The following is a 70,150-nucleotide window of genomic DNA, read 5'->3' as shown; positions in this document are numbered from 1 at the left end:
GGGCTCGTTCTCCAACTTCTGACCACATCAAAGGGGTTCTGCATTTTCTTCCGTAGAGAGCTTCAAACGGTGACATGCCCAAACTTGCTTGGTAACCGTTGTTGTATGAGAACTCGGCATAGGGTAAGCTTTGTTCCCAATCTTTGCCATAAGTGAGGACACATGCCCTCAACATATCTTCCAAAATCTGATTTACCCTTTCTGTCTGACCATCAGTCTGCGGGTGATAAGCGGAACTAAAGTCCAGCTTGGTGCCCATGGCTTTATGCAAACTTTTCCAAAATCTAGAGGTGAACTGGGTTCCTCTATCTGAGACGATTCGGCTGGGCACACCATGCAATTTCACTATGTTCTCTATATAGAGCTTAGCTAGCTTCTCCCCGTCATAGTTGGTCCGTACGGGTATGAAGTGAGCTGATTTAGTAAGGCGATCCACTATTACCCATATGGAGTCATGTCCTTTCTGGGTTCTGGGCAAGCCCACCACAAAGTCCATTCCTACTTCATCCCATTTCCACACCGGGATGGGTAGGGGTTGCAGTAATCCTGCCGGCTTCTGGTGTTCAGCTTTGATTCTCTGGCAAGTATCACAACGGGCGACAAATCGTGCAATATCTGCCTTCATCTCATTCCACCAATACTTCTGTTTTATGTCCATGTACATTTTGGTGGATCCTGGGTGAATTGAGTAGGCCGAGTTATGGGCTTCATCCATGATCATCTGCCTGAAATCTCCTTTCTGGGGCACACAAATCATGTCTTTATACCACAACGTTCCCTTATTATCAACTCGAAAGTCTGGGGCCTTATTTTCTCCGGTTTGCCTCCGGATTTCCATCAGTCCTTTGTCCAATCTTTGGGCTTTCCTGATTCTTTCTTCCAGAGTGGACTGAACATTCAGCACTTGGCTGGAGCCTCGAGGGACAATGTGCACATTTAGTCGTGCCATTTCTTCTTGTAAATGGTCATTCTTAGGCCCGTAAGACTTCCGACTTAGAGCATCAGCTACTACATTTGCTTTCCCTGGGTGATAATGAATTTCCAAATTATAATCTTTGACTAATTCTAGCCATCTTCTTTGCCTCAAGTTCAAGTCTGGCTGGGTGAAGATATACTTCAGGCTTTTATGGTCGGTGAAGATTTCACACTTATTCCCAATCAAATAATGCCTCCAGATCTTAAGTGCGTGCACTACGGCTGCAAGTTCCAAGTCATGGGTTGGGTAGTTTTGCTCATGAGTCCTGAGCTGACGGGAAGCATATGCAACGACTTTCCCATCTTGCATCAGTACACAACCCAATCCTTGTCGGGACGCATCACAATAGATGACAAAATCCCGATGAATATCCGGCAGGGTTAGCACTGGGGCTGTCGTCAATCTTCGCTTCAACTCCTGGAAGCTCCTTTCGCACGACTCCGTCCAGGTGAACTTCTTTTCTTTCTTGAGCAGCTCTGTCATGGGCCGGGCTATTTTAGAAAACCCTTCAATGAATCTCCGATAATACCCAGCTAATCCAAGAAAACTCCTGATCTCACTCACATTGGTCGGCGGCTGCCAGTTGGATACTGCTTCGACCTTCTCGGGGTCTACTGCCACTCCTTCTGCGGTCAAAATGTGACCAAGGAAGGCTACTTTCTCCAGCCAAAATTCACACTTGCTGAATTTGGCGTATAGCCTATGCACTCTCAGTTTTTCCAAAACTACCCTCAGGTGCTGCTCGTGTTCCTGAATGCTCTTCGAGTAAATAAGTATGTCGTCAATGAAGACTACGACAAACTTATCTAGCTCGTCCATAAAAACTTTATTCATGAGGTTCATGAAATAAGCAGGTGCATTTGTTAGTCCAAAAGACATTACTGTGAACTCAAATTGTCCGTATCGGGTGACAAAGGCTGTCTTCGGGATGTCGCTTTCCCTAATCTTGAGCTGAAAATATCCGGACCTTAGGTCAATCTTGGAAAAGTACCTGGCTCCTTTTAACTGATCAAAAAGATCATCGATCCTGGGAAGGGGGGTACTTATTCTTGATAGTGACCTCGTTTAGTGCCCGGTAATCTACACATAGCCTCATACTTCCGTCCTTCTTCTTGACGAACAAAACCGGGGCTCCCCAAGGAGACGAACTTGGCCTGATGAAGCCAATTCGTTGCAGTTCCTCTAATTGCTTCTTTAATTCTGCCAGCTCGGTGGCTGCCATCCTATAAGGTCTCTTGGCTATAGGGGCAGTCCCAGGGACAAGGTCAATGACAAATTCTATGTCCCTGTCTGGTGGCATACCGGGAAGTTCTTCGGGAAAGACATCAGGATACTCGTTCACTACAGGGACTTCTTCCAAGGACTTGGCTTCCATGCTGAATACCATCGGGTTTGCTCCACTTTCCCGGGTATGACAAGTCACTCGGACTCCCTCCGGGTTTGTTAGATGGACTACCTTGTCCGAACAACCTATGAGTCCATTGTGTTTGCTTAGCCAGTCCATTCCGAGGATCACATCTATCCCTTCTGACTTAAGTACTACTAGGTCTGCTAGAAACTCTACCCCACTTAAATTGATTCTTACCCACAGACAACCCAGTTGACACCTGATGTCTCCTCCGGGCGTCCGGGTTAATAGGGGTGTTTTTAGTAGTACTGTAGGTATTTTATGTTTCTCCACAAAACTTGAGGATATGAATGAGTGTGATGCTCCAGAATCAAACAGTACTGTTGCAAGAGTTGAGCTGACTAGGTACTCACCGAGTACTACGCCCTGGGCTCCTTGAGCTTCCTGTGCGTCGATGTGGTTGACACGGGCTCGTCCAAAAGACTGCTGGGATTGCCTCTGCTGGTTGTTGTTGTTGCTGTTGCCACGGAGGGGCACTCGGTTGGCACCGGTCAGAACTGGCTTGGGTCCGTTCACTGTGTTAGAGAAAGCCGAAGTAGCAGGCTTGTTCTTGGCGTAGGGGCAGTCGGCGATGAAGTGACCCGTCTCACGGCAGTTGAAGCAGGCTCTCACGTTGCTGTTGTTGTTGGTGACCTGGCTCGCATTATTCTGTGAGGCCCTCATGGTGTTCTGGCTTCTGGGCTGTGTGTTAGGGGCCCGTGGTCCTGTCACTTGAGACTGAGTTTTGTACTGCATTGGGGCTTGGGACCTTGGTGCGTTGTAGCTGAGACTTCTGATCTTCTGGAAACGATCCTGCTGGCGAGACTTACTCTCCAGAAACTTGCGCTTGTTCTCTTTCCTTTCATCAATCTTAGCCTTCTCGGTGAGGATTGCCTTGTTCATCAAGGTGTTGAAATCAGGATAGATCTGAGGAGTGAGCAGGGTCCTGAGTTCTGGGTTTAGTCCCTTCTTGAACATGTCCTGCTTCTTCTCGTCGTCGTTCACTTCATCTGGCGCATATCGAGACAGCTCCATAAACTGGTGAGTATACTCTTCCACCGACATACTCCCTTGCTGAAGTGCGCGGAATTCATCTGCCTTGCGCTTCATGGTGGCTGAGGGGATGTGATATCGGCGGAACTCCCTTACGAATTCATTCCAGGTGATGGTGGAGGCATCTCTGGCAGCAGCGCAGTAATTCTCCCACCAGGCTAAGGCAGTCCCGGTGAGTTGATGTGCAGCCAGAAGAACTTTATCTCGATCCTGGCACCCAAATGGCTCGAGCTTCCTCTGGATCACGCGGAGCCAGTCATCTGCATCCAAGGGGTTGCTGGATCCGGCAAAAGTGGGTGGCTTGGCCCTCAGAAAAGCTGTCAGCTTGTCATTAAAGGTCTGCTCTCGTGGCTGCCTGTTCACTAGAGCATTGGCCAGTGTCTCCAGTATGAGAGTCTGGTTATGGATTACTTGTGCCAGGTCCACGAAAGGTGGTGGTGGTGGTGGTGGCAGCTGTGCACCATGATTTTCTCCTCTGCCCTGACTCACTTCTTGTTCTTCCTGAGGATGGTTTTGCCCGTCAGGGTGTACTCCTGCATCAGCAGCTGCAGGGTCCCTGACGCGGGAGGCCCTTGTGACGCTCCGGGAAACCATCTGCAGAACGAGTGGATTGGGACTAAGATTAGGTGATGTTTAAGTTGGTTAAGTCGTATTTTTGAAAAGGCAGTATCTATTTACTGCCGGCAAGCACACAATCAACAAGCAATCATCACAAACAACAAGCACAAGCAACTTTATTACAGCAAGGGGGTACAACACGGGGGACACGACTAGAACGCGTACTACACGTCCGGGTACACACTTCAAAAGAAAGGGGCACAGAACTTCTTCGGACCACACGGCTTCATCCCTTGACGGTCGCCAGCACTTTAGGCTGTCTCATCGGCTTGAGTGAGTTCCTCCCTCGGAAAGGAACTCACGATCTCCGGGGAAATGAGTGGTCCTGGCTCGCCGTCCTCTAGATCTCCGTTTTCCCGGGGTTGTGTCGTGGCTTCTCTTGCGGCGGCGGCCGTAGACCTTCCAGGATTCTCGGGTGGGGCTAGTGGGTTTCCAACGAGCGGTCCCCATCCAAAGACGGGCGTCCCGAGCAGAACATGGTCTTCTCCTATTGCCGGGACTGGGGTTCCACTACTAGCCCATTCTTGCACACGCCGGTCTCGGGCTTGCCTGAGGCTCTCCTGAGCAACTGCTTCACTGCTGGCCGCTGCTGCGGCTCTTGCCTCGGCTTGGACTGCTCGGATCTGCTGCAGTCTTAGTGCGAGCTCTGCTTGCTCGGCTCGATGGGTCTGTTCCCTCAGCAAGTTGGCTTGCTCATCAAAGAGCTGATCCAAGGAGGCTAGGTAGGTAGCTACTTGGTACAGGAGGACTTCTTCATGGCGGCGTCGTTCCAGGCTTCTCATTCGAGCTTCCCAAACTGGAGTCCTGATGGCTGGTGGGAAGAACCTCATTGGTGTGGGGGTGAGGTGTCCTTCAAAAATCCGGCATAGGTAACGAAGTGCTTTCCTGACGGCTAGGGGGTAGGTGTCCTGGTGCCTAAACCCTGTAGCAGTCACTCGCCATGACTGGATGTCGGGGTAGCGGTCACTTCTGGCGATGACTAGGATCACCCTGCAGCGGAGAGTGCCATGATGCTCGTACTCTCTGCTGTAGTACCTTGGGCGTTCCGTGACGCCAAGGCTCTCCAGGGCGTTGATCAAGAGGCTGGGGAAGCCAGGTGCAGCTTGGCAGTCGCCCTGGGTCCATCCTTCCTCAGCCATCTGAAAACAAAGATAGGGTGAAAACTTGCACAAATATTTGAGGTACACAAAGGGGGTAGATGACATTTATTATTGCAACAAGGTGGGGTACAACTTCATGGGTACACGATTATTAGGGCAAATGTTCTAGCTTGGGGGCTACTCCTATCATGGGGACTCTTCCTCGATCCTAAGAGGGCGCTTCTTCAGTGGGAGATACTGATCCATCATGTCATCCTCGGTCTGAGTTCCTTTATCCCAGTGGGTTTCTTCAGGTTCTTCTTCTTCAGTTTGAGTTCCAACGTCCCAATGGGTTTCCATGGGCTCTTCCTCTTCGGTCTGGGTGTTTACATCCCATTGAGCCTCTTCGGGTTCTTCTTCAGCGTCTTCCTCTATCCATCCTCCTATTCCCCAGCGAGCCTCATACCTCCGCATGCGAGCTTGGAGAGCGGCTAGCGAGTCCTCGGCGCGTGTGGCTCTTGCCCGTTGTTCTTCCAGTTCTTCTTCCTTTTCATCCATTTGAACTTGGAGGGCGGCTAGGGAATACTCGGCATGGAAAGTCCTCGACCGTTGTTCCTCCATCTCCTGGGTTGCTTTTTCTGCTCTGTGGACCTGCTGTTTCAGTTGTGCTGCTTGCTCGCGATAGAGCTCATCCAGGCCGGTGAGATAGATGGATAGGTGAGAGACCGTGTCTTCCAAGTCTTCTTCTTCTCTTCCAAGTCCTCTCATCCTGGCAATTCATGTGCGTCCTCTTCCTTCAGTCGGCGGGAAAAATCCCATAGGAGTACGCTGGAGGTGATGCCTGTAGATCACACGCAGACGCCGCAGGGCTTTGCGGGCGGCTTTCCGATAGGTATCCGGGAAACGGAATCCAGTGGTGGAGATGAACCAAGGGTCCACATCTGGGTAGCGGGTGCTTCTTGCTATGAAGATCATCAGGTCACACCGAAGAGTGCCCTTGGAGTCGTACTCCCGGTAAAGAAACTCTGGCGGATCCACAACTCCAATGCGTTCCAGGCTGAGTATCAACAACTTTGGAAGGCCGGGCTCTGCGAAACAGATTCCGCCGATCCATCCATTGTCAGCCATCTGGAACAGGGCAAGAACCAAAGGTAAGTGTTTGTGTGAGGAAAGGATTAAGGATAGAAAAGTCCTAAGGTGAAAGGTCCTGGAAACGGGTTTCGCTCCTAGGGTCACGTCCTACGGCCAACCTACGGCTCTGATACCACCTGAAGCGTCCCCTCATAAGAGAAGACTTAAATGTGATACAAAACATCAGTCCCAGGAGGCTGATGCCACATTTATTACATCAGATGGTTCAAAACCTTACAAACCTTGGAGGACATTCGATACAGATGATAACAAGGATTAACCAAGCTACGACAATACACCAAAGTGCTACCAACACGGGATCTAACTCAGGCTCAGAGTGCTGCGACAGCGGAGGCATCTCGACAGGGCCGGTACCACAGGCAAGGTTGGGTGTAGAACGATAACCCTACTCGGCGTCGTCTGGCACGAAGTCGGGGTCTTCTTCTGTAAAAAGTAAGTGTGGGGTGAGTACAAACGTACTCAGCAAGTCCAACCACACCCACGGAGGGGGTTATAACAGAATAATATGCATAGGTAAATCAAGGATAAGGTTACGGTTTAATTTGCCGAAAAACGATACTTTATGCAGGGGTTTATTTTATAGAAAACCATTTAGAAATCAGTTTTTTTTTTTTTTGCATTAACACAGAGTTCAGGTTTTAAAGCTGCTACCGGACTCCCCGTCCGACGTAGCACACGGCACAACTGCCGGAACCAATTCTAAAACAACTCACACCAGCCCATCCCAAAGAAACACTAGTTATGTGACCACACCATAACTCGCCCAATACCGTGGGCACGGACTATTCGAATAGATTCTTAACTCTGCAGAGGTGTGCAACTTTACCCACAAGTAGGATACCACAACTCGAACACCGTCGTGTCGGTGTAGATCCCAACATAGCCATTACCCACCATAGCTAAGCCTGACTAGCCATCACGGGATGCACCAAGGGTCACCGACCGTTCATTTAGGTATAACCGGGCATAAGTCACTCTGGGCTTATCCCTTTTCCTTAGTCACCCGTTGCTCTCAGCTCTCCTGATGGCTATCACACCAACTAGTGGGATTTATGCTACGCCGTTGCCCATACAACGGTCGAGTGGTCTGCACGATAGTGGAGTTAGGTGAGATGACACACCAACTCGGTCCTTACATGCGACAAGATGGATATCTCCCTCCTTGCTCTGCCACACAGGCACAAGCACACCAATCGACAAATCACACAGAAATGCCGTCCATCCCGTCCATACTCATCTTTCGAAATCCACATTTTATCCCTTCCCACACGCACACATTTTCTTTATCAAATAAATCATATTATGAGTAAAGTCCTGAGCGTTCTAATATCGATTAACGTCCAAGCAAAATCAGACATTAATCTAGGTGGTCAAGGAATGGTCATCACAAGTCAAGGGGTGGCTATCCAACCGTGTTTTCATGCAAGTAAAACATATGCAACTTTATAAAACAGGCCATTGGGTTGTGTTTATAAAAACTAGGACAGAAACATGCATCAAAGGATGGGATTGAACTTGCCGTCTTCGTAGCCATCGGGGAGGTCCTGTCCTTCGGGCTCGGGGTCGTGGAACGGGTCCTCGTTCACCTGCTCACAGCACTGCTCGTCAACGGGTTCTCCTTCGTTCACTCCGTGGTCTACAGCGCACACAAATAAACATTCAATCAAAACAAAGATTTGTCGTCGAGCTCGAAACGGAAACACATGAAATATAGAGCATAGAGCATTATTTTTGGATGGCTTCTGAATGGTATGGCCAAAACTGAGTTAGGAGAGGCGTGGTAAAATTTTAGGTCAATCCGGGGTCGTTAGGCACATAAAATGATAGGTCAGGGAAGCGCTTAGGCCCTAAACAGGGGTCCAGGGACCTAATTGTAATTAAATTTATGAAGGCAGGGGCTTGGTTTGCTTTTTAGAAATTACTTGGGTCAATTTAAAAGAGTCAGGGTTTTATTAAGTTTATATGGTGGGGGTTTATTTTGGGGATGTAACAAAAGAGGGGGTTTTAATTGAAAAAGGGCTTAAAAGTTTTGGGGTTCCTTTATTGATTAGAGGAAAGGGGAGGGGCTCTAGGCAAAACTGCCTTTCCCCTTCCTCCCGCTACTGGAACAGGGGAGAGGGGGGGCGGCGCACGGCGGCGTCCGTCGCCGGCGAGCCAGGGCGCGGGAACGGCCGGGAAGGAGGGAAAAAGGAGGAGGAGGGTGGAGGGGTTCGATTCCCCACCTCGGCTCGAGCTGGGGTGGAGCGAGGGGGCGGCTCCGCGGGGATCGACGGCGGCGGCGGGAGTGGGTGTGCGGCGGCGGCGCTGCAGGGCTGGGAAGGGAGTTGGGGGTGGCGGAGGAGGTCGCCTGGGTGACTGGGGTGCTCGGAAGGTGCCCCGCGGCCTCTTTTATAGACGGCCAAGGCGGTGGCGGTGGGGTGATGGCCGGCGGCGGCAAGCTTGCAGGCGGCTTTTAATGGCGTGGGGGCGGCGAGGCGACGCGACGGCACGGCGCTGAGAAGCACTGGCGGGGCGTCAACGGTGACAGCGGGCGGGGCGCGCGCGCGGGCAGAACGGGACGCGTCGGCGGCAGCCGACCGGCGCAGGCGGCGTCAACGATGGCGGTGTGCAGCCGTCAACGGCGGTGTGCGCGTGGGTCACGGTGCGGCCGCGTGGGCGTGCAGAGGCGGTCCGGCCGGGGCTTGCTTGTGCGGGCGGAGCGAGGAGCACGCGTGTGCGTGTGTGCGCGCACACGACGTCGTGGCGGCGCTAAAGCGGCTCGGGCGCGGCGGTGTTGCGGCGGCGCGGCTCGGCGTGGGCCGCCGGCCGGGCGGGGCGCGTGGTCGAGCAGGAAGGAGGCTTGGTGGGTGCTGCGCGCGCGAACGCGGCCAGGTGGCCGTGGCGTGGCGTGCGGGCAGGGAGCGAGCGGGCGCGCGGCGCTCGGGCTGGCGCGCCGAGCTGCTGCGGCCGAGCGCGTGTGCGCGCAAGGGGGTGGGGCAGCAGCGGCGCGCACGCGGTCGGGGAGCAGGGCGAAGGCGAGCCGCGCGGGGCACGGGCCGGTGCGCGCCGGGCAGCTGCAGGGCGAGCGTGCGGGGAGGAGAACTGGGCCGGGCCAGGCGCGCGCGGCAGAGAAGAAAGGAAGGAGAGAGAGAGGGAAAAAGAGAGAGAAAAGAAAAGAAGGAAATGGGAAAAAGAAAAGAAAAAGAAAAAGGAGGGGAGAGAAAAGGGAAAAAGGAGAGAGGGAGAGATTTGCGGTGATCCCGCCGGTGGCGACAGCGACGCCGGTCGGGCACGCGCGACTGTCGCGGCCGCGGCCTGCTGTCAGGCGTGATGCACGGGTTGAGGGGAAAACAGTGTTCTGGATACGGGTGTCGAGACAAGTTTTTCGGGAATCGGGAGATCGGAACAGGGAGGTTCCCGGAAAGCTGGGGTTAGGGTTTTAAGGAAGGATCGAGCTCAACGACGAGAAACAAACTTAGCGAACGATTTAACTTGATGAGTTTTCGGGGCGTTACACACTCCCACGGGTGGATCTGCGGCCATGGGTGGCGGCTGCGCGCGGACGGTGCTTGGTTGGCGGCGGCTCCCGTCTGCGGCGCGTGGCGGCTGGTGCGCGGGGCCAGCGCGGAGGGCGCATCGCGGCGCGAGGCAGGCAGAGGCACGGCCTGGCCGCTGGAGGAGGCCGCGTGGTGGAGATGCGGCGCGGGGCGGCGTGGTGGAAGCGCTGGGCGGCCGCGCGGATGGAGCGAAGGAGGTGGTGCGGCACGGCGACGGGGGCTGGGGCCGGCGCACGGGGCCATGTGCGAGCGGCAACGGCGCGGGCCGATGCCGCGTCGCCCGTGCTGGCGGTTTCTGCCCGGCCGGGAGGAGGTGCGGTGGTGCGGCGTGCCGGGAGGAGGTGCGGTGGTGCGGTGTGGCGCCGGCGCGTTGCTGGGTCGCGAGGACGGCGGAGGGAGATGGAGCTTCGGCAGCGAGCTTTGTGGAGCTGCGACAGTGGCGTCCCTGTGATGGTACCAGCTTGAGGCGACGAACGCGTGCAGTGGGGTGCCGGCACTCCGGGCGAAAGCCCTCGCCAGATTCATTCTGGTGAAATGGCGGCGGCGCCTCCGGCCGTCGCTCTCCCTGTTGTGGGCGTCATTTTGGAGTTGCAACCCTCCTGCACGAGATCTCTGGGTGAAAACCCGGTCCAGGTCCTGGACGAGCGACAGCGGCGCCTGTGGGCGTCGTGACCTCCTTGGAGGCGTCGTCTCTAGAGATACCGTTCGGCGACTTGGCCGGCCTGTTGCTCGCGATTTGCTTCGGCGGTGGTTACAAATCTGTCGGAGGGCGTGCGGAGAAGGGGGTTGCCTACCTCACGCCAAGACGCCTGCTCTTCTGTTGGTGGTCGGGAGTCATCACTCGGCTGTTGTTCGCCTGCTTGCAGCGTTCCGCGGCGCCTGGAACTGCGTGGCAGTCTCCACTGCGGTGCGGGACAACGTTTGAAGGACGACGCTAGCGGCAACGACAATCAGTGACGACTTGGCCTGCAGCGGATCGCGGCGGGGTGTTCAGCACAGCTGAACCCTTTCGGTGCGGTACAACGTCGGAAGACGGCGCGGGCGACATCTTCGGTCTTCTGGCTCGAGGGCGGCGTCTTCGTGCGAGCGGGAAAACAACGTGATGATTTCGAACCACGGCGGTGGTCTGGCGGCTTGGTTCAGTTCCGGGGGGGTTGCCTCGACGGCATTCCCTGAAACGAGTACGGAGCGTGGTGCCGTGTGGCGGGTTGGAGGTCCCCGCACACGAGAGAGGCGTGCTGAGTGGCGGATTGGAGGTCCCCGCGCACGCGAGTGTGGCGTCCAATGGCGGAAGTGGCGAGGCCCCCGCGCGTTGGGTTGCTCCGGACTTGGTATTTTTCATGCCGTCGGGCGGTCGGTTTGGGTGCAGCAGCACTGCGGCGTTGGGTCCTGCACGACAGTAGCCTCCTGGTGTGGTGGTGTCTGCCCCTTCTGCTCCTCTATCAATACTGGAACACTTCAGATGTTTCGATAGCCGCAAGAGTGCGATGGTAGGTGGAAGCTGCAGTTGTGCATTTTCTCCTCTGTCGTCGTTGTGAATAGAGTTTGGCCGTGTTGATGTCCCAATTCAACCGGCCAGTGAGTATAGTTGAGCGGTAACCCGTGTTGACGTCCCAATTCAACCGGACGAGTTTGTTGTTTTCTTTTTTATTTCTGTCTATAGCCTCCCAAGTCCGTAGTCAATAGAAAGGCACTCGTCAAGTGGCATTCGTTAAAAAAAAAACAATCCGAGTCCACTCCGAACTCTAATTGGGCCGCGGGGACCACAAAACCATCCCAAAAGGCCAAAAGCCCCGTCACGCGGACCCGCGACTTGTCCCCTCCCCACACGACGCCCGCCGCTCCTGCCCCGGCGGCTACTCTCCCCCCACGGCGCTCCGCCCGCTGCTCGCCGGCTTCCTTCCGCCAGCTCCAGTCCGCTCGCGATGAAGGTAAGCGACCGCTGGATTTCCCCTATCAGTTTGAACCCCCGCTGGAATACTCCCGCTGCACCGCCCGCTCCGGGCTTGGGGCTCGGAGGTGGTTGTTCTCGCGCGCGGGCGCTAGGTGTTCGACGTAATGCCTCACCGTGCGCTCCCGTGCAGATCGCGGTGGAGGGATGCATGCACGGGGAGCTGGACATCGTCTACGACACGCTTCGCAGGCTCGAGGAGGCCGAGGGGATCAAGATTGACCTCCTCCTCTGCTGTGGCGACTTCCAGGTGCGTGCTCCCCGTCCCTCACTTGTGGTGCGGTTCTGCGGGGTAGTTCGACGTTTGCATGAATGGCATATTGGATGCGTTTGACCAAAGTCTCGCGTACTTGTTTTTTTTTCGTCTGAGTAAACATTCCTCCATCTGTTTTGGGACTTGGGGGAAATGCCTGTGATTTTCAGTAACTTTTGATAGTACTGTACTACTCTAGATGTTAACCTGGCACTGCATTTTTTTCCAGGCTGTTAGGAATACAGATGATTTACGGTGTGTTAATGTCCCACTAAAGTATCGTACCATGAACTCATTTTGGAAGTACTACTCAGGACAAGCAGTTGCTCCATACCCAACCATCTTTATCGGTGGAAATCATGAAGCATCCAATTATCTGTGGGAATTGTGAGTCTTTGCAGTTTCTATAACTTGTGGTTTCCATTTTCCTGTAGTTTTTTGTTTAACATATCTACATGTTCATTTGCAAATAACTAGACTCGCCTCTCACAGAATTGGGCAAACTGAATTTAGTATTATGAACATGTTTTAATGTAACTCAAGTATTGGGTGACTATTGTGGAACTATGGTATTCAGTAGCCACCGCTATAGTCCGTTAGTTCAGGTCTCCAGGGTGCATGTAGTCAGTGTATGGACCATATTAAAACACTGGCATGTACAGGAATTGAACCCACTCTTGGTTGTTATTAGAATAGGCTTTCTTTTGCTTCTAACTGACAACTTATGTAGAAATTAATTACAAGGCGATTAACAGTACATGCCAGTAGTCAGTGTATGGACCACATTAAAACACTGGCATGTATAGGAATCGACCCCACTCTTGGTTGTTATTAGAATAGGCTTTCTTTTGCTTCTGACAACTTATGTTGAAATTAATACAAGGAGATTAATAGTACAATTGTTCCATACTGCACCTAAGTTTGATGTGTTTCTTTGCTCATGGTGTATAGCCTGCTATTTTGTGCTATGCTTTTTTTTACTATCAGGTACTATGGAGGATGGGCAGCACCTAACATATACTTTTTAGGGTTTTCTGGTGTTGTTAAGTTTGGAAACATCCGAATTGGTGGGCTGTCAGGAATACATAAGCAACACAATTATCACTCAGGCAAGTCTATTTGATTTTACATGGGACGCTTTGGATTTGTTATTCTTTAGCCTTTGCATCTAGAAGATAGCAAAGGAGGGAAGCCTGATGAAAAATGACCCAACTGTAAATCTTGTTATGCATTGAGTTCTCACTCATTCCTCTACCTACGCAGGACACTATGAGAGGCCTCCATACAATGAACAGACTATACGGTCTGTATACCATGTAAGGCATTATGATGTTCTCAAGCTCATGCATTTGAAGGAGCCACTAGATATATTCTTATCACATGATTGGCCTCTGGGCATTACCGAGTATGGGAACTGGCAGAAGCTCATTCGCGCGAAAAGGCACTTTGAAGAAGAGGTATTGTCAACTGGCTTAAGAGAATGCCTTATGATAAAGCTTAATGGCATGGCATCATGATTTCCCCTATGACATTTAACTTTGTGAAAATGTCTCAAGACAGATTCAATGTTAGTGTGCCAGAATACTGTATGATTTGTTCTGAGAACGAAAACACCCTGTTAATTCTAGAAGATGCATTGGTCCTTGCATTTTTGTGAATAGTAAATCTTGCCGAGAGTTACCAGGTGAAACCTGGCCAACCCATCTGTTGTTTTCTTCAGACTCTTGGTTTTGACTTCCTTTACTAGGGTCTCTCAAGCCTTGACTCCTTTACCAGGAATAACTGGACAACTCTCTAATCTGCTCTCCACCCTTTCCTGTAGATTACCCTGCTTTTGTTTTGGGCCTTTGGCTTCAACTTTGCTATATCCTTTTACTCAGGGCCTAGTAATTTAGTTTATTCTTATTTGGAAAGGCAGTACTGTGGTAGAGGTAGACTACTGTATATGCATGTGTGGTTTCTGTTCATAAGATGTCTTGATTTGATTTCAGTGTGTCCGTGTGTAGTTTGAATGAATCCACTTTCTTATGTAATACATAATTCATTCTTACCTAACTCATATTCATATATCTTCTGGAATGTTGCTGCATCTGTATATTATACTATTGTCAATGTCCATTTATTTTCAGGTTAACAATAGAACGCTAGGTAGCAAACCTGCAGCTGAATTACTGAACAAACTAAAACCACCCTACTGGTTTTCAGCACATTTGCATTGCCGGTTCCCAGCTATCATCCAACATGGAGAGAATGGACCTACAACGAAGTTTCTTGCCCTTGATAAGTGCCTTCCTGGGCGAAATTTTTTGCAGGTTCTCTTTCCTTTCAGGATAGTTGATATATTTATGAGTAAAGTTTTGTTTATATGTCTGTCTGAGATTGTACCATTCCATTTCAGGTTATAGACATTCCGTCCAATCCTGGACCATATGAAATCCAGTACGATGAAGAATGGCTTGCGATAACAAGAAGATTCAATATCATTTTCCTCTTAACTCGAAGGCGATTTACTATTCGGTTGGTGTATATAATTTTTATTCTTTGTTAGCATATTGTCAGTACTCTGAAAGTTTTTTGCCATCGCTAAATGTGGAGTTGTTTACTTTATTGAAGGGATGAGCAGCTTGACACTCAAGATGACCGAGAATGGGTTCGGAACAAGTTGAATACTAGAGGGGTTAAGCCATTTGACTTTGTCCAGACTGCACCATCTTTCAATCCTTCCAATCCAGTCTCCAATTCCTCCATTACAAGTAAGTTTGATATTCACATCTCAACTATGAGTCGTAAAGAAGCCAGCTTCTATTGAAAACGTTTATCGTGTCAAACTTCTCAGTCCTTTAGTTTGGTGCATCATGAATTTCCTTTTGACGCTATTGCCTGTCTATTGAAAGTCGCAATTAGCAGAAAATTTTTATGTGACTAAGCATTTTCAGTTTATCTTTCAACAATTATTGCATATAACTCTTTGAAAATGTTTGAATCTATTTCTTTTGTTATCAAACTGCTGGCTTGTGCTTAAAACATTTCTCCTTATACACAGGAAGTTGCAGGAATCCACAAACTGAGTCTTTCCTCCAGCTTCTGGAACTCCCTTATCTGCTGGACTCATCTAATTCTGAGGGTGTGTCTTCTGTTAATGGTTAATGGCCATTTCTTTTATATTAATAATAAGTACTGCATTTCATATTTGTAAAGGCAAGAGTTAGCAAAGTTTTGGCTGTGTTTGGTACTGTTTTCCTCCGTAGATAGTTGATACTGTTACTTGGTCTCTAGAGCTTCTGATAATTTGTGTGTTTTTTTAAAAACTTTTGGTTTACAGAGGTCGATAGAACCGAGTCAAGCTCTCAGCCAGGAAACATGCTTGATGATGAAGATATAGAACTACCGGATGAAGATGAAGGTGCCATAGATGAATAGACGATGATGAGTGAATGAGCCGGAGTAGTTGGACAAGTTCTGTTGCTCCATCCCAGTTGCAGGTTTGCCTTGAGGGATGGGTTTGTCTCTGTAGAGAGAGGAACTAAAATGTACTAGATTGTAGTGACATAGCTGGTTGGTTATGGGAGAATGTCTGTGGACTCGTAGGCTAGCCCAATGCAAACTTTCTTCGGTGTTGAATTGTTGGTGTCCTTTAAAGTTCGAACTATTCGGTGTCCGTCAAAGTTGGAACTACATTCACACTGATTGTTCAGCTAACTCACAAAACATGTGTATTTGGTGGAAAATGTTAACCCAAATGACATCTTCTACTAGCAAAATCGAGTTAAACTTCCTAAAACGATCTGTTTAAACATGCATATGTAGGGTCTCGTTTCTAGAAGATTGCTATGTATGAAAGTACTTTGGATCACTTTATATTGCCTAAATGCTTGTCACGACTCATTCCCAAGGTGACCTTTTCTTTTAGCAACAATGTGTCTATTGACTTTACTTATTTTCATCTATTTTCATACTTGTATCATGGCAAGGCAGTAGTTTATGGCTGAATGCTGTAATTGAATTCTCCGTTTTTTAGTAGTAGGCTGAAACTAACCTGCAGTAGTCAATTGCCTTTATTTTTGTTCCTTGACACAACCTACGTGTCCAGGAGGCTATTATGTTTTTCCTCTTAGAGATCATTACATAGATCACACTATCAAGCTTAAAATGACTTTGTCTCATCACAATATGTCACATTATGAGAAACAACTCATGGTCATGGACATTATTTGCCTTGACCATGCCTTGTACTGAAACTAAACCTGCAACCGACTGCACGTCTGAAAACAATCTGGCGCCGTTGTACCAGTGTTCTGATTGCTTTGCTCATGCCCTCAACGAATGCTGTTGCCAACGCCTCCCATTACGCCACGCGCAATCACCTTACTCGGCCTCTCCGGTCTCCTCCCACAAAATCTTTCTCTGACCAGGGACAGCTATCATGATTGCTTAATTTCTATTCCTTTTCCAACAAAATTATTCTGAACCGTTCCAGTTTCTAGAGAGGAGTTTTTTTTACTACTTTTTCAGCAGCAGAAATGCAGAATTATGCTTCCACCAGCCATATAATTAGGAACTTAATTGCAATTGGTTGAGCAGGTAATTTCCAGGGGGGACAACATCTCTATCGGTGATGGGGTCTGAGAGAGACTGCTGGAAATTTCATCAATAACCTAATGCTTGGGATCCCAGGGCAAGCGACGAGATTGTTTCAAGCCCATTGGCCTGAAAAGATTTGGATCTTGCCACCTCCAATCATGCATGTGAATTGTCTCGCAAGCAGACAAATTTGTATGCATGGGTTACTGAACCCCACTTGCTGGGATTAGTGATTGCAAGTGTGGGTTTAAGAAATCCGTGGAGTGGGAGGAGATCAGATGCTTTGGCTAACAAACAGGTCTTAATTGTTACCACCAGAGCAAGGTAGGCTTTGGTTGACTAAACAACTTAGTTGTCAAGACACTTAGGTGTGATGTGCTGTGACACAGAAATATAAGATTGTCCTATTAGTATTATTTTCCGTAGCTGCAGTTGTGAGTGAGTTCACATGGAAATTAGGCCATCATGTTGTCATCTGAAGATTTGTAGGTTTCAGCAAGCTCCGACCATTAGTAGTCATGTAACAAGGTGATGAATTGTTGGGATAATAATGAATCACAGTTAAGTGGTCGCTATACCATTAAAAATTATTTTAATGTCCTTTTTTATAATTTTCTATTAATTTATGGACAAATTATACATAGGGATATCGATTAAGACAGATATACATAAAGATTTGTTACAATCGCAGTCATCAACAATTTGCAAAGTTTCTCAACAATAACAAAAGACAAGTCTTGAGTAGTAAGCTGAAATGACATGGAAACAAGAAAGCCATCAAAGGTAACAACCGAGCACATTTATTTATTTTTATGCTTGTATGCGAGTAAACAAGAGAGCACAACTACATCTTGATCGTGTGACAACTGACAACAAAACCCACATGTGAAAACTACAAGCAAAGGGTCCATCAAGTTGCGGCTAACCCAACTTGTAGGACCCTCGAAAAAACAAAGGAAGAGGCACCCCTACTGTACTTCCGAATCAAGGCTTGCAAAGTCCCCCTCAGAGCTGAAAAAAGATGGCACCATTTTCTCCACAATCGAAGCTTTTTTGGGAGCAGTGTGACTAGGATTGAGAGGACGGCAAAGGTAGGTATTTGTGTTTGAAAAACACTGTCCTCTCATGGAAGAAACAAGGTGAAAGGGCAACATATTGGCAAAGGGGAGAAAGAAAAATGTGGAAAAAATAGGTTTTGTAAAAGTCAAACTCCCCGGCCTATAACAAGCCCTAGAAAAAGACAGGTCTCTGATTTTTTTTACACTCTACTCCCTCCTAAAAACATGGAGTGACAAGATCAAACCATGTAAAAAATGGAGGGAGAGAAAATAGGATAGGGTAGGTAACTAGGTAATTCATCTGCACCCATGCAGCAAAAACCGGTGGAAATGGCTATCTTTGGGGGGGGGGGGGGGGGCACTGTGGGGGACTGCGAGCAACTCTCTTCGGAAGCATGGCAAGGAAGAACCTGAGAACCTAACCATTAGCCACGAATCCTCGTGGCTGATGGGAAAAAGTTGGCCTAGATTAAGCTTTGTCTGTTCAGGAGCTAAACCCTTCAGAAAGATGATTTGAACGCTTGATTTAGCTTCTTGACAATATCCTTGACAGACATGCAGAAGTCGTCACCAGCCTGCAGAGAAAACACCAGATGAATTAGCACATGTGAACTGAAGAAGGTGGTGGCATGCATGGCAGACAGAGAGTGGTTGTGGTTGAGCTGACTCACCATGGCCATGACGGTGATGTCGAGGGTGGAGGTGGTGAAGGGGAGCACATTGGTGTTCATGATGGTGAGGCCTAGGCACTCGACCTCGGACAGCGCGGCGATGAGCACGCCCTTGCGGTTCTCGCAGTGGATCCTGATCAGCACCGTGCGGTCCGACACCCGGGCCTCGATCTCCGGCAGTGTGCCCGCAGCCTCGGTGCCCACGAAGTTCTCGTCGCAGGACGAGCCGTCGTCGTCGTCGGCAGACAGCTGGGACTTCTTGACCAGCACCGCCGCCTCCACCGGCCGCCGGCGAGCCTCATCCTCCAGGCCCTTCACCTGGTCCTGCAGCTGCTTCACATACTTGATCGCGTCGCCGAGCACTGACGCCTTGTCCATCTGCGATGCGAGCAGCGCCCCCCAAATCAGTTAGTTGACAGGACAGGAGCTAGTTGACTAATCACGCGGCCTGTCACGTCGCCATGGATTTGGGCGTGCGTTGTGTACCTTCTTGAGGCCAGGGACGATCTTGGAGAGGGCGATGAAGCGCTGGCTGAGATTCTCGCGGCGCTTCCGCTCGGCCAGGATGTGGTCCTGGTTCTGGGAGGCCGGGCGGGTGGTGGCCGGGGCTGGCACCTTGGCGACCTCGGCGACCATGGCGTCGTAGCTCCGCTTGGCCGAGCGCTCCTGGTGGAACAACGCCGTCGCGCCGGCGTCCACCACCTCCTGCTTGGGCGCCTTTGCAGGCGCGCCACCGTAGAGGGCGCTGGGCACCTGGTGCGTCTCGGCGGCCTTGGCGAAGGCGTGGCCGCCGAAGGAGAGGATGGTCGGGGATGAGGAGTCCGCGGGGGATCCCTGCTCCGTGATGCACGAGTCCCAGCTGGTGTTGACCTTGGCCGCCTTGCGCGGGCGGCGCTCCGCCGCCGCCGCCGTGGGCTGCTGCAGCGGCATCAGCGCCGCCGCCAAGGCCCGGTCCACCTCCACCTCCCCCTGGCCGAACGCCACGGCGATCTGCTGCTCCGTGTACTGCTCCAGCAGCCCATCCGACTGCCACTGGTGGAAGAAGCTCGGCTCGTCCACCACCTGCGCACCAAGAAACCATCAGTATTCAGGCACGGAGGCAATCCACACGAGATGGCCGGCCGGCCGGCCGGTGATGAACTCAGAACTCACCATGTTGGAGAACCACTGAGTCGCCATCTGCAGAGTGCTTGCTTGGGATTGGGACGCCCCTGCTTCCAAACCGAAATCCAAAGGACTGCTAGCGCTGTAGGCTGCTAGCTGCTCGAAGCGCAACAAGTCCTGCAGGACACGCATGAACAGAAAGGGTCAGAGTCTCAGAGAGGAGACCACTGCAACTACATTCGTGCAAGCGATCTCAATATCAAAATCCTCCTCCATGCCACGAGATGCACGGCGGAGCGCATCTGTCTCCATCACTATGATTCGTTCAGCTAGCTGCTCTAGTGCTCCGTGTGGTGTGACATCATGGAATGAAGGGCGTAGCAGGGATGGGAGAGAGTGAGACCAACCTGAGGAGATTGGAGAGACGGGGGTGAGGCCTGGTCCCTTTTGTCCGGAGCACCAATGGGGTTGGGAGAGAATGGAACATGCCGCATCCGCCTTATATAACCTCTGGGGTTGGGTGGGCGAGACTATTTTAAGCCCTCTTGGTTGGGTTCTGAATGTGAACTGCTCGACCCTCCTCCCTCCTCCGCCCCGTTGAGCCGCGAGTAGACTGTGCAAATGGTGGCTAAAGGGCCCACCTCCCCTTGCTCTACCTGTCTGAACCAAGCTTAGTTTATTGGCCTCTGTCTCTGCATCTCTGTACGTATTGTGTGCAGGATCCGGGCAAGTAGGCGATGTCTATTTGATATGGCGTGACTCCATGATGATGTCAGTGCAGATCGTCCTGGGATTGTATAGGAGTTGGGTTTTTTTTTTTGATGGCTTGTATAGGAGTTGTTACCAGTAGTTGCTGTTTCGCCTCCAGAGCAATGGGTTATTTAGTCATGTTGTAGATGTCACTCGAATATTAACACCGATTGATCCCTTTCCAGTTTGCCTTGCTTAAATTGTTTCTTGATGCAAATGCATCCTTCGTATAATTACCCATGAAACTGTTGCTTGCCATCTCTGTCTTGTGAACAAAACATTGTACATAATCATGGCATACAAAAAGAAAAGAAGGGGGGGGGGTGAGGATGCTCTTCTGTATTAGAGGCAATCATTGCTAGGTGTTTCTAATAAGGCAATGTATGAAACCATGAAACAGGCCATGGAACCAATATCATTGTTGCTGCTTTTTGGAGATATTTTCTCATCAAACATCCACCTCCAGTCATATCTCGACAAGACTCGCACTACTTCGATCCTTAAATGGATACTTTGGAGTCGTTTAAACCGACCGACCGCAATTGTTTTTCTCTGCCCAGCACTCATCACAAAAACTGAAAGCTGCACAATCCGGGTTTAAGTCGTTCGATCGATTCGAAATAAGTTAATCATTTGCACAAAATAATGCTCTGAAAATGTTTTTATTGCCAGCGCAGCCTGTAGTCTGCCAGAAAGATGCTTTGGTGGATTATGACCTGGGCCCAACTCACATGGGGCCATTGGATGTAAAGTAGTACTAGAAGTGGTCGAGCATTATGGTTAGAGACAAGAGGGGATTATGAAATGATCTAACGATGGATTAATCAAGGGATTTGCTCGAGATTTGCTGGAGATTAATTTTAAGATTTGCAGGGGTGGACTCCCAACCGTATCTAGGTGCGTCGTCGCGCCATTTCGTGGGAGGGGAGGAGGGAGACTTGCAGAATTTAAAAGGAGCAGTTGGGGAAAGTATGATCTGGCTCCCAACTTTTGGGTAAGAGCTGAGTTACTTACATGGATGGATGGATAGGCAAAACGAGGAAATAATTACTACCACGTTGGCCAATAGTTTGCACTTATTACCCTTGTGTAAGCAGAGGCTTAATTTCTTTCAGTTGGTTTAGTGGTGATGTTTGGGACCCACGTATTCGTCGGGCTTGATGACTCGAATTTCCAGTTATTTGTCCACTTTTAGGGGATATGTTTTGCACATACCTTTTGACTAAATCGTGGTGCAAACTAGGAACTCTGGTTGCATTTTTATTTTTAGCCTCCAATTTGGGCGGCAAACTGCAACATGTTTACTCTCTCCATTCGAAAAAAATAATTCATTCTAGAATTCAAAATTTGTCCTAGTGTGCCGTATATATTCATGTGCAATTACACACTGCTTAATTACACTGTAATTGGAAATCAAATCAGATCGAAGGTAGCAATAATTTGGTGCCGCATGCATGCCTACAAGCCAGAGCCACTCGACGACTGCTGGAGCTCTACCTGTCGATCAAATGGGGTTCTTTCTTCTTATCTGTAACCTGTGACACAGCAGAGCAGCACCATGCCAACATGTAATGGCGCTTCATCCTGATAAGAAACCCCATGAAGGGCACCCATGCTTCCCTGCGTCTATCTGAACGCATGACCTTCAGATCCAACCAACTCGCTTCATCATTCAACTGCACCCCCCCCCCCCCCCAAGATTAAACTCAATTCAACGACGTACGAAGATGATATTTAAAAATCCTCATCATTGCTTTTGAGGTTATCCTATCCTCCTCATCACCTTCCTGAATGGTTTGGGCTTTGGTGCTGCCTTGTCCGTTATTGCTGGTCCTTTCAAGGCACGTGCACGCGCAGCGTTGTGAATTGCATTGGGAATTTGGGATCCCAGTAGTAAACAAACCACCCAGATCGCCAGGCACTCTGGCACTAGCTGTATGCGAGCTGACTATGATCTACTCCCTCCAAGTCCATTAGTTCTCGCTTTTCGATGATACAAAGTAAGTATCATTAGATTAGTTATATAATTTTTTTATAACAATTTATTTAGAGACATAAGCACTAATACTATTTACTATAAATTTGGTCAAACTGGTCAAACTTAACTAGTTTGACTGGTAGGGATCCTATAATTGCACTCTTTTGTGGACGGAGGGAGTAGGCGACTAAAGAGACTCAAAGACCGGTGGTTGGGAAACCTTTTTTTATTTTTCCTTAATTAAAAAAAAGTTATGAAATGACCCATATACCCTTTCATGGCCACTAGGATCTAGGCAAGCCCCGTGGACCTTGTCAGTGGATGTGCTAGGCGACGTTCTGGGTGGTACCAGATCCGGATCAGTCATTGTTGTCCATGCTCCTATCGATCGAGCAGCTATACTCTTCCTCGATCGCCCATGTCGTCATGATGGGGATCCCAATTCCCACAGGCACAAGAATACAGCTTGCAACCTGAACTGGTTGGACATAATCAGTTTCGATCGGCAGGCCAGATTGGAGCAGAGAAATCAGGGGCATTTTGGTCATTTCACCAGCCAAATGTATATTTCCGTACAAAAGGGCAGAGGAAAGGGCATAATACATGCTTTGCTGCGGGTGCCACATATTCTTGCTATGACGATGTTCGTTTTTTTTTCTTTTGGAGTGGCAAATGAATTCTCTTACGAGGGAGTTTGATGTGTAAAAAAAGCTTTGTAGAGAATTAAATACCTTACTTAAAGCTTAAACCGGTGATTTGTTTTCAGTTTGACCAAGACCAGCAAGCAGATCAGCATGGGCATCCTAGGCAACCGGAGCTCTTGTTGCATTGGGCACATGGTGAATCCATTCGGTCACGTTATGCGTGTGCTCTGCAGCCTCTGCTGCTGCGTGGTTACGCGAGGAAGATTCAGGGACGCTTCAAGTAGGAATCCACCAAAAGCAAGGGGCCCCGAAGGAAAAGTTGCCTGGTCGGTCAAGTCAAAGAAGCTAGGGCTGGTATGGTATGCAAGGACGGGGATTTTTATTTGTAGAGTCCCATATTCGTTCACAGATTTATAAATTTGGCTGTAGTTTAAGACCAGCTAGCTAGCGGCTCAAATAAACCCAAGGAATAGTTGAGTTGGTGGCGAAAGAAATTCTAGCCAGTAGCTGACTAGCTAGTTGTGGATGCGAGAATACGGGAGAGCAATAATGATTATAAATTCAACCCGCAAAAAAAATAATGATTATAAATTCTGTTCTTTTGTATGCTTTCATATACTAACATGAACATTCGTACGTAGATCAATAATCTAAGACTTTTTTTGTAGGGTTGTCTTCTTTCTTACATTCAGCAAATTAAGGCTCATGCATGTTTCAGTTTCACAATCTTCAGTCCAAACTAAGATGTGGTCAACAATACGTGGAGATCTCATTTACACGTTTCTCATCACCCACATGCCTTCAGTTTTTAATATTTTTTTAAGAGAAACTGCGGCAGCAAGAACCCTGCCTGAACGTAATTATATTGATGCGAGGTCGTTGCACAAATATTTGTGAAAAAAAACTCGACCCGCCGGGTAAGACCTCTCCGAAGGCATTGTGATTAAGGTAGAAAACAATATCTCACGTAGATTGAGAAAATTTCTGAATCCTCACTCCACCCATCGGCACCGCAGTCCATGTGAGACTGGATCAGTCTTAGACCTATGCTTTGAAGTGGAGCGGGCGACGGGTTTTTTCAACACACAAATAAACTGTGCCACCTCTGGCGCACAATTCCACCCCGTGGGGGCTTGAACTGTGGTCGGCAGGGTGCCAAGCGCACTGCTAGACCAACTGGGCTAGCAGTCGTTGGCATAAATATCCGTGAAAGAGAGGGTAGTGGAAGGAAGATAAAATTACATCAGCTCAGTTTTTAACATTGTTATATATCCCTTAAAAAAAGAGATTCTTGTCCTTCACCTCCAGCTTGCTGAGAGTCCAACGAGATCCCCCGTCGTGGACAAATTATTTCACGCCAAATGATGAGGTGATGCCACGGTACGGTCAAAAGTGCTGATCATCTAGAAGGCCGGCTAGTTAGGTAGCAAACTGATCTAGCTTGTCAATTAACCGGTAGATCAGATCCAGTCCAGCCTATGGCTAGCTGCCCCCATTTTTCCTCCCCTGATGACTCGCGGAGTCTAGTGGCTGTCCCTTTCCGTTCCTGTCCCCTCCCCCATTTTCTCATGACAGGTCCATAGGCAGCCAAGTTGAGTTATACCGGCCGGCCGGATACGTGATGGACCTTGAATCTGTGATACCTAGCGTGCCGAGGCTACTGATCAAACACAGCAGCTGTGATTGCGAGTGAGATCGATCTGGCACTGGGACTAGCCCACGCCACGGCTCCCCGGCTCGATCAGCCGACACTGCCGAAAGCAGCGCTGGGACCGGGTCCGTGGCCACAGGTTCCGCCAGAATCTTGGAGGGGAGGCACGCCGGCGCAGCCACGCACCAACCCGACGACGACGCGCCTCCCGTCTCCACCCTGCCTGGCGCTGGCTGCTGGCCTTGGGCGCGCAGGCGCAGCCGCTCCCCTGATCGCGGCCGGGCGGAGGAAAAAATCGTGGGGATGACGGGCCCCGCGTGCGCCGGACGCGGGGGGTGCGCAGCGCACGCGTCGGCCGCCCGCACGGCCGCGTCGGCTTGGTGTGGCGGGCGTACGGCTGGGGGGGGGGGGGGGGGGGGGGGGGGGTGGCTGACGACGCGCACGGCCGCGAGGTGGGCGCGGCGTGGCGCACGTTTTCCCCGGCTGGCATTGCGTAGCGGCGGCGCGGCACGGGTTCAGACGCGCGGCGTGGCTCTCTCCCGGATTCTTGGGCGGGGCGGGGCTCTCGCCACGTCACGTGTGCGCCCAGCTCTGCTCTGCTCTGCTCAGCCGCACGCGGTCGCCATCCGCGGGGGGGCTTGGCTTTTGGACCCGGTCGTACTAGGGACTCGATCAAAAGGAAGCTTTAACGGTGCCGGAACTTTACAGGGTGATTGCAGTTGCAGCACCGGATTTCGTGACTGCAAAAGTCCGTGACTTTCTCACTGAGGGTACGGTCGGCCTGTCCAGTTCCAAGCCCATGATGGTACACTAGGTCTTGACACTCGGTTGATGGGATCCAGAAGGTTTTGGTCGTGGGAGGAGGGGAGTTAGAAGTTTGCAGCGTACCATGGCCGTGCCGACATGAAAAGTTTTTAGATTTGTGCGAGCGCGACGCCAAAGTTTTCGCTTTTGAAAAATATACTGCAGGAGAGCGACGTCTTTGGGATGTGCTAATGCAAAGTTTGTTGTACCATGCTACTGCAGGAGAGCTTTCTCTTCTGAAAAATATAATGCAAGATCTCGGCCCTCTGCATGCTGCGTTTCTCAGACAAAGTTGTCATGCTTCCATACTGTAAGCTCTATAAGCTGCTGCTTCTGCCTGGACTCATCATAGTCCACACTTCTTCTGATGCTTCTGTTGCTTTGCACAGCTTTTATCCTTACCGTTTTTTCTTAAAAAAAAAACTCTAGGCTTCTAACGACGTTTATTCATGCTTACATGCACACGTCTCGTACAGTCTGTGTCTGGTGTGGTGTGGTGTGGTGCGGTGGTGCCGTCGTTCAAAAAAAATTGCTGCTCAGATCTCGATGCCAATGAAAAACTATGGTATAAGTGTTTCAGTTCTGTTGCTCAACCCCAAGTTGGCTCCAAGTTGCATGTGTTCAAATTCTAGAAGATGCAGTACTGGGTTGAGTTTCCCTTTTTCTATTGGATTTTGTTGCATGGGATATCGATACGTTGGTTTTCAAAGAATTTGAAGCCTCACATCGTTGCGTCACTCGAGCACATACTTAAGTGGGGCTGTCACTGAAGTTCATTGACTTCTGTGAAAGGGAAAGATGGAGACGTCTGTGTTCTGTTGGTTATCTCACTATAGTGATTCGTGATTTCGTCTAATGCCAAGTTGCTATTTTTGGTACAGAAATCGTCATCCAAGTTCCAATCGAATCAGTGATACTAGTTCCAGTATCAAATCTTATTTTCTCCTCTTACCTGTAAGCAAAAATTGCATACTTGCCCATGCACCCAAAAATTATTCTTGTCCTAAATAAAGCAATAAGTAATAATTTGAAACGGTACGTACCCTCTACACAAATCATAATTGGTTAGCATAGTGCCCGTGCATTGCTATCGGTAATATAATAGATCTACACAGTACCATTAATTTTGTGTTCGTTAACTTCATGTATAGACCGTGCTGTAATTGTGCGAGATATTGATTGTCTGTGTTCTGATTGGGATTTCGATTGATTTGTCTGGTGTTAGGATCCAAGTTGTGAAACCCAAACAGAAGGAAAACTGAAGTGCGAGTACAAAAGATGAATCAATGGAACAACAATAAATGACACTATATTCCAAAAAATCAACCCCTTACAAGGTAAACATGAGGGGGTATTTATACCCTCCAACCTTCATTACATCATTCCGGAAATGCACTCGTCCGCCCGCATCTACCAAGGAACATTCTGAGCATTTGGTCATTTCTAGAGGTCGGAGTATACAATTTAATTGTCTACCATTACATGCCCACATTTGTCATGTGACTTCATTGGTTTCGGAGTTGAACCTTCGGGTGACGCCCCCCCCCCCCCCCACGGTGAACCATCCCTTCCTATCTCTTCCTTGCATTCCTTTGATGGGACCGGGCTCCCTTGTTCACCTTCGGGTCTACCTGCATGCCCGAACATGATCGGAGGTCAAGTGGGTGAGCGAAGATGTTGCTTAGATCACTTTTCGCCGGTTTAACCATTCCTGCAAAACCAAATAGAGACAGAATGCGCCTGACTGTAAGGTCGACCTTCGGTCGTGACCCTAATAACCTTCGGGCTCTGCCGTCATCGGAGGTACGGTGGCGATCTCCAACATCCGGGTTCCAATTAGGATCCCGATTGATTTGTCAGGATTCCAATTAGGGTTTCGATTTATGAATCAAGAAAACATTGTTTACTTTGTAAATATAGAGATATTACTTTTTTTTGAGCAAATATAGAGATATTACTTTTAGAAGAACGAAAAGGCAAGCAAGGTGCCATTAGTCCATTATATGGATAAAGAAGAAAAGTAACGTCCTAGACTAGGTAGTAGAACGCCCTTAAAGATGCAGCTGCCACTCCTATCACTTGTTCACATTTATTTTAGTTGTGTACCTTTTACAATTACGGAGTACGGCTTATTCAGATTTCACTTTTCGTTCATGTACTTGAATTTCCATTTTATAGTGAGCTGTACATATCTAAAATTCAAAGGTTATCGTAGTGTTTCACATTAACTGGGTGAAGAGAGGACTCCAAGCTTGACCAACCCGAGAATCAACTACAAAACTTGACAGCTTCTCCATCTCCATGTCCTGTGTTGTTTCGTTATGTTAGAGGCTCTTAAAGTATATGGAAGGATCCAAAATGATCCGACTATCGTGGTACAATAGGATTACTTTATTTCCATCTCTATCTTTAGGATTGCTTAACACTCAATACGCATAATGATCCAATACTAGTTTTTTTTTGAATCGATAATAATCCAATAGTTGCCGTAGTATATCAAACATAAACCAAACAGAAAAGACACGCATGCGACGTCACATGACGATGGGCCCTAGTATGAAACATGGGCAGCTGCCAATGCCCAATAGGATTTTAAGGCTTCAAGCTACAGTCCAGGAATCCCGGTTCCTGAGTTCGTCCTCGCCTCCTCCAAAAAAAAAGAAAAAGAAAAGAAAAATCGCTGCAGGGGATTCGCTATCTGCAGCCGTATCTCCGGCACCAAACCTATCCATCATCCATCCAATGTCTTGTCTCCTCCTCCTCCTATGTTGGTTGGCCATTGCAGCCTTGCACTGCACCGCACTGCCAACCGCCAACCTTTTGGCGCCGTGCCGGGGGGAGGGAGAGATCGCGAGATGCCTCCCGGTCCTGGGGCTCCCGGCTTAAAAATGGTTGGGAGATCGGTGTGCCCACATGGCCGGGGATTTCTGGGAGAATTTTGGGTTGGATGCACATGTGCGGGTGGAATTGTTGGCGCTCGGCACCCGTGGGGAGATTTGGATGGAAGCAACCAGCGGCCGTGCAAGCTAACAGGGAGCAATCTTGAAGGGACTCTTTCTCATGGCACTGGAGACGTGGCTGTGTTCTAGTGCGGTGTAGCCGTGTAGATGATCACACGTAGACGGCGATCGATCTTGCTGTTAGGACAGCAAGGGGCTCCGATCCCTTGGGGTCAAAGGAAGCCAGCCGTGATTTGACTTGGATCCCCAAATTTTAGTTTGTTTATAGTAGCAAAATTCTGGAGTTCTGAAAAAAAATAGGGGGAAAAAGGTTATTCAAGACGTATGGAGTATAAATGGAGTACTGCCACGTTTATGTTTTCATTTTCTTTTCCTTGCAACAGGATACTCATATTATGAAACTGGATGTGCTGGCCTAAAAAAATGCACTGGATGGAAAAGCAAAAAAAGGAGGAGTTTTGAACCATGTCTGCTGGCACCTCTTTTCCGTAAATAAACAATATTCTATGGTTAAGTCTTCTGTTTACTCCTTATTAAAAAAATGTGGCATGTCTGGCATCTCTTTGCTGGAAACAATATGCCAAGTCTTACGTTTATTCATTCCGTATTAAAAATGTGGATATATTTTGTTATTGCTTAAAAATAAATAAATATGGCCTCGTGAAATATCCTGCTGTGGCTCAAAAGAAGGTGCAGAGATTATCCTTTAAGAAATCATATGTCATTTAAGGACTTATTATCAAAAGTTGAGATCACATATGGTTCTTGGTAGGGCAGACAAAGTAGATCCATATACACGCAAAAGAAACAACTCTCTGGCCTAATTAAAAGGAATTCCATTGCTCTTATTTAAAATTGTACAAAGGAACCAACATATTGTATGCTATCTGATGGATGGTTATGGATAGACATCACTTTCGTCACTTTATAATGTTTCCACATTTTCGCCTTATTTAGTTTCAATTACAACATGGGGACATCCATCTTAATTAGTGTTCTTAATAGAGAATTCAGATATCCATATCCTGCGCAAGTATATATACATTATCAAGAATGATTGAAGCAAATCCCAATGTCACTAACAAATTGTGTACGTTTTTCTAATCTAAAGAAATCTTAAGCAATAAAAGAACCATGATTTGATTTAGACACACATCTACAAGATGCATGCATGGGAGTATGGGACGACCAATGCAAACATGAGCCAAGAGCACAAGACATATAGACGAGCGGAACCGGGCTTCTCCCCAGTTAAAATGTGGAAATTAGATTGTTTCATAGGAGTATATTTAGTTTCCCGTAGCGGCGCATTTTCCGAGATAAATCCTTTTTATTTAAATTAAATTCTGCAGTGATATTAACTATGCATAACTAGTCTATCAACCCGTGCTCCCGCACGGGCTAATTAGAGATATCTAATAATTATCTATCTCACGCTCTCTTTAACCAATTAAATATTCTAATACAGTATTATAAAGATATGTATTTATCATTATGTAATTGTAATAAGTGTGATAGGTTTAGTTACTAATAATTTTTTTCATACTTTGCATCATACTTCCATATATGTTTGATATGTATTTAATTGAACACTTTATTTGAGCTATGTGAACAACATAAAAATTAGTATTCTTATCTCTTCTCTTATACATGAATATATGGTGACACACCCATTATGGTTAGTATTTTTATATAAATAATAACATAAATAATATATTAATAATGATAGAAATAGTAATTTAAAATTTTATATTGATGTGTTTAAGATTTTATTATAATAATATAATTTTGATTCAGATTTGGGGTTCATTTTAATTTTTTATTATGATATCATTGGATAATATATACGAAAACTTAGGGGGTTATTTGATATTATTTTATAATGGCATAAGTGAATAATTTACATGAAGATTAGGGGGTTATTTTAGATTATCTTTTATAATGGCAGATGTGGGTAATTTAGATACATATGTAGGGGGTTACTTTAGTTTATTTTCATAATGACAAAGGTGGGTAATTTAGTAAAAAAAGATAACAGATCCAATGGCTATTATGATTAGAGTTGCCGAATTGATGGCTAGATATTTCAGATTTTTGTGATAATTTATAGAATTTATCTATTTTTTTAGACTGACCACCTAGGATCCTAGGTGGCATCACCTGAAGACTTCAAAAGGAGCCTCCAATTAGTAATAGTAAGATCTCTTTTGAAACCAAGCTAATTTATTAATTAAATTACCCGTAAACATCATTATAGATTCGGCACATTATTGAAAAGGACAAACGACAACAAACTCCATTTCCCCACCTGTGTAGTAAGACCTTGAATGCATAGCGAAGCCGGGATACTGTCTCCTAGCGCAAGCAACAACTTGCAATTGGAATTCTAGTCAAACCCTCTGAGATCCAATAATGGATGCTTGGGAAGAAATTTGCTAGTATTTCTGCCAAATAACTAACGATTCTCCGATCCGGTATTTATATGCGCATATGTGCCGCACACTTCATAATTAGGTTAGAGATTGGAGTAGCTTAGACAGCCAAGAAATGGGAGTTTTCAGCGCTAATCCTGCTCAGTTGTTAATTGACAGGATCATGTGCAGATCTTTTTGTTTAATCCGTATGTCCTTTAGTTGAGTACCTCTCACATGAGTACAGGGGAATGAAGTTCCATTATAATACGGTCACGTACCACGACGATCCTACTGTGGCCGAAGAGTACAATTGATAAACATTTTGCCACGTCAGCAAGCTGTTGGCAAGTGCTACAATATGCAACAGTAGCATTACTGGTACTTTTCAAGTAGGTTAATGAGTGAGTGCACTTGTTTGATGGTTTACTTTGAGTAAGAAAACAAAACAAATTTGTCTCGTAAAGATTAAAAGTAGTGTATGCCGACATGATTAATAAGTGTACCCCCACATGCTAATGCTCTGAAAAGTGGGCATCAAGTGCGTTGTAATCCCCTTCTTGATGCTAACATGTGAGATCCACTGTGAACCGTCCGATCACCACGAGGAGAAATCACTGGCCGTTCAATTCTGATTCGGCAAAATAAAGTGAACAGCTTTTGAGTTTGTAATATTGACCTGATGGGTAGCTTATTGTGAACATATTTTTGCATATCCTTTATTCAGGGATGCTAGCACTATATTTCTTGAACATTTAAGATACTGTGGGACCGAAGCCGGCGACCAGAGGGGGGTGAATGGGAGCCGATCAAAATTTCTTCCAAATTTGAATTGTCGGCCTATATCCCAAAATCACCCAATCCCTCAGGCGTTCTGACCAAAGTTTGGAGTAGCTATTGAAGAGCTAAACCAACACAAAAGGCCTTGAACCAGCGAACGAAAACACGAAGCGAATCGGAAGCAAAGTGGGAAAGCTTCAGGACTGATCTGCCAGGACCGGTCTGACCGGTGTGATGGACCGGTCTGACCGGTCGTGTCTGTTCAAAAAGAGCAGACCGGTCCTACCGGTCTGACCGGTAGCACCCAGAAAACCCCCGAGAAAAAGGATTCAAACGGTGAATCTTGAGCAAACGACCACGAAAATCGGTGAAACTTGGGGGATAGCTTCGCCCCTACCCCGTGAACATATCCCCAAAAGATCTCAGCCTAAATATCAACGAATCTAGAGAATTATGGGGGAGATCAAAAGGGATTGGGGTTTTCTCAAATACTCGAAAACTTCAATTCTGAAGAGCTCATGATTCCAGAGGGATTGACACGAAGCTAGAAGCACAGGAATCACTCCAAAGAACCCTACGAACCGCCGCAATCAAGTGCATCAAAACCAAAACGAAAATCCATCACAAACAGCACAAGAGGGACGGGATTGGTTTGATTCAAAAGCCCAGAGGGCACAAGGAGGATAGGGCCTCCTTTCCCAATCAAATCCAATACAAACTCTCACAAATCCATGGACAAATCTATTCTAAAGAGAGAAACAGAGAGTTCACGAACAGATTACAAAAGCCGCACTTGACCTAACACAAGTGAAGGGGTATTTATACCCGCGGGACCGGTCAGACCGGTACGCTGGACCGGTCAGACCGGTATGCTGGACCGGTCAGACCGGTTGGCCTGCAATACCCCCTGTACACGATCTCATCCGACGGTCGAGGTTCTTTCTTCGAAACGAAGTCTTCTCCGCGATGCCGCCGTCTTGATGAAGATCAAATCCGCGGTTTTGGAGGGTCCGCGAAACCCGGGTAGGTGGCCGGTTTTGAGAAAACCGCCAAAACCTCACGCGCGGAAAGATTCCCGCCTCCACGCCGTGGCCCTAGACGCCGTTCCCGCCTCGGCCTTCTGACGGCCCTAGACGCCGCCCGACGCCCGTCACCTCCTCGCCCGCAGCGAGGCCCTAGATGCCGTCGACGCCCGTGCCTCCACGACTCGGCGTCTTCAACCGCCGTCCGCCTCCTTGGTTTTGTGGCGCAAACCAAGAAACCCGCCTTCCGTCGCTGCTTGCGCCCTCGATCCAGGAGTGGTCGCCACAGATGCCGCCCGGTCCGAGCTCCGGTCCCGGCTGCCCTTCACCGCCGTCCACCGCACGGTCCATCAGCCACAGCACCTCCACGGCGGCTTCCCGTCGACACTCGATGCCCGTGTACCTGCAATCCAAAGACCAAGCGCACGATCACACCGCACGGTTGACAATTCACTCATCACAAGCAGGATAGAGTACTCAACATTCCTCAGATACTAACATTTAGGAAGATGCTCAGGAAAATTTTAAGCTGAGAGGTTTGGAGTAAATATTCCTCCTAATAATGTAGGCCCTTAATGCACAAAGATTGGTACCTCTCTTTTTTTTCCTCGTTCAAAGCAATTTTGGCGCATCTCCAAGGTCCAAGCTAGATTCCTACATTATTTCTTCCAAGTTGATCCATGATGCTTTGGAGCTAGCTAGGAAAGCCCATCACACACACACACACACACACACACACACACACACACACACACACACACACACATGGTGGCTACGGCCATAAGGTGAGGTGACAAAGGGATGCATGACAGCACGAGGCATCTCTAAACATGTGCGCTCAAACCTAAAGCATCATTTGCACTGCACGTAACATGTCATTTACTCTAAGCGCAGCTAGATATGCTAATATAAGCAGCATAATTGTAATTGCTTTCTGTATACCTCCAATGGCAACATGCACTACTTTCAACCAGCCCACTTGCCACAGAAGAATGCAAAGGTTACAAGAGGCATTACTGCATTAGATATAATTTAATCTCCGGGGCAAACCAAGATTGGCTTGTTTAAGCCGCATCATCAGAGCTCTTGATTAAGATTCCCCCTGCGAGTCCAAGAGATTGCAGCAGATCTTGGAGATCTCCGAGCGCTGGTTAACAACTGAACCATTTTCTAAGCGCCCCCCGTGGATGCCAGATTTGCTTAAGTGCTGACTACACACAGCGGGTGAGCTGGAGCATCTATCATTCGTTGAAGTATCAGCAACGTTCGAGATTTGTTCTATGGTCAGAATCCACCCATACAGCAGCTATTCAACTGGGGAATAGGAGTAGGGATGCAAGTCCCATTTTTTTTAGGTCAACGAGTCGAGCCAAAATTTGATAAAATAAACTTAAATGACATGTTATGTAATTAATTTGGGAGAAAAAATAAATTAAAATGAGAAATCCAAAAATATCAATGCGTACTCACTTGCATACCTCGATACTGATGCATGTGTGTAATAGGAGGTATGCCATTGGCGATACTGATGCTTGTGTGTCAGGCCAACTGGATTTCTTACCGATTCCGCTTGGCAGGCCGGCTTGTCAGGTCGTTTTGTTTGTTAGCGCAATTTGGCTACTTGCGTTAACCAAGTTGCAGCAAATTGTTGCCATTTTGCTCTAGCTGAGACAATGATAGTTAACACCTCATTAGGAGGGGATTTTTGGGTTTAGGTGTGATCTGGGGATGGCAACGCAAGTGGGGAGCATGGCAACAGAGCTAACTGCAGGTGCAGGGTTGATCAAGTTGGCAAGTTGGCCCTCCGTGCTTGGCGCCTGGTGAAACATTGATGCATGTGCCAAAAGAGAATCAGGTGAACAGGCCACCCTTGAATCTATAACCAGGATGGCATGCAAGCAAGTTGTCACGACGACCACGATCTAGTGTTTCTACTTAGGATGGTGCACGCCAGGATGCTTCAGGATTCAGCGAAATGCTGGCGATTCATGCAGATGCAGCGCAACATCATCGATCTGTTACAAGACAGATTTCGATGTGATCTTTTTCTGTCAAGAACATGAGCAGAAGATTTTGTGGCAAGTAGGAGTAGATAGGATCTCTTCCAAGCATCTTGGAATCCATAAATGCACGTTGTCATTCTGTATTTTTCTCAGCCTCATTGCTGCATGGTAACGAGGGAGCTAATGGAGAAATAAGATGCACTTCACTGCATGTGTCGATTCTGGTATGAAATTGTGATATGTTTTGGTCTGTACACAGCTTGCGTGATCAGTAGTCATTCAGCTGCTGGATCTTTCCGCTGGGCTGGCTCAGCGTCCATCTATCCCGAGACATCTCGGCGGCAAAGTTTGGCACGGGGTGGGTACACGCAGCAGGCGCCGTGCAGAACTTTTGGACGAGAGATCGCACAGCCCAGGGCGAACAGTACAGTGCAGTGCGGGCAGAGGCAGACATGCTGGTCGCCTGCGGAGTCATGTAGCAGAGCAGGCGGCCACATTTGAGGAGTCAGCTGCGTGCATCTGCGGCACTTGAACGGCGATGCTTACATGCATCATGGTCGCCTGGACACAGAGGCGTGGTGTCCCGTGTGCTCCGCAGCCCCGGGGCTGCCCCTCCTGCCTGCTTCACTCAACTCTAGACTTTGTTTAGATGCATAAAATTTTAAGTGTAAAATATTGTAGCACTTTCATTTATATTTGATAATTATTGTTCTGTTATGGGTTAATTAGGCTCAAAAAATTCGTCTCGCAAATTATAGACAAACTGTGTAATTAGTTATTTTGTTTAGCTACATTTAATACTTCATGCATGTTTTAAAAAATTCGATGTGATGAAAAATCTTGTAAAATTTTGAAATTTTGAAGAAAGCTAAACAAGGCTGGTCTGCAAGTAGTAGAGTGGCTGCAGCGCACGTGTGGCGACCGACCGTGCTGGATCGATCAGTGCTCGCAAGCCGCCGCAAAGATGCGGCGAAGGAAGAGGCGGCGGCGGGCGGGCCAGGCTCAGGCGTGGACGTCTCCATGAGAGAAAAATACTACTAAATCAGTCGGCCCCGGTGTGGGGGTGGGGGGGGGTATGTGGGGCAGGTTACCAGCTGAGAGTTCCAATTAGGTGAGGGAGAGTGCATTCGTGAACTTGCGCTTGATTCGTTAACGAATGATGAGAAAACTCCAGGGGAATTCGTCGACGGTTGCATAATTTCCTGCAAAATCCTTCTGAAATTCGTACTACGCTCTGGGCAAGGCCATTGGCGCCAGCCAAACCACGTTGGCAGAAATACCATAGAAATAGAGGAATCGCCGCTGCGCCTGATGGAAAGCTACAAGGCAAGAGGCTCATCACCCACCAAATAAAAAGGGCAAAGCAGGGACGGTTCCCTCTGCGTGTGAGTGTGACAGATCACCACTATCCACTAGCCCATAGGGCCATGTCACAGTGCTCATGAATCCTGATGCTGTAACAGCACAGTGGCCCAGCCAGTGGCACACTTGCAGGGTTGGTTGCCTGATTCCAGAGCATCAGCGCACCTGGAGCCCAGAGGTCGCTGCTTGCTAACAGTAGATTAATCGCTGTGCGGATCCCAGAGGTGATGAAGGACAACCAGCGGGGCACAGCTGATGAATTGTCACGGGCCCTACTACGTTCGTTGCTCTGAGCAACCACACATGGCTCTGTTCATGGCTTTGTGTTTCTTCAGAGGTTAATGGCGTATCTCTTGGATGCCATAAAACAAGGAGCCCAACTTGCAGCAGGAGCCAGATCAAATACGAGCAACTTGCTCGCTGCCATCTAGAACGAGCCCATCCGATCCCAAAATATAATTTTTGGATTTGCTATTGGTAGCTGTAGAGGATTTGGTAGTGTGTATACTTGGTCTCGAAACCAAAGCCATAGAATATCCTTCTCGGCGTTAGACGCAACTTCATGTCATCACCAACAGATTTTTTTTTTTCATTTGGTAGTGAGTATATTATACTTGGTCTCGAAACCAAACCAAAACCAAAGATGTGACTGATCAGACACTATCGCAAAAGCGTAAATAGCAATCCATCAACATCGGACACATTTTGTTTACAAAAAATTATGCCGGTTTCAACTTTCGAGGTTCTAAGCTCTCTATAAAATTCTGTCTTACATGATAGAAACAAGTTTTAGAAATTCAAGGTGTGTGAAACTATTTTGGATTTTCTATTGGATACTTATTGAGGATTTGGTGCGAAAACTATGTCTTTTTTTCATTCTCTGGTCTCTGCAGTATTTTTTTTTAAAGAAAGGAAGTTTCATTAAAATCAAGATAATTACATTGAGTTAATCACTCCATGTTCCTCCCTGCATAATGCACACAGCTTAAAAAGTTTTGACAAAGCCAGACACGCTAGTGACCATCGACCCGTGAATTAAATCGCCATCATGTGGGCCTGACGCAACTATTCGTCCAAATATTTTTGAGACACAAGACTTTCGAGATGTGATGGAAGAAATATTATCACACAGCACAAAACGCCGAATCATCAGTGTAAACACGCAAAAGAAGTTTACATAGGATTTTCTATCCGCACGAGCTCAATTCATTAAGTCACATGGCAATAGAATAGCAGCCGGGTGGCACTCATTATGTCACATGGCAATAGAATAGCTGCCGGGCGGCACTCAGAAGGTTTTTTTTGGATGGATTAAAGTTGGATGCTAAACTTTAGTACATATTAACATTCAATATCTTTGCTAAAGGTTTTGAAGTCTTGGTTAAAATTTAGCCCGCCCTATCAGCACTCCTATTTGGATGGATTTTTAGGTATTAGCACTTGGATCCAAACATCCTCCCTCTAAGTAACACCAGATTGATATTGATTATTTCTATTTTTGTGTAACACATGCAGGTTAGCTAATCAACACCCATCAAGGTTGCTTGCAAGGATGAAAAGGCACGCGCTCAAAACTTGAAGGCAATGAGAGCCACCAAGCATAAGGACAAAACTAAGAATTCCTTGACGCATATCTTGTTGGATTCCACTCACCTACACGGCTACACCAGGCACATCCAGCTGGAGAAGAATGACAGGTCACACTCCTGTGATTAGGACGGTAATACACAGCAGAACAAGCAAAGAATTTATAAGAAGTAATGCAGAGAAAACGTGATGAATAGACCAGAAATAATAATTATCAAGGCTTGGCCAAACATAGTTGGTTTCGGAAGAGAAGATAAAGTAGGCAATCAGTATCAAATAAAGAATGTTGTGGATGCAAGTTAATCCATTAAGTTTTTTTTTCATTTTATCGTCTGAATGATGGAGAACACAAAACCACTGCTGTTTGTAATAACGAATATAATATGTTCCCCATCAATCTATTACAGAAGTTGACATAAGCTCATCGTATAGCTCCCATGAACTTAATTTCACGAACCTAAAACACCCAGGTTCGATTCACTTGCAGCAATGCAAAACTACTCATTACCACATAACAAAACTGCAGTCGGGTGGCATGTGAGAAATATGCACACCAAAGCTCTGAAATTATTGAACAGATGGAAGTCATAACAAACAATCATATCTCTTAAAAGACTACTGAAATTAATGTGAGACAATAATAATGTCACAAGGGGCCGAAGGCAGAATGACAGGGCAAATGAGCACAAGCAGACCGTGATCTGATGAAGACGGAGGAATTCCAGAGACTGAATAATGAGCAAGCGATGTCATAAACATTGCTGTTATTTATGACCAGCAAATGTGAGCTGATTAGCTACAAATGCAGCTGTATGAATAGCCCTTTGTAGTTTGTACAGCTCTTCTCTAAGATACAAATATATAAAAAATATTTACTAATAAAATTTAGAGCGAATAACAGGATTCATGCATTTATCTGCAAATAAATAATGTGGCACCATTTGCAGGTTTACTTTTTTTTAGTGGTATTTGCAGGGCGGGTTCAGTTATTATCTCACAGAATTATGGGCCTTATTCAAAGCCCAACTGACGCAAAGGCCAACTTCTGTAAGTTCCCCAACTCGGTTTTACCTGTATATATATTGAAAGCCCAACTAGCAGACGGGTATTCTTTTTTTGAATGGGCAGACGGATATTCAGTGCATACGTAGTATCCAAACTTCCAACGCCATTTCTTAACAATGCAGACTCACGGAATAGCTGGAACGTCAGATGGAACGGGAATACGGGGATTAACAACTTCGCCATTTCAACTATTCAGCCTCAGTCCAACCAAAAAAACTATTCAGTCGCAGTCCAAGCAAAGCAAATCTACCTCAACTCATGCCGCAGTTCCACAAGTCGGCCTCACTTTTTCAGCAAATTCGATATAAGTTTTTAAAAGATCTGCCAGATCTAACGAAAAGCCATAGAGTTCTGCAGGTTCCATTGACGGCTGTTTATTTTACACATAGGTCAATAATGTTGGACCGTTATGTGTGCTTGTAAACATTATACGTGCTTGTAGTTTGTAATGATTATAGACCGATGCCTTTCACAGTACGAAGTTGGAACTTTTCCATTATCTAAGAAATAAAGGTGACTTATTTTTCCCAATGGGGCACAGTTTGGAAGAGAATTTGATTAGCCTGACTCTGCCAGCTAATCTACTGTCATGGGTACAGGAGAATAGGTGTTATGTGTATAGTGCACAGTATAAACTACCAATAGCACGACAGCGGCAGATAGCGAGATGGAGTAACAAAAATAGCTCTGCATCCCAAGATCAGTAACCCGAGAAGACAAAAACAAAGTCAAAGCATTGCTCGGTTCAGTTTTTTCTTACATCATCACAGGAATAGCTCTACAGAACATTCAGTTTACTTGAATCATCGCCGCACTGCTGAGCAGACAAACACTCCGTTACACATCCCAGAAGCATTACATTCTCCACTGCAGCAATCTTTAGTTGCTTGGGAAGCTAAATAGCTTACTTACCATTAGTCAGGTCCACATGACAATCGAAACAGATAAGCGTGTATCAGGCAGCTCATTGATCCTCCTTTTGGACCCAGACTTTCACTGTCTTGTCATTGTCAAGTGCTCCTGACGCGATCATGTTTTCCCTGGGGTGGCATGAAACTGCAATGACAGTATCAGTATGGCCTTCCAGCTTCTGCACTATTTTTCGTGACTGCAGATCCCAAAGGTAGACACATTTGTCCTCTGAACCGCTGACAATATACTTGCCATTCGTGATCGAAAATGCCGCTGGAATGCAGTACTTTTTGTTAACATGGCCAGTGTATGTCTTCAGAAACTTTCCAGCTGAGAAATTCCAGAGCCTCTGCTTAAAACAAACAATGCATGAGCAGATTTCTCATAAGCTGTCGTTGATTCATCAAAGTGGACTGCTACACACTTGTGGAAAAAAAAATGGGTAGATGTTCATTTTAACATATAGATGAATACAGCATTGGGTGCACTCACACTTATGAGCATACCTACAGTACGTATCATCATTTGGTAGCCAAAAGCATATTACAAGATGAGTCAATGAATTGAAAATGAGCTGAAGTAAATCTAAAATATCAAATACGAGTATGATTCTAAATGCACATGGCATCTAAAAGATAACAGTGCAGAAGAGATACCTAGTGCCTGGGGCAAAAGATAATAGCATGAACTGCTAAATTACAGCAATTCAGAAATCTCATGTTCATCAAGCTTATGAAATCCAACTATCTATACAGAAAATGGTTGATCCTAGAGATCGGTGACATGGATCAAGGTCCCACTGCATCTAATCTCCTTTACAAATGCCATCAGAATGTAGTGTCTTACAAAAATGTTAAGAGGAGACAATTTTAGTACCTTGTTTTCCATCCGTTTTGGCATCCTAACTCCTAATACTTGATGTCGCTGCACACTTCCATGTGTGAACCGCTGTGGGCATCTATAACCCCAAAATAGAGAAACCAGTGGCGACTCCATGGCACTCTATGCCTAGTGGTTCATGCGCTAGTTGCCTAATTATAATCGCTGATGTAAGATCCGTTGCTTTTATGGCCTCTTAAAAAACTACATGGTCAAGTCCATGATTAATATGCTTCAAGCAAGGTAGATATATGTTTAATTGCTGCATTTAACATCACCATGTCTGGCTTCATGCATGGTCATTAAGGAGGTAGGATAAGGAGAGTCAACCCACCCCCTTCCTATACCATTTAGGCACCTAAGATGCAAGGCAAGGCAACACCATACAAACACATGTATAAGATACAAGGAACAGTAGGAATATACATGTACCATTACCACTATCAGGCACAGCCCACTAACCACTAAAGCCCAATCCCAATCCTAAAATCCCATAAGAACCTTCCGCCCCTGCCTCCCAAGCAGCAGTCAACTCCTGTGCCCTCCAGATACTCCCATCCACAGAAGCAACCTCCTGGGCAACACTCCATGCCGCCTCCCCCAGTGGTCGGACAAGAACAAAAGACGCAGGAATCAGGCTGTAGAGGGGTGGACAAGGGCAGAACTAAACCGGAAAGGGCGAACACCTGTGGTATCAAGCCAGAGAAGGTGTGCAGCGGTGGGATCAAGTCGGAAAAGGGTGGAGCGATGTCAGGATCGAATAAGAGAAGGTACGAGCCCCAAGCCGACGGCACGCCTTGCCCTGAACCAACCTAGACCTTACCGCCTAATCAACACCTTGAAAACAGCTTCACGCATAACTAATTCAAGCACTGGAGTAAGTGCAACATGGGATTACAATACACTAAAATTTTAAGAATGCATGAACAGATATAGTAAGAATCAGTTTCTGGAAGAACATAATTTGATTACCTATTAATATATTTCAAATCATGCCATACTCAACAAAGAGACCATCAACATGACTAAACATTTAGCAATTGTTGCTAATTCTAAAAGAAAGTCACTGCTTGACCGGACTATTTGCAAAACATACCAAATTCAGTAAATCAAAATTACATGCTGTTGTGGACCTAAAGCACGGCCCAGGGCCCCAGGCTGCTGCTTAATTCAAGGGAGGAGGCGTGCAGACGGCCCAAGGGCAGGCGCACCCGCCGCTGTCCATGCCTTGGCTGGCCCCCACCAACTTGGTCAGCACATCATCTATAAAAGAATCTAATAAGGTTGCTTGGAATGCCCTAGCTGCCTGCAGATTCATCCTTGTCCCACCCCAGCCAATAAACCAGGTCGATAAACTCACTCAGCCAAAATAAATAAAATATTGATTGATTGCCCAATACTGCCACCTTGTTAATGTAAAACAACCAAGGTTCTGGCAGAACAAATACATCATGTACTTCCCTAGTGTTACAGCACAGAACAGCTGATATTTTCCAGTTGGGGAATTGGGGCCAAATGTAGACAAATACACACACAAAAATAAAGGTACTACCATCCTGATTTCAGGATGGCACAAGACGGCACACAAGTACGGAGTTTCAAATTATTAGGAGTGACAATATAAAGATCACGTACATCTACACTACTGCAGAATCTCATTATAGTAGATTCCAGCAAGCACAGGAGGATGCCCTGGCTGTAAGATACTAATGTGGGGTCTGCTAAGTCCTGCCACAAAAATGACACTGTTGGAGTACATAATAGTTCAATAACAATATGTTGCAAGTTTCTGTTTACTGTTTAGATAGGATCATCAGGTTGCCTCAAGGATCAATGAAACAGCATGCCCTCCAACAACACCCAAATAAGGTTGGAGTACCTAAGAGGCTCCTGAAGTGGCAAACACACTCCCAGGCTATATGTAACATAACAGAACTTTAACCTCGTGGTAGCAAGCTATGGTCAAAACAATCTGAGGAGCAGCACTGACAGGCACACTCTACAATTTGCCACCAAGGATCCTTCAGAAGGTGCCACATGAGTTATACTATACTGCTCTGAACCTCCAGGCTTATAGTCCCCCTTATAGTTTATTGCTACAGCAACGACTGATGTTCAAGTTTTACAGTCTTGTTGTACTATGGACAATCATATAGCCCCATCATAACAATATAGTAGCAATTTGAGTTTTTCAAATATGCAACAAGCTGGAACGGAAAGACAACTGTAACATGGAAAATTTTAGAAGGAGCAATCAACTTCAAACAACTCACCAAGGTGCTATCCAGTGTTGCCGCGAGCACAAACTTGCCGTTGGGCGAGAACTTGGCAAAGGACACCGGTGGGCTCTCGTCATCGATGAGGGTTTTGACGCAGTGGCCGGTAGCCGAGTCCCAGACGCGGCAGAGCCCGTCGTAGCTACCCGACACGATCATGGCGCCATCGCGATCGAAGTCCACGGCGGTGACGGGCTCGGAATGGGCCGGCAGCACGCGGAGGCACTTCCCTGACCTGACCTCCCACACGCGCACCGTCTCGTCGAAGGACCCCGAGGCGAGGACGTTGCCGTGGGGGCTGAAGGCGACGCAGAAGGCGTAGTTGGTGTGGCCCGTGAGCGTCTTGACGAGGCGGGCCCCGCCGCCGGCGCCGAGGTCCCAGATGCGGACGGTGCGGTCGTCGGAGGCTGAGGCGAGGAGGCGGCCGTCGGGGGAGAAGGAGAGGTCGGAGACGCCCTCGCCGTGGCCCGCGAGCTCGGAGACGGGGGTGAGATCGGATGAGGACCAGACGCGGAGGAGCTTGTCGGCGGAGGCGGAGGCGAGGAGGCGGCCGTCGGGGGAGAACTTGACGGTGGATACGGCCCGGCGGTGGCCCGAGAGCGTGGAGCGGAGCACGTAGCCTGGGGATGCCGAGGCATCGTCGGCCGCCGGCGCCGCCATTGCCGCCGATCGAAAGGGTTTGGGGGTTTTGAGGGAGGGAGCTTTCTCCACGAGACGGTGGTTCGGCAGTGGACCGATGGCGTGAATGATTTCCGTTTTTAACGGAGGCGCGTGTCGTGGGTGGGCTATTTCGGGCCCATTAAAGGCCTCTCGGAATTGGAGATGGTTTGGGCTATGAATTGGATCTAGGAAATTTGAAGAGGGGTGAATTACGGAAACCTATGCATCTTTCGAAAAAAAAAATTCAACTTAACTTCTAGTGCTTTGAGATTCGTGCAATCACCTATAATAATCATTGGATCTAAACGCTCAAAATCTAACCCTCTGTGCTCCATCCCTCCCGGTTCCTCGCCGCCGGCGCCACCTACTGGGCTGCACTGCCGCCTGGCCCCGCGCGGCGCCGCCCTCATGGCCGACGCTGCGCCATGGGCGCCGCGCCGCTGCCCCCAGGCTGCCGCCGCGCCCTGACTAGGCCGCCGCGCGCCTCCGTTCCTCGGTTCCTGGCGCCGCCATTTGGTCGCCGGAGAAGAAGGGGTTTAACAGTTTAAATTATCATCATTTCAACATTTCATCTATATAGTTTCAACATTTCGAATGTCAAATAATTGAACATATTTAAAGGAAATGTTGAACAATTTGCAATAGCTAATTGGGCCAAATAAGTTTTAAAGATGGATGGCTTATCTATCTTCCACACAATGTATAGGAATTAAGCTTCGATTCCGTTATCTGGAGCGCAAATTGCTATTTGGATTGTGCTGTTTCGAGAATTGTAAGTTGGGACACGAAGCTCCCGTATATGGCACGGTTAATTTAACTTGACTACTCCTAGTAGTAAATAAACTTTTAAAATGAAGAGAAAGGTAGATTAAGGGGTGGATATGGATTGTAGGATACTATGCTTTTTGTTGAGAAAAAGAAGAGGGACATGGAAAGATAGCAAGCTAATGAAGAACTGTTGACACAAATGTGTAGTGAAGTCCTGTCATAAAATTCGACCAAGTTATATCATATATGTACCCTATTCTTGGAGGTTTGGATTGGGAGGAAGTGTTCTGATTTTCTGAATATGCTCTTCCATCACCTTTAGAATCTAGCTTGATTTTCTGAATACATTAATTTTTAACTTCTAATTCAAGATCCAAGCATTTAGTTAAGACAAAGTAGGCAGGGGCGGATCTACAGGGGCTTGGAGGACTCCCCTACCGCCCAAAAGGTCCATTAAAATCAAAAGAGAAAGATGAGAAGAAGATATGAAAAATGAAGAAAAAGAGAAGAAATGAGTGGAGATGATGAGGAGGAAGAACCAATCCCCTCAACTTTTGAACTCTACTTCCGCCACCGAAAGTAGGGAAAGTTGGATCAGCTTAAATGTCTTGCTTGAGAGTTGTGTAAATCTTCCTACCCCTATGAGACCTCAAATCCTCGGATTATGGTGGTTCATTGGAAGTTTGTGGGCATGCAGCTCCTATTGTATCCACTTATGGTCAGGTTATGCGTCATATTTTTTTTATCAGCGCGGAAGATAGTGAGGACAAGAAGAGAAAAAAAAACAAAAAAAACTAGCTTTAACGAAGGATAATGACTCTACTACAGCCTGTCGTACGGGTGTCCAATTGCACGGCCGGTTACATCTACCGTCCACGCTCTATCCAACGACAGGGCGGTTCCGCGCGCAAGCATGGCATCCAGTTCGGGTGGTCCCCACATTCCAGATGAAGGCAGCGGTGGAGAATTAATTCAAAACCTCGAGACGTGCGCCATTCATTTTGGTTCACATCCTTTCTCTCTCTGGAGTTCGTCTCTCTCTCCTCGTCCACTCGCTTGCATCGGCCGGCGATTCACCCCCAACCCCATCGCATCCCCCTCGCATGGTGCCCATTTGAATCCGGTCGCAACATCCCCGGCAAGGTGAGCGAGCTCTCAACGCCAAAACCACACGCGCGTGTTCGTTCCCCCTTGGTTTTTTCTGATTTGCTCTGCCTTTTCGTTTCATTGACGCACCGGTCAACGGAGAGGGGGGGGGGGCGATCCAGCTACCTTCTGTGCGGAATTGCAGGATCACGCCAAGGTGAGCATCCTCCCTCTTTCCCGCTTCTCGGCCTCGCGCGAATCGAAATGCCACGACCCCAGTGTGTCATAATCGAGGTCTCCGCCCGCGCGTTTCGCTTGCTTTTGGGGGGCTGATGTGCTCTGTTTTTTGTGGATTCATCGGCTTGCGATCAGAGTGATTCCCATTTCCTGGATTCAGGTGAGGGTGTTGAGCGTGAGACTACTTTAGTGGGCTGGAAGTGTAGGTTCGTAAATCTGAGGGGTCGTCTCCCCATTCTCATCGATTGATTGTGCTATGTAGGTAGCCAATGCCTTAGTATTTCCTGCTACAATAGTTTTGGGGCCGAAATTTCTCTACTGTCTTGACTTCATTTTCAGAGGTTCAGTGGTAGACTGGCAGTGGACTAGGAACAGTGCAAAACGGAGTCATGTTCTATCTGCTTGTTTGCTGTAGAAATAATATTTGATTTATTGGATAAGTTGGATATGATTCTTTCTTGATCCCACTGAACTGTAGCTTGGATTGGCTGAAATCCACACTGCTTTTCTTGGATCGATTAATTGATAGGACTGCTGAAGGATATGACTCATGAGTATTTTTTTTCTCCTCATACATGGGGATTACTTGTGCTTCAAAGTCCATCTATCCTACACAATTGACCTCATCATCTCATCTGGGAATTCTTCTGCACCTTTCAAGAAAAAGCTGTAGCCTACTAGAGTTGTCAGCTTGAGCACGGGAGATTTTCAGTTCCTTAATTCCTATAGGAATTAAACATTTCAATGTGAAATTCCCATGTTCCAAACGGAGCCTAAGTTTAACTATTGCTTTTGCTCTGAAGATCCTTGTCGCATATTTAGTCCTGTTGTGTCTAAATATTTGTTTAAGCAGCAAATCCATTTTTTGTACGCAGCAATCCAATTATCACTTTCTGGCTATAATTGCGTCAAACTTCATTTATAATTGTCTAACCACAAACAATATAATTGCTTTTCTTGTTTTTACATAAGCATACCAGACATGGCCTTTTTTAGCTGCATGAATATATTTCATTCCAAGTAGGGAGTTATTTTTTATCTTCTACTTAGCACTAAATCCTGCTAGTAGTTGCTATTAGTAGTTTTTTATACATAGCTCCAACAAAGTGGATCACGGTTCCTCTACGCTTGATTGGATTTGTGTGTTGTAGTCTCGCAGAATAATAAGCAAGCCTCATCTTAAGTAGCGATCCATTTGTATGCAGCAATTAAGTGGTCAGTTTTTGGCTATAATTGCGTCAAAATTCATTTATAATTGCCGAAGCACAGACAATATAACTGCCTTGTTTTTACATAAGCAGGCCAGACATGGGTTCATATGTCATTTAAAGTTGATGCTTCATCAATAAGGTTGAACTTCTGCTAGGAAACTATCACACTCCGTAATTATTTCAACAGCTCAACAAACTTATTAGCAAATGATACTGAGTTTCATTGTCTTGTTTTGTCCTCACATTTGCATATTTGGAATTTTTTAGGATCATCAATAAGGTAATGTAGTCGATTAAGCACAACCATTCAGGGACCTTGCCGACTTGGTAAGTGGAGTTTTCTTGTTTGAAATTGTGAAAGAAGTATCATATATTAGATATTATTAGGATTGGGATCACATATTAGACCAGATCACTCCTTGCTGATTGTTCGTGTTCATATATATCATTTCTAGCATTTAAGTTGAAACCAAGCAGTTTATTGATTATTCAATACCAATTTAGTAATCAGGTGTAGGCAATAAAATTGTATTTATTTGGCAATATCACAGTTTTTTTATTAACCATTTGGTTTACTGGAATTTATTTGTAGGTTGCCTATGTTAAATGAACAAGCAGGTTGTAGTAAATATTTGTAGAAAACACTAACTCCGCATAATGTACACTTGAACCTAATCATAGTAGTTCATAGTGTGTTTTGATCTTGGTGAAATTATTTTGGCGTGGGTAACAAGACCATTGTTTTGCTATGTCTTGTCTTAGAGCTATGCTGGTGTAACTAGCCCAATTTTCCAAATCAATATAGTTCATTAGGCAATAATATGGTTCTGATTATACAATTTTATAGTTATGACTAGGCAAGACAATATACTTTGTTACGCAAAATTATGGTTTCCTGCTAGCCAATAATATTTGAGGGAATTGGAAGCATTATGGTTCTGGATTATAGAGATCAATATACTTCATTAGGCAATGGAATGAACATCTGAAATGCTTAACTCGTAAGCATTTTAGATGAGTTTGTTATGTATGTTTTTCAATATGATATAGGCAATTTATATCTGCACTGAAATATGACTTCAAAATATATAGATAAATGAATCTTACTTTGTTGGTATGTATTGTAAATGTGGATACACCATTTAGGAAATGTAAGCTTTTCAAGATTGCCAAATTATACCTTTTGGGTTCGTAGCAATTTTTGTGGTCTAATGATCTGGTATTTTTTTCCTACTGATTTAGTTCCTGCTTAGTGCTTGGTTTTTGGAGTAGGCTGATACAAACCAATGATGCAACCAAGCAATTTATGCTCTTTCAAGTTAAATGCATTTTAAGTTATGTATTTTTTCAATCTAATATATGCAGTTTACATCTGCATGGAAATATGACTTTAAAATATAGACAAATGGATCTTCTTTTTTAGTAAAATGTAAGGACTACAATTCTGAAAATGAATCATAAATCAGATACACAAAGTATGAATTATAAGAATTTTTAAGAATATCAAATTGTGCTTTTTATGTTTCGAGTTATCATTTCTTGTTCTGATCATCCGCCATCTTCTTCTACTGAATTACTACCTAATTTGATCTTGGTCTTAGACTAGGCTCACACAAACCGATGATGCGACCAGTTCATGCCATTTGGTCTTTGGAAAATGCTTTCGGCCATGTTCTAATTTGCTCATAGTTTTTTTAAACTTTGCTCTAGAGGTTCTAAAAAATTGCCTACTGTAACCTGTTGATTTAGATTACTAGCATATAAAATTCTAGAAATTAGGATGGGTGGGTTTTGATTAGTATTGCCTACTCATATGCCTATAACTTCTAGCAAAATGCTTATTTTTGTGTTATTGTGTTAGTAATCATTGATATGATGGTGCAGCAAACATTCATTTCTGATTTAGCATTTTTTTATTCTAGTTAAGCTTTTTACATTCTGATTATCTAATTCAATTCTATATGTTTGGTGTTGTTTTGGTAGAACATGCTTACACAAATATGATGATGGAGCCAGTCCAAGCTTTTTTTGCTTCTAGAGGATGTGGTCTGAGCACTGGATTTTATTGTGTGATGTTTAGTGAAACTGCTTTTGTATATGTTGTAATTTGCTTATAGTTATTCAAAACTTTGCTTATATGTAACTGCTAAGTTGAATTGCCTGTATTAAAAAGATAAAACCTCCAGAAGCAAGAAGGAAGTGGCGTGGGTTTGAATCTGCGTGGTCAGCTTTTTTTCTGTACTAATCGAGATGTGTACTAAATATGGAAAACAATTATCCCTATATCTAACTATCTTTCCTAATTAGGGGAGGCCGTACTGCCGGCTGTACGTTAGCCACATCCTTAACGAAGAGCCGTGTTATAGAGCACGGATCAAAGATAAGGCGCTGGATAGCCAAAAGAGAAATATAGGAGAGTCCAGCGTAATACAAACACAAGCTTAGGTGGAGGTTTAAGTTAGCAAATATAGTCTGTTGGAGAAGTTATCTACAACATGTTTGTAGTTTTAAGTGACAACGTAATGAAAAAGCTACTATTGGTTTCTTCATGTAACTCGAGGAGGTACGCTTCAAGGGTAGCTTTACCCGCAAACGACGCGTCTCCGATAGGTAACTGCAGGGATGGATCCGACGGCGGTGAGAATCGTATCAATGAAAGCAGTTTCTCTGCTATTACTACGGAGGAACAACCTCCACTCAACTATGCTAAAAAACTAGAAGGGCACATTCGTCGACGAGGTTGACTATGGTCATTACATCATCTTGTGTTGGATTGTTGCGAGAATCCTCTTATTGGCAATTGGCAATGTGGTGAAGAAGAACTTTGAGGAATAGCATTTTTGAGAATTGCTGAGTTAGCTTTTAGAAGATGAAAAATTATACCTGCGTTCCCATAAAAAAATTATACCCGCGTCAAGATTTTTTTTTTGAAAAAGATGTGCTCCATCTGACTCCATTCGAATCACGGGAAGACAAGACACGTGAACAAAGTTTCCCGCCTGACTGGCTTGCCATAGCATGAGATCGAGCAGCGTCGCATTCTCCAAAGAGAGAATTAGTTCCTTGGCCCGAACCACTCTAAATCGTGTGTTCTTGAGTCCTTATCCCAGCGTAGATTCAGCCTCATCGCCTAGTTCTTCCCCGAGTACTCCCTCACTGGGAATAGGCGGGTGCGTTCCGCCACCCGGCTGTAGGTACCCCTAGAATCCCCACGACAATATGTTTCATACAAAAGATAGAGTTATTATGTTGATTACACAAACACATCCACAGAGTAAAATTTCCTTCCTCCATTTGAATGTCCATATTAAGTTGGTCACCAGCCGTGATAGCATCGAGCAATGTCTCTCCACCATCAACAATGAATTAGTGAATTTCAGTATAGAATGCAATTCAAAAAGTGGTATCTTCAGATGTTATATCCACTATAAAGAAACAGACCCAATAGTTGCATTTATGGCACAGATGTTGAAAGCTTTGTAGATGACAAATCTCACACATAGATGAGGTTCGAAAGCATAATTCAGCTCTGATTTTTCTCCTGCAAATTTGATTGTTCAATATCCTTCACATGGATTGCCTCTGCAAACATTGGGAACAAATAAGAGGTATATATGAATATGCCTTCAAAATATCAAAGCAGAGGCCGCCTAAGATGCACCAAAAGTTCTCGTCTTCAAAACACTGAAAAACACAAGAAGATAGTATGTTTAAAGTTCCACACGATAAAAAATTGAGGACAATGACATCCAGTTTCCAAAAGTTCCAATTTTTGAAACACTGGCACCATGGTTCAAATGGTAAATTGTGCTACCTTGAATTGTTCAGTATCTCTGTATAATTTTTGAGCAACCTTGAACATTCACATCTAGCAGCAGCTTGCTGATGAAAGAAAATTCAATTAGAAGTTCAGATGGCCATGAGAATGCAAGAGCTTGTAAAGAGATACTGTATTGTGTAGATTACCATTGCTCATCAATGTTGTCACTCATGCAATGCAAACAACTCATTAAATGTCTGTCTTTTGAACAGATAAAGAAACTGGAGTTCTCTCCATACCTAAAGATTTAACAAAATTAAAAAATCAAGAAAAGCAAATTCGAAGGATGAAATTTTGTTAGACAAAGAAAAGGCAGAGTTGATCACCTCGCTCAGGAAGCTCACCTCCGTCGGAATCGAGTTCCAGATGGTGAGATGGAGCTCTTCTTACCCACACAAATCAACCGTGGAGCGGGAGGCACAAATCTGGCATCCATCAAGTCATCCAAATGAACATGGAAACACAAGAATTCTTAGAAATTATGCCATGATACTACAGTGCACATGTCAGGATCATTGCTTGCCAAGATGATGAACAGTTCAATTAAAACAGACAAACCTTTTTTAGGGAGCAGGACGGTTTAACAACCAAACTAACACACAAAACTATTCTACTATAGCTGTTTGTAAAGTTTTTCATGCAAATTGGTACCATTAAGATCTATAGTAAGGGTGCCCGTGCTAACGTCACAGGTAAATTTCAGATGTACACTAAACAACATATTATCCATAGTTCAAACAACACATTGGACTTTGTTGTATTCGGCCTATGACATAATTAAGCTTTGTTATGTAAAATCAAGCTACCGGATCACCTTATTAAATAGGCACAATATTACCATCATCAAATAGGCACATGATATCATATAATATATTTTATTGATGGATGAATCCTAATACCATGCTTACAGAGAAGGTCAATCCTTCATCCATTGGATGTATATTCATTCAGGAATGCGTGGATAAGCAATGCACTAACTGAATGGCTATCAACTAAAACTTATAAATGTTTTAATCATAATAAATAATATTCAATATTCAGATTTACAAAATATAGTAATATATTCTCAAAAAAGGTAGTGCGAATGTGCGATCCAACCTATCGATAGTGAATGCCTGAATGGCACAACAAATGGTCTTAAATGTTATATCACCGAAATTAGTATATTAATACAGCTAGCATGGGCAAAGATTAAACAGGTTTGCTTGCTGTAATATTTAATGTTTCACAGCAAAATAATATATTAGCTATAGATGACCGGCTATAGCTAAGACATGCTCAAAGCATGAAAACCACATTAATTTACTCCCACATGTCCAACTTAAGAGAGAAACCGTTTAGCATACCTCTGTAATCCCCTTTCACTCCTACCATGGTAGCATTGCAGTAAAATGCATCATATATCCACGAGCCAAATCAGTCTAGCATGCCTGGCATCTATAGCAGCTTAGAGTTAAATTTTCTGAAATGTTCTTTGAATTGATTACAAGGAAAACACACATACTGAGCAATATTCTTTTCATCAAACATCAGAAGAATATTCTGAAGTTACAATATTATTTCTCTGTTCTGAACCCTTTACCAGGAAAAGCCTAAACCTAATCAAATGTAAAGCTAAAGCTTACCGCCATCAAATTGGCCTCTTAGTAATCCTCTGGGCCTCATCATCACTGGTCATCACTATTTGCTATTTAAGACAAAAAGCCAAAATATGAATAAATTGTACAGATCTTTTTTTTTCAAAAAAAAAAGGCACAAGTGCATTTTGAGCCTGGGAGGCACAAGTGCATCTATAGTAAAAATAAAAGGCGCAAGTTCATTTTGAGTCTGGGATACTCATATTATCACCTCACTCACCTAGAAACAGGCCCCACCGCAAGCCTGGTCCCGCAGGTAAGTGAGACGTCGCCTCCGATGCGGTTCTCCGCCGCACCCGACGTGAGGTGAACGGGCCACCAACCGGTTCTCCTAGAGCTACACAACTTTTTTTTTTGCGGGTTAGAGCTACACAACTTGATCTCACCCAATCGTGTGCACGCACAAACCGCTACAAAAAAAAGTTTTCGGGCCCAGCTGCAGTGGGTAATCGCGATGGGTATGCCGGAACACGCAGGTGCCAACAAAAAGCAAGCTAATTTCAAAATCCTTTACACTTTGGTCCTGTAATTTCCAATAATCACCGGACAGTGCATGACAGCGGGACTGTTGGGCGGAGGAGCACGAAACGTGCGAATAACTAAACCATAGGGGCCAGGGTGCAAAAGAGCCCGCGCCTCTCCCCTCCCTTCACCCAATCGGGATTCCCTGACTTGCTGAAGGCAAGTCAGGAAATACTGTTCCCGTGACTTTTGAGTCTCTGTGGGCCATCCGATCTGAGATGGATGGACAGGATTAAATGCTACAGTACCCATGCTACTTCACGTCAGTGAAGTTGGACCCCCCTTCACCTGCACTCCATCGAGGCTCAGGCTGGCTGTCGTCCCGATCTATCTATAAAACGAGCCGAGTGGGGTGGAGGCGGAACCCTAAGCCGAGCAACGCAGAGAAAGGCGTCTTCGTACTCGCCTCTCTCCGCGACTCGAAGCTTTCCCCCCAACCCCCATTCCCCACCGCCGCCGCCGCCCCACCCTTCCGTCGACACCATGAGGGAGTGCATCTCGATCCACATCGGTCAGGCCGGTATCCAGGTCGGAAACGCGTGCTGGGAGCTCTACTGCCTCGAGCATGGCATTCAGGTACCAATCCGTCCATTTCGCCTTTGTTTTCGCTCCGTGGTGGTAGATCTGTGGTCGATATAGGTGTTTCTCCGGTCGATTGTGCTGGGTTTAGTGGATCTGAGTGGTGGGTGGAAATGGCATTAGAATTAGGTGAAACTGTGCGGATCTGGCTGTCTGCGATGGTGGCTGTTCAGATCTGCGGTTGCTAGGCCTAGGCTGTAGATCTGGTGAGATTATGGCCATTCACAGCCGCTATTGCTATAGATCTGGCTATTTAGATGTATAATTTGAATGGGAATTAGCCAGAATAGCACATTATTTTATTTAGTCTGATTGACTCTGTAGTTCTCTTAGCGTAATTGTGGCTGATTTAGATTCATTTAGCCTATTATTGTGATAGTTCTGTACATTTAAGGTGTTTGTTTTAAGAAATTAGAGTTTCTGGTTCGCAATATCCGTTTGGATCTAGACGCTTGTTGTGTAGAATAGTACGCTTATCATAATTCCATGAAGATTTGCTCGTATTATACCAAAAGTTGGTTCAAACTCTGCTAGAATTCGGTTAGTGGCGGCTGTTTTGATCGGTGCCATTTGTGATTAGTGTCCATTTTCCAAATGATATTTTCTAGTTTAGATGTTTGCCATCTGTGATTGAAGTATCGATCACTGGGTTGTTTGGACTCTACTTTATATTTTGAAGAAACATGGCCATGTTTAAGATGCAGATCTGCCTGGTGCGCAAGGCAATGTGGTTTGGAATGTTATGCCTCGTGTAATGAGCTTTGTTCAGTACTTTACAGACAGCCATTCATTATATAGTTTTGTTATTAGCTTGTTTGTGATTTGTGCACTTGGATTATCTACTGTTTCCACTTGTGATTTGCACCTCTAATGCTGCTTGGATTTCTCTATTCAGGCTGATGGCCAGATGCCTGGTGACAAGACCATTGGAGGAGGTGATGATGCTTTCAACACCTTCTTCAGTGAGACTGGCGCTGGGAAGCACGTCCCCCGTGCTGTATTTGTTGACCTTGAGCCCACTGTGATTGATGAAGTGAGGACTGGCACTTACCGCCAGCTCTTCCACCCTGAGCAGCTCATCAGTGGCAAGGAGGATGCTGCCAACAACTTCGCCCGTGGTCACTACACCAGTAAGTAACATGATATGATATTTAGTGTAAACTGTTTCCCAGGTTTCCATTCTGTAGTGAACTTCTGACTTAACTTTGATGACTGAACTTGTCTTGCAGTTGGCAAGGAGATTGTTGACCTGTGCCTTGACCGCATCAGGAAGCTTGCCGACAACTGTACTGGTCTCCAGGGCTTCCTTGTCTTCAACGCTGTTGGTGGAGGAACAGGCTCTGGCCTTGGTTCCCTCCTCCTTGAGCGCCTGTCTGTTGACTATGGCAAGAAGTCCAAGCTCGGGTTCACTGTGTACCCATCTCCCCAGGTCTCCACTTCAGTGGTTGAGCCATACAACAGTGTCCTGTCCACCCACTCCCTCCTGGAGCACACTGATGTTGCTGTCCTGCTCGACAATGAGGCCATCTATGACATCTGCCGTCGCTCCCTCGACATTGAGCGCCCAACCTACACTAACCTCAACAGGCTTGTGTCCCAGGTACTGTCTTGGTTTACTGTTGTTGCATTCTTTGTTGTCATTCTGTCTTGTAAATGGTTTTGAAATCTGGGCATTTCTCTAACCATCCAACTGTTACCATTATTGTGCTGCAGGTCATCTCATCTCTGACTGCCTCCCTGAGGTTCGATGGTGCTCTCAACGTGGATGTGAACGAGTTCCAGACCAACCTGGTGCCCTACCCAAGGATCCACTTCATGCTTTCGTCCTATGCACCAGTCATCTCTGCTGAGAAGGCCTATCACGAGCAGCTGTCTGTTGCTGAGATCACCAACAGCGCCTTCGAGCCTTCCTCCATGATGGCCAAGTGCGACCCGCGCCATGGCAAGTACATGGCCTGCTGCCTCATGTACCGTGGTGATGTGGTGCCCAAGGATGTGAATGCTGCCGTCGCAACCATCAAGACCAAGCGCACCATCCAGTTTGTTGACTGGTGCCCTACTGGGTTCAAGTGTGGCATCAACTACCAGCCACCCAGTGTGGTGCCCGGCGGTGACCTCGCCAAGGTGCAGCGTGCTGTGTGCATGATCTCCAACTCCACCAGTGTGGTTGAGGTGTTCTCCCGCATTGACCACAAGTTCGACCTCATGTACGCCAAGCGTGCCTTCGTGCACTGGTATGTTGGTGAGGGCATGGAGGAGGGTGAGTTCTCTGAGGCCCGTGAGGACCTTGCTGCCCTTGAGAAGGACTACGAGGAGGTTGGCGCTGAGTTCGATGAGGGCGAGGAAGGCGATGAGGGTGATGAGTACTAGATGATGATATGCTTCCTGCTGCTGTGTCTGGCATGTGTGCTGCAGTTATCCTGTGATCTGCCCGAGGGGCTCGTGCTTATCCTGTTCTGTGTGTCGGTTTGAACAATCTGCTTCCGTGTGTCGTTTACAACATCTTGTGTTGTAAGACTTGGTTTAATCCTGCTTCGTTTCTGGGTTACTATAAATCCTTTTATGTTTCGTGTCTATTTGGTGTCGATTACTATTTCCAACTCTTGTTTTGGTAACGCAACGGTTTTTTACAAGTTGTTGCCTCTGAACAGCGGGTTGCTTTTCGTCCCCAAGCATGTCCTGAGGACGCCAGATGCTCAGACCAGTTTCAATTGGGTGCAGAATGCGCTGTAGAATTGTGATGCTGGTCTGCTGGATGTCAACTATCAAGGAGTCCTGAGGATGCCAGAGTACTACCGCTCATTGATTCCGTTCGTTATGTTAAGTTCTAGTATCTGCTACCTCCTCGAAGCAATTGCTTGTGACAACATCTCAGATACACGGAAGCGGCAAGCTAATTATCAAATCTGCATTCTGGCAACCATTCTTGCTTGACCAGGCTGATACGCCAAGCAATCAGTATTCAGTAGTCATCGACTTACGCGTCTCATCCCAAAGCAACCACGCAAGCCTCTCCATTTCCTCAACATGTTGCCATCGCCGTCGCGGATAATTCGTTTCGTTTGCGCGAAGAGGTCCCAAGCAATCGTGTTGGCCGATCATATCCACTGACCACTGCCCGAGCGGAGACAGGCCCACTGGAGTCTTCTACTGCCAGATCAAACGGCAGCTGGAAAAAAAAACATGTGCCGGTTTTCTCCTGTCCTGGCCGTGCTGCTGGCATGATCTTGAGTTGTGCGAGTGAAAATGACCCTCCATTAAAAACCGCCGTTTTTCTCTTTGGACGTGTATCATGTTTCTCGAGATTCTGACGTTTTTGTAAAATATCAAGAGGAGATTTTTGGTGCTGGTGTGCTCATAAGTTTATCATATATGAAGCAATCATGCATACACATGGAGTGGATTACAGTTTTTGCCTTGCTCGTGTTCTATCTAAAATGTTCAAAACTTGCAGGTTGACGTTTTTTGAATATGAATGACAGACCCGTCGTGAAAAGTTGATGTTTGGATCGGAGGGAGTGGTAAATTACCGAAGGAGATTGTCCGGCCTGAGGTAGGTACTACCCAGAGGAGTAATTCCCTTTTGTTTTCATCGTGAAATTCCTCCTGTGCCTTCAATGATTGAGCAAGAGAAATGCTCTGAGCAACGAAAAAATAAACACAGGGAATAATTCAGGTGGGAGTGGGACCTACCATAATTCAGCCAAACGTGGATCATGGATATCTTAGCCAAGATGATACATCCGTGGATCAAAATTTTCCATCTTTCTCCTACATGCAGCAACCCTTTTTACGACTACCATAATTTAGCTCGAAATAAATGCTATTTTTTTTTCTTGCCACCTCAGTCGAAGTGCATGTAGGGAAAATACTATCATATAGCCTGTATGTGTCGAATTACTTGAAGACTTACTCCTGTAACTCCCACTCTCTCAATTCTTAAATATATGACGTTGACCTAATTAAATTGTTCTAAACGTCATACATATACAGAGGACGGAGGTAGAGCTTAACTACTCCTCTTGACATACCTTTTGCTAGTGAAGTGCCCCATCTCCTGGGATGATGTCGATCTCCCACGTCACGTTCACCTCACAGAAGGATGCTATGCTCACTGATAGCAACATGGAGAAATGCCACTCATCAAGTCATCATCCGCTTGAATTGATCAGTTCCAGGGATAAGGAATTCTCGTTCAATTTCTCAATTATTTTATTTTGTTTGATTTTTGAGGAGTCGGTTCTCAGTTCCCGGTCGAACGAGTCAGCCAGGAAGTCAGATGAGCAGGAGTATGCCAGTATGGCAGTATGTGCTTGCAAATTGCACCGTCCATGGAGGAGCAAAGCAATGATTCTAGAATATCCCCTCGCAGCTTCCTTGCCGTCATTCCACGAATTCTTGTGCATCAGTTGGAGAACATCATGTATTTTTTTAAAAAAAGTTGGAGAACATAGACCTGCGTGCCTTGTGCCTAACATCACAAGACATGTCCTCACAAAAAAAACAACATCACAAGACATGATGCAAACAAAAAAGGATATTCGAAACAGGAACGGGCATCAATGCAAATTGCAAAATAACACCACATAAAAATCAGAAGCATTTTGAAATTGAGATTCAGTCCTAGCCATGACCATGAGGTTCATGAACCACAGTGTTCCAGCACAGTTTATCTTTTTGAAAATAAATGAATAAATAAGCCAGTTTTCTTTCTAAAATAAAAAATCTATTTCCAAGTAGTGGCGTGAAACTGAAATCATCAGAGTTGCAGGAGCAGAGTATGGAGGGCTTGGTCAAGACATTCTTTTGGCAAGAGGACTTTATTTTTATTTTTTGTCTTAAAAACACGAGCGGAAAGGAGGCCTTGATAAAGACATAATTTGTTCAGTACATTGTGCAAGGACGACCTGAGTCTTCATCATAGTATCATGATTACGCTAGAGCTAGGCTAATCGACATAGGATTAGTTAAGTGTCACTTGCGGTTTTTAATGGGACTGCCTCCGGCGACCAGCAGTGCAGCATCAGCAGAGAAAGTGGCCGCCGGACGCCGGCGCCGCGGCGGGCAGGCTGCCGGCCACAACCATCACATATATAGAAGCGAACTGCTGCTTCAAAAAAATAATGTTAGTCTCCGTGATCTATATTCATATCAATAGCGTGACACCCTTTCATGCACTAAGCGTTTCTTAATCCCAGCACTATCTGACAGCCAACATAAGCAATGTTTTGGTCAGGCCTTTTGTACGGTGCATTCCAGTGAGGCGGCCCCGGCAAGTTCAGAGTTTGGATGATTCAGAAAAGCAGAGGAAAATTATTTTTTCTGGCACTATATTGCGTTACACATACTAGCTGACGCGTATAGTAGTAACAAAATGGGGATTGTCACTACTTGATAAAGTGTCTCGGATGTCGTTTGTTTGAGCTCTAGCTTTTAGAGCTTTTTCTAAAAGGGAAAAGTCTGTTTTTCAACCCTGAACTATCACGCTAGTCCGATTTTGGCCCTTGAACTACGAAACCGGACATCCTACACCTCCAACTAACGAAACCGTTTGAAAAACAACCCTGGCTCAGCCAAAGGCGGTTTGCTACAGTAAAATTTCTGAATTTCACACCTATCTCAATTAAATAATAAATAAAGCATAGTTAATATTATCTAAAAATCATGATATTTTTTTGGGAGGTAGATCAAAAGACAAGGAATCTATTTTGGCTAGATGTGCTACAATAGACATAAATGAATTTGAATTATAAAATTTTAAAAATAGGTAGAATTCAAAATTCCTTGAATTTTTAGGTCAGCTAAACCTATGATAAAAATGCATTAAAAATATGATAATTCATAATTTTTTATTTAGTTTAGTTAGGTACTTTTTATTGGCCCAAGTTCTATAGAAAATTCATAAATTAAAATTTGAGGAATCAAATTTGATTCAAATTTGAGCATTGCGAAGGAATTCTAAAACTTTAATAAAACTTGGGCCAATAAAAATACCTTATTAAACTAAATAAAAAATTATGAATTATCATATTTTTATTTCATTATTATCAAAGGTTTAGCTAACCCAAAACTTCAAGAAATTTTGAATTCTACCCATTTTTAAAATTTTATAATTCAAATTTCATTATGTTTAATGTATCACATCTAGCCAAAATAAATTCCTTGTCTTTTTATCTACCTCCCAAAAAAATATCATGATTTTTAGACAATATTAACTATGTTTTCTTTCTTATTTAATTGAGAGAGGTGCGAAATTCCAGAAATTCGAAAATATTACTGTAGCAAAACCGCCCTCAAAACAACTCGCTACAGTGCTCGAGGGGGTGATTCGGACGGTTTTGCCAGTTCGAGGGCCTAGGTTACCCGGTTTCGTAGTTGGAGGTTGAAAAACGGACTTCTTGACTAGTTCGAGGTTGCAAAATAGACTTATCCCTTTCTAAAAAGCTATTGGTGGTTTTTTTGCTTCTGAAAAGCCACTAATAGCTTTTAGAGCATCTCCAACAGTTCTTCTATCCAACCTTTCATCTATAAAAAAAGCAAAACAATCCAAAAACCAGGTTCCAACAGCACTTGCATCCCCCTCTGATCTGCATCCGGTCCTCCAAATCTCTTTCCCAGTCTTGCAAAAATGAAGGACCCAGCGCCTCCTGCAAAATCCTCGTCGCACGTTTCCCCTCCCTCCGCGCGAACGCCTCCGCGTCATGCTCCTCGTCCCTGGCCAGGCGGCGCATGGCGTCGGCGCCGTCGGAGAGCTCGGCCTCGACGAGCTTGACGCCTGAGGAGACGGCGGCCGGTGCCGATGCGCCGCCGCCGCGAGAGGCAACAGCTGCCTCCGCCTCCGCCGGCCCCGTCCTTCGGCGCCACAGCACGCCCGACCTCCCCGCGCTCGTCCATCTCCGCCGCCGCCGCGGTCGCCACCGACCTGGACGAGCTGCTGCTCACGGTGCCGCCGCCGGCGGCGTCGGAGGCCCGGAGCTTCCCCTACACGGTGAAGCAGCAATGCTGGGAGAAGGCGGAGGCGCGGAGCGGGTGCCCGGCCGCGACCCGAAGAGGTGGCGCCATGACCGATGGTAACGGCGGGGCAGAAGGCCAGCTTGCCGGCGAGGGGGAGGAAGATGGCGAGATGTAACATCCCGAAAATTACCCAAAATAAATCGTGCGCTAAAATTTTGCTTCGTCGTTGAGCTCGACTTCCCCTCCAAACCATGAACCCTAGACGCCAAATCCCGAGATCATTTCTCTGTCCCGAACACCGTTGTCCCTTTCCCCCTCTCCGCGCGACGCACGCGTGGCCGACCGGCCGTAGACCGCGCCGCGAATCCCGCCGAGCACGCGCGACCGCCGCGCGTGGCCGGCCGGGGCCGCATCGCGTCGGCACGAATCCCGCCCTTCCCCTCTCTCTCTTTCTTTTCTTTTTCCCATTTTCTTTTTTTCTTTTCTCTCTCTCCCTCGTCCTACCCCGTGCGCTCGGCCCCCTCCCTCTCTGCTCCCGTGCGCCACCCCCGCCGCACGCACTCGCGCTGCAGGGCAGCGCCACAGCCGCGCGCGCCCCGGCCGTGCCCGCCCCGCGCCCGCCGCGACGCGCGCCCCGCCGCCCGGACCCGCTCGCCTGCGCCCTGCTGCACCCGAGCCGCTTTGGCGCCGCCGCGACGTCGTGCGCACGCGCACGCGCACGCGCACGCACGCGGACGCGCCACCAGCGCGCCCTGCTCCGCACGCCCGGCCCTGAGCGCCGCTCGCCACGCGTGCCCGCTCACCACGCCTGCCCGAGCGCGCCCACACCACGCGCACGCGGCCGCGCCGCGACCAGAGCGCCCGCACACCCTGCCTCCTATCCCGTGCGCGCGCTCACCGCCACGACCACCGTTGACGCCGTACAGGCGGCGGCAACCTCGGCACAGTGACGCCTGCAGCGGTCGCCGCCTGCCTGAGGTGTCACGTCGCCTCGCCGAGCCCGACCGCCGTTGACGCCGGCCCCCACCGCCATTATTTCGGCCGCCGGCCTCCGCCGCATCCCGCCAAGCCGCCACCGCCTCTCCACGGCTATAAAAACCTCCCCACCGGCGCCACACCATCGCACTCAAACCTCCCTGGCCACCACCGCCTCCCCTCCCCAGCGCTAGCGCCGCCGCCCCGCGTCGCCCCGCCTCTGAGCGCCGTCCCGGCACAAGGTGAGGCCAGGGATCAACCCCGCAGGGCCCTCACCTCCTTTCCCCTCTACCCCGGGCCGCCGTCGAGGCCCAGGGCGGCCGAATCGGCCGCCGCCGTGCGCCGCCCACCCCTCCCCTGTTTCCAGTGGCGAGAGGAAGGGGAAAGGCAGTTTTGCCTTGAGCCCCCTCCCCTTTCCTCTAATCAGCAAAGAAACCCCAACCTTTTAAGCCCCTTTTTCAATTAAACCCTTACCCTTTGTTATATTTCCAAAACCAACCCCCCACCTTATAAACTTAATTACAAATAAAACCCTGACTCTTTTTAATTAACCCAAGAAACTTCTAAAATATAAACCAAGCCCTTACTTACTTAATTATAATTACAATTAGGTCCATGAACCCCTGTTTAGGGCCTAAACGCTCCCCTGACCTATCATTTTATGTGCCTAACGACCCCGGATTAACCTAAAATTTTACCCCGCCTCTCCTAGCTCAGTTGCGGCCATACCACTCAGAAACCATCCAAAAATAATACTCTATGCTCTATATTTCATGTGTTCCCGTTTCGAGCTCGACGACAAATCTTTGTCTTCTGTGTTTTGATTGTGTGCCTGTTTGTGTGCGCTATAGACCACGGAGCGAACGAAGGAGAACCCGTTGACGAGCAGTGCTGTGAGCAGGTGAACGAGGACCCGTTCCGCGACCCCGAGCCCGAAGGACAGGACTTCCCCGAAGGCTGTGAAGACGGCAAGTTCAATCCCATCCTTTGATGCATGTTTCTGTCCTAGTTTTTATAAACACAACCCAATGGCATGTTTTATAAAGTTGCATATGTTTTACTTGCATGAAAACACGGTTGGATAGCCACCCCTTGACTTGTGATGACCATTCCTTGACCACCTAGATTAATGTCTGATTTTGCTTGGACGTTAATCGATATTAGAACGCTCAGGACTTTACTCATAATATGATTTATTTGATAAAGAAAATGTGTGCGTGTGGGAAGGGATAAAATGTGGATTTCGAAAGATGAGTATGGACGGGATGGACGGCATTTCTGTGTGATTTGCCGATTGGTGTGCTTGTGCCTGTGTGGCAGAGCAAGGAGGGAGATATCCATCTTGTCGTGTCTAAGGACCGAGTTGGTGTGTCATCTCACCTAACTCCACTTTCGTGCAAACCACTCGACCGTTGAATGGGCAACGGCGTAGCATAAATCCCACTAGTTGGTGTGGTAGCCATCAGGAGAGCTGAGAGCAACGGGTGACTAAGGAAAAGGGATAAGCCCCGAGTGACTTATGCCCGGTTATACCTAAGTGAACGGTCAATGACCCCTTGGTGCGTCCCGTGATGGCTAGTCAGGCTTAGCTATGGTGGGTAATGGCTATGTTGGGATCTACACCGACACGACGGTGTTCGAGTTGTGGTATCCTACTTGTGGGTAAAGTTGCACACCTCTGCAGAGTTAAGAATCTATTCGAATAGTCCGTGCCCACGGTATTGGGCAAGTTATGGTGTGGTCACATAACTAGTGTTTCTTTGGGATGGGCTGGTGTGAGTTGTTTTGGAATTGGTTCCGGCAGTTGTGCCATGTGCTACGACGGACGGGGAGTCCGGTAGCAGTTTTAAAACCTGAACTCTGTGTTACTGCAAAAACTGATTTCTAAAAGGTTTTTCGTAAAATAAACCCCTGCATAAAATGCCGTTTTTCTGCAAATTAAACCGTAACCTTATCCTTGTTTTACCTATGCATATTATTCTGTTATAACCCCCTCCGTGGGTGTGGTTGGACTTGCTGAGTACGTTTGTACTCACCCCACTCTTACTTTTTACAGAAGAAGACCCGGACTTCGTACCAGACGACGCCGAGTAGGGTTACCGTTCTACACCCAACCTTGCCTGTGGAACCGGCCCTGTTGAGATGCCTCCGCTGTCGCAGTACTCTGAGCCCGTAGTAGACCCTATGTGGTTCGCGGTCTGGTGTTATGTCGTAGCCTGGTTAATTATTATTATCATCTGTATCGAGTGTCCGCCAAGGTTTGTAAGGTTTTGAACCATCTGATGTAATAAATGTGGCATCAGCCTCCTGGGACTGATGTTTTGTATCACATTTAAGTCTTCTCTTATGAGGGGACGCTTCAGGTGGTATCAGAGCCGTAGGTTGGCCGTAGGACGTGACCCTAGGAGCGAAACCCGTTTTCAGGACCCTTCGCCTTAGGACTCTTCTATCCTTAATCCTTTTCTCACACAAACACTTACCTTTGGTTCTTGCCCTGTTCCAGATGGCTGACAATGGATGGATCGGCGGAATCTGTTTCGCAGAGCCCGGCCTTCCAAAGTTGTTGATACTCAGCCTGGAACGCATTGGAGTGGTGGATCCGCCAGAGTTTCTTTACCGGGAGTATGACTCCAAGGGCACTCTTCGGTGCGACCTGATGATCTTCATAGCAAGGAGCACCCGCTACCCTGATGTGGACCCTTGGTTCATCTCCACCACTGGATTCCGTTTCCCGGATACCTATCGGAAAGCCGCCCGCAAAGCCCTACGACGTCTGCGTGTGATCTACAGGCATCACCTCCAGCGGACTCCTATGGGATTTTTCCCGCCGACTGAAGGAAGAGGACGCACATGGATCGCCAGGATGAGAGGACTTGGAAGAGAAGAAGAAGACCTAGAAGACACGGTCTCTCACCTATCCATCTATCTCACCGGCCTGGATGAGCTCTATCGCGAGCAAGCAGCACAACTGAAACAGCAGGTCCACAGAGCAGAAAAAGCAACCCAGGAGATGGAGGAACAACGGTCGAGGACTTTCCATGCCGAGTATTCCCTAGCCGCCCTCCAAGTCCAAATGGATGAAAAAGAGGAAGAACTGGAAGAACAGCGGGCAAGAGCCACACGCGCCGAGGACTCGCTAGCCGCTCTCCAAGCTCGGATGCGGAGGTACGAGGCTCGCTGGGGAATAGGCGGTTGGATAGAGGAGGACGAAGAAGAAGAACCCATGGAAACCCATTGGGACGTAGGTACTCAGACAGAGGAAGAAGAGCCCGAGGAAACCCATTGGGATAAGGGTACTCAGACCGATGACACCACGGATCATTATCTCCCACTGAAGAAGCGCCCTCTTAGGATCGAGGAAGAGTCTCCATGATAGGAGTTGTCTCCAAGCTAGGACCTTTGCTCTAATAATAATCATGTACCCATGAAGTTGTACCCCCCCCCATGACGCCATAAATAAAGATCATCTACCCCTTGTGTACCTCAAATAATTGTGCAAGTTTTTCACCATATCTTTGTTTTCAGATGGCTGAGGAAGGATGGACCCAGGGCGACTGCCAAGCTGCACCTGGCTTCCCCAGCCTCTTGATCAACGCCCTGGAGAGCCTTGGCGTCACGGAACGCCCAAGGTACTACAGCAGAGAGTACGAGCATCATGGCACTCTCCGCTGCCGGGTGATCCTAGTCATCGCCAGAAGTGACCGCTACCCCGACATCCTGTCATGGCGAGTGACTGCTACAGGGTTTAGGCACCAGGACACCTATCCCCTAGCCGTCAGGAAAGCACTTCGTTATCTGTGCCGGATTTTCGAAGGACACCTCACCCCCACACCAATGAGGTTCTTCCCACCAGCCATCAGGACACCAGTTTGGGAAGCTCGAATGAGAAGCCTGGAACGGCGCCGCCATGAAGAAGTCCTCCTGTACCAAGTAGCTACCTACCTAGCCTCCTTGGATCAGCTCTTCGACGAGCAAGCCAACTTGCTGAGGGAACAGACCCATCGAGCCGAGCAAGCAGAGCTCGCCCTAAGACTGCAGCAGATCCGAGCAGTCCAAGCCGAGGCAAGAGCCGCAGCAGCGGTCAGCAGTGAAGCAGTTGCTCAGGAGAGCCTCAGGCAAGCCCGAGACCGGCGTATGCAAGAATGGACTAGTAGTGGAACCCCAGTCCCGGCAATAGGAGAAGACCATGTTCTGCTCGGAACACCCGTCATAGGATGGGGACCACTCGTTGGAAGCCCACTAGCCCCACCCGAGAACCCTGGAAGGTCTACGGCCACCGCCGCAAGAGAAGCCGCAACGCAACCCCGGGAAAACGGAGGTCTAGGAGAAGGAGAGCCAGGACCACTCATTTCCCCGGGGAACGCGAGTTCCTTTCCGAGGGAGGAACCCACACAAGCCAATGAGTCTGCCTAAAGTGCTGGCGACCGTCAAGGGATGAAGCCGTGTGGTCCGAAGAAGATCAGTGCCCCTTTTCTTTTGTAGTTGTGTACCCGGTCGTGTAGTACGCGTTTGACCTTGCCCCTTGTTGTACCACCCTTGCTGTAATAAAGTTGCTTGTGCTTGTTGTTTGTGATGTTTGCTTGTTGATTGTGTGCTTGCCGGCAGTAAATAGACACCGCCTTTCAAAAATACGACTTAACCAACTTAAACATCACCTAATCTTAGTCCCAATCCACTCGTTCTGCAGATGGTTTCACGGAGCTTCACAAGGGCCTCCCGCGTCAGGGACCCTGCAGCTGCTGATGCAGGAGTACACCCTGACGGGCAAAACCATCCTCAGGAAGAACAAGAAGTGAGTCAGGGCAGAGGAGAAAATCATGGTGCACAGCTGCCACCACCACCACCACCTTTCGTGGACCTGGCACAAGTAATCCATAACCAGACTCTCATACTGGAGACACTGGCCAACGCTCTAGTGAACAGGCAGCCACGAGAGCAGACCTTTAATGACAAGCTGACAGCTTTTCTGAGGGCCAAGCCACCCACTTTTGCCGGATCCAGCAACCCCTTGGATGCAGATGACTGGCTCCGCGTGATCCAGAGGAAGCTCGAGCCATTTGGGTGCCAGGATCGTGATAAAGTTCTTCTGGCAGCACATCAACTCACCGGGACTGCCTTAGCCTGGTGGGAGAATTACTGCGCTGCTGCCAGAGATGCCTCCACCATCACCTGGAATGAATTCGTGAGGGAGTTCCGCCGTTATCACATCCCCTCGGCCACCATGAAGCGCAAGGCAGATGAATTCCGCGCACTTCAGCAGGGAAGTATGTCGGTGGAAGAATATACTCACCAGTTTATGGAGCTGTCTCGATATGCGCCAGATGAAGTGAACGACGACGAGAAGAAGCAGGACATGTTCAAGAAGGGACTAAACCCAGAACTTAGGACCCTGCTCACCCCTCAGATCTATCCTGATTTCAACACCTTGATGAACAAGGCAATCCTCACCGAGAAGGCTAAGATTGATGAAAGGAAAGAGAACAAACGCAAGTTTCTGGAGAGTAAGTCTCGCCAGCAGGATCGTTTTCAGAAGACCAGAAGTCTCAGCTACAACGCACCAATTTCCCAAGCCCCAATGCAGTACAAAACTCAGTCTCAAGTGACAGGACCACGGGCCCCTAACACACAGCCCAGAAGCCAGAACACCATGAGGGCCTCACAGAATAATGCGAGCCAGGTCACCAACAACAACAGCAACGTGAGAGCCTGCTTCAACTGCCGTGAGACGGGTCACTTCATCGCCGACTGTCCCTATGCCAAGAACAAGCCTGCTACTTCGGCTTTCTCCAACACAGTGAACGGACCCAAGCCAGTTCTGACCGGTGCCAACCGAGTGCCCCTCCGTGGCAACAGCAACAACAACAACAACCAGCAGAGGCAATCCCAGCAGTCTTTCGGACGAGCCCGTGTCAACCACATCGACGCACAGGAAGCTCAAGGAGCCCAGGGCGTAGTACTCGGTGAGTACCTAGTCAGCTCAACTCTTGCAACAGTACTGTTCGATTCTGGGGCATCACACTCATTTATATCCTCGAGTTTTGTGGAGAAACATAAAATACCTACGGTACTACTAAAAACACCCCTAATAACCCGGACGCCCGGAGGAGACATCAGGTGTCAACTGGGTTGTCTACGGGTAAGGATCAATTTGAGTGGGGTAGAGTTTCTAGCAGACCTAGTAGTACTTAAGTCAGAAGGGATAGATGTGATCCTTGGAATGGATTGGCTGAGCAAACACAATGGCCTCATAGGTTGTACGGACAAGGTAGTACACCTAACAAACCCAGAAGGAGTCCGAGTGACCTGCCATACCCGGGAAAGTGGAGCAAACCCGATGGTGTTTAGCATGGAAGCCAAGTTCTTGGAAGAAGTCCCAGTAGTGAATGAGTACCCCGATGTCTTTCCCGAAGAACTTCCCGGTATGCCACCAGATAGGGACATAGAATTTGTCATTGACCTTGTCCCTGGAACTGCTCCTATAGCCAAGAGACCTTATAGGATGGCAGCCACCGAGTTGGCAGAGTTAAAGAAACAACTAGAGGAATTACAACAAATTGGCTTCATCAGACCAAGTTCGTCGCCTTGGGGAGCCCCGGTTCTATTCGTCAAGAAGAAGGACGGAAGTATGAGGCTATGTGTAGATTACCGGGCACTAAACGAGGTCACTATCAAGAATAAGTACCCCCTTCCCAGGATCGATGATCTTTTCGATCAATTAAAAGGAGCCAAGTACTTTTCCAAGATTGACCTAAGGTCCGGATATTTTCAGCTCAAGATTAGGGAAAGCGACATCCCGAAGACAGCCTTTGTCACCCGATACGGACAGTTTGAGTTCACAGTGATGTCCTTTGGACTGACAAATGCACCTGCTTATTTCATGAACCTCATGAACAAAGTGTTTATGGACGAACTAGATAAGTTTGTCGTAGTCTTCATTGACGACATACTTATTTACTCGAAGAGCATTCAGAAGCACGAGCAGCACCTGAGGGTAGTTTTGGAAAAACTGAGAATGCATAGGCTATACGCCAAATTTAGCAAGTGTGAATTTTGGCTGGAGAAAGTAGCCTTCCTTGGTCATATTTTGACCGCAGAAGGAGTGGCAGTAGACCCCGAGAAGGTCGAAGCAGTATCCAACTGGCAGCCGCCGACCAATGTGAGTGAGATCAGGAGTTTCCTTGGATTAGCTGGGTATTATCGGAGATTCATTGAGGGATTTTCTAAGATAGCCCGGCCCATGACAGAGCTGCTCAAGAAAGAGAAGAAGTTCACCTGGACGGAGTCGTGTGAAAGAAGCTTCCAGGAGTTGAAGCGAAAATTGACGACAGCCCCAGTGCTAACTCTGCCGGATATTCATCGGGATTTCGTCATCTATTGTGATGCGTCCCGACAAGGATTGGGTTGTGTACTGATGCAGGATGGGAAAGTCGTTGCATATGCTTCCCGTCAGCTCAGGACTCATGAGCAAAATTACCCGACCCATGACCTAGAACTTGCAGCCGTAGTGCACGCACTTAAGATCTGGAGGCATTATTTGATTGGAAATAAGTGTGAAATCTTCACCGACCATAAAAGTCTGAAGTATATCTTCACCCAGCCGGACTTGAACTTGAGGCAAAGAAGATGGCTAGAATTAGTCAAAGATTATAATCTAGAAATCCATTATCACCCTGGTAAAGCAAATGTAGTAGCTGATGCCCTAAGTCGGAAGTCCTACGAGCCCAAGAATGACCATTTACAAAAAGAAATGGCACGATTGAATGTGCACGTTGTCCCTCGAGGCTTCAGCCAAGTGCTGAACGTTCAATCCACTCTAGAAGAAAGAATCAGGAAAGCCCAGAGATCGGACAAGGGACTGATGGAAATCCGGAGGCAAACCGGAGAAAATAAGGCCCCAGACTTTCGAGTTGATAATAAGGGAACGTTGTGGTATAAAGACAGAATTTGTGTGCCCCAGAAAGGAGATTTCAGGCAGATAATCATGGATGAAGCCCACAACTCAGCCTACTCAATTCACCCAGGATCCACCAAAATGTACATGGACATAAAACAGAAGTATTGGTGGAATGGGATGAAGGCCGATATTGCACGATTTGTCGCCTGTTGTGATACTTGCCAGAGAATCAAAGCTGAACACCAGAAGCCGGCAGGATTACTGCAACCCCTACCCATCCCTGTGTGGAAATGGGATGAAGTAGGAATGGACTTTGTGGCGGGCTTGCCCAGAACCCAGAAAGGACATGACTCCATATGGGTAATAGTGGATCGTCTTACTAAATCAGCTCACTTCATACCCGTACGGACCAACTATGACGGAGAGAAGCTAGCTAAGCTCTATATAGAGAACATAGTAAAATTGCATGGTGTGCCCAGCCGAATCGTTTCAGATAGAGGGACCCAGTTCACCTCAAGATTTTGGAAGAGTTTGCATAAAGCCATGGGCACCAAGCTAGACTTTAGTTCCGCGTATCATCCGCAGACGGATGGTCAGACGGAAAGGGTGAATCAGATTATGGAAGATATGCTGAGAGCGTGTGTCCTCACTTATGGCAAAGATTGGGAACAAAGCTTACCCTATGCCGAGTTCTCATACAACAACGGGTACCAAGCAAGCTTGGGCATGTCACCGTTTGAAGCTCTCTACGGAAGAAAATGCAGAACCCCTCTGATGTGGTCAGAAGTTGGAGAACGTGCCCTAGTCGGCCCCGCACTCATAAAGAAAGCAGAGGAAAGAGTCGCCGAGATTCGAGAAAAGCTAAAAGCAGCCCAATCCCGACAAAAGAGCTATGCGGACAAGAAAAGACGGGAAATAAGTTTCAACCCAGGAGATTTCGCGTATCTCAAGGTGTCACCCATTCGAGGAACCCGAAGATTTCAGGTACAAGGAAAATTGGCCCCTCGATATATTGGACCATACTGAGTTCTGAAGAAAGTTGGAGCAGTAGCATACCGTTTGGAGCTACCAGAAGAAATGTCGGATATACACCCAGTATTCCATGTCTCGCAGTTGAGAAGGTGTTTGAGGATACCCGAAGTGGAACATGTGCCGGTTGAAACAATAGATCTGCAGCCAGACCTGCGATATCAGGAAGTACCGGTCAAGATTCTAGACACCGTCACCAGGAGGACCAGAAACTCCGAAGTACGAATTTGCAGAGTTCAGTGGAGCAGACACGGAGTAAAAGAGGCTACTTGGGA

The 70,150-nt window shown here is 46.9% G+C and overlaps 4 protein-coding genes and 2 long non-coding RNA genes across 7 annotated transcripts; 3 read left to right on the top strand and 3 right to left on the bottom strand.

Moving 5' to 3' along the window:
* Positions 1–9,766: 9,766 nt before the first annotated feature.
* LOC120649917 (lariat debranching enzyme-like) lies at positions 9,767–15,786 on the top strand. Of its 2 annotated transcripts, none has more exons than XM_039926844.1 (10): positions 9,767–11,732; positions 11,886–12,002; positions 12,235–12,392; positions 12,993–13,114; positions 13,269–13,462; positions 14,135–14,317; positions 14,404–14,522; positions 14,619–14,758; positions 15,049–15,147; positions 15,328–15,786. In XM_039926844.1, exons 1-10 carry the CDS (start codon positions 11,727–11,729, stop codon positions 15,423–15,425), a joined length of 1,236 nt encoding a protein of 411 aa, XP_039782778.1. In that variant the 5' UTR covers positions 9,767–11,726; the 3' UTR covers positions 15,426–15,786. The 2 variants fall into 2 exon arrangements, with proteins under 2 accessions (XP_039782778.1, XP_039782779.1); XM_039926845.1 differs by having other exon boundaries at positions 9,769–11,732; positions 15,049–15,129.
* A 1,577-nt stretch (positions 15,787–17,363) lies between these two features.
* Positions 17,364–19,979, bottom strand: LOC120649916 (transcription factor MYC2-like). Its single transcript, XM_039926843.1, has 5 exons — positions 19,827–19,979; positions 19,468–19,596; positions 18,802–19,377; positions 18,316–18,693; positions 17,364–18,219 (listed from the first exon to the last, which is right to left on the bottom strand). The coding sequence occupies exons 1-5, from the start codon at positions 19,911–19,913 to the stop codon at positions 18,145–18,147; spliced, it is 1,245 nt and encodes a 414-aa protein (XP_039782777.1). The 5' UTR covers positions 19,914–19,979; the 3' UTR covers positions 17,364–18,144.
* A 19,133-nt stretch (positions 19,980–39,112) lies between these two features.
* On the bottom strand, positions 39,113–43,238 carry LOC120649915 (COMPASS-like H3K4 histone methylase component WDR5A). Its single transcript, XM_039926842.1, has 2 exons — positions 42,501–43,238; positions 39,113–39,697 (listed from the first exon to the last, which is right to left on the bottom strand). The coding sequence occupies exons 1-2, from the start codon at positions 43,161–43,163 to the stop codon at positions 39,401–39,403; spliced, it is 960 nt and encodes a 319-aa protein (XP_039782776.1). The 5' UTR covers positions 43,164–43,238; the 3' UTR covers positions 39,113–39,400.
* Positions 43,239–45,240: 2,002 nt separating this feature from the next.
* On the top strand, positions 45,241–48,692 carry LOC120649914. The gene is made up of 2 exons (XR_005665421.1): positions 45,241–46,792; positions 48,449–48,692. It is a non-coding gene; the product is annotated as an uncharacterized LOC120649914 (long non-coding RNA).
* Positions 48,693–49,737: 1,045 nt separating this feature from the next.
* LOC120649913 lies at positions 49,738–52,092 on the bottom strand. The gene is made up of 6 exons (XR_005665420.1): positions 51,911–52,092; positions 51,632–51,722; positions 50,612–50,710; positions 50,432–50,524; positions 50,280–50,347; positions 49,738–50,149 (listed from the first exon to the last, which is right to left on the bottom strand). It is a non-coding gene; the product is annotated as an uncharacterized LOC120649913 (long non-coding RNA).
* Positions 52,093–52,511: 419 nt separating this feature from the next.
* On the top strand, positions 52,512–55,599 carry LOC120649912 (tubulin alpha-1 chain). The gene is made up of 4 exons (XM_039926841.1): positions 52,512–53,020; positions 53,919–54,153; positions 54,253–54,623; positions 54,737–55,599. Exons 1-4 carry the CDS (start codon positions 52,928–52,930, stop codon positions 55,391–55,393), a joined length of 1,356 nt encoding a protein of 451 aa, XP_039782775.1. The 5' UTR covers positions 52,512–52,927; the 3' UTR covers positions 55,394–55,599.
* The last annotated feature ends 14,551 nt before the right edge of the window (positions 55,600–70,150 follow it).

The sequence above is a fragment of the Panicum virgatum genome, chromosome 9K (assembly GCF_016808335.1).
Source record: "Panicum virgatum strain AP13 chromosome 9K, P.virgatum_v5, whole genome shotgun sequence".
NCBI lineage: Eukaryota > Viridiplantae > Streptophyta > Magnoliopsida > Poales > Poaceae > Panicum > Panicum virgatum.
The sequence above is the reverse complement of the archived record's forward strand: the minus strand, read 5'-3'. Positions and strand labels throughout refer to the sequence as shown.

Excerpts from the sequence above, each read along its gene's own strand:
- LOC120649916 (XM_039926843.1), bottom strand. The coding sequence starts at position 19,913 with ATGCGGCATGTTCCATTCTCTCCCAACCCCATTGGTGCTCCGGACAAA. Across the intron at positions 19,597-19,826 it reads CGTCTCTCCAATCTCCTCAG|GACTTGTTGCGCTTCGAGCA; the intron begins GTTGGTCTCACT and ends CGTGTCCTGCAG. Across the intron at positions 18,694-18,801 it reads TCGTCCCTGGCCTCAAGAAG|ATGGACAAGGCGTCAGTGCT; the intron begins GTACACAACGCA and ends CTCGCATCGCAG.
- LOC120649915 (XM_039926842.1), bottom strand. The coding sequence starts at position 43,163 with ATGGCGGCGCCGGCGGCCGACGATGCCTCGGCATCCCCAGGCTACGTG. Across the intron at positions 39,698-42,500 it reads CAACACTGGATAGCACCTTG|AGGCTCTGGAATTTCTCAGC; the intron begins GTGAGTTGTTTG and ends TGTTTTAAGCAG.
- LOC120649917 (XM_039926844.1), top strand. Across the intron at positions 13,115-13,268 it reads GCAACACAATTATCACTCAG|GACACTATGAGAGGCCTCCA; the intron begins GCAAGTCTATTT and ends CTACCTACGCAG. Across the intron at positions 13,463-14,134 it reads AAAGGCACTTTGAAGAAGAG|GTTAACAATAGAACGCTAGG; the intron begins GTATTGTCAACT and ends ATTTATTTTCAG.
- LOC120649912 (XM_039926841.1), top strand. The coding sequence starts at position 52,928 with ATGAGGGAGTGCATCTCGATCCACATCGGTCAGGCCGGTATCCAGGTC. Across the intron at positions 53,021-53,918 it reads GCCTCGAGCATGGCATTCAG|GCTGATGGCCAGATGCCTGG; the intron begins GTACCAATCCGT and ends TTCTCTATTCAG. Across the intron at positions 54,154-54,252 it reads CGCCCGTGGTCACTACACCA|TTGGCAAGGAGATTGTTGAC; the intron begins GTAAGTAACATG and ends CTTGTCTTGCAG.